The following is a 72,089-nucleotide window of genomic DNA, read 5'->3' as shown; positions in this document are numbered from 1 at the left end:
GAGAAATATAGGAGATGAGGAAATAGAAGGACACAGAGTATTTTAGAGGCTTGTTTTATATTCTAACCAAAGAAGTAATCCTTTAAGTAGACATCTGTTGTCCAAATGATAAGGGAAAAAAAGTGGGACACAAAGTAAAAACAGCAAAAACGGTGAGGAGGAGAGCATAGTGTTTTTTTTTTATACATGTGCTTGTTGATATCTGTATATACTCTATGATAAGATTCATTAAAAATATGTGAACTAATGTATGTGGTACTGTCATGGAGGCAAATTCATCAGTGACTTTGCTTTTCACTAGGTCTGCAAGACAGTGTGGCAAAAAGTAAATCGAGGATAATTTGAATCACTAAGCTCTCACAAACTCCACAAAATGGCAAAGATGATTTATAACTGGAATATAAATTAATATAAATAAAAAGCATTTGCTTTCAGTAACTAAGGTTTACTTTCACTGACTACTTGGGTGATGTTCAAGCCAAAATGTATGAACAATAAAAGCCCAGGGAGGTTTGCTACAAAGTCTTTCCAAAATTAATATATCTTAAAACAAAAAGGATATATGAAATGTATATTTGAGGATATTTAAGTGGTTTTTCACAAAAGTTTTATTTTAAAATTGAAAACAGTATCTTAAAAGGAAGGTGTCAAAGCAGAATTGTTCTCAGTTCATTTTATTGACACATTTATTGTTTAACTCTAATGTTAGTAATGCTGCTATAAAGAATATTATTCTTTGGTTTTATGCTCAATAAACAAGGGATAATATGAATAAAACTTTAAGCATGAATGAAATGCAATTATCATACTTGAACTTATTTTAGAAGATTAATTATAAATGGAATTCAAGTAAATAACTATAAGTAATTGCTACCCAACTAATATTGGAGTAAGCATTGTTGTGGTGAACACACTGTTCCATTTAAAAAATAGTGGAACACAGGCATATCAAGAAGCAAACCTAATCACATAGTCATGTTTAGAGGCTTAAATCCTAAGTGATTCTACACACTGACAAGTAAAGAACCACTACTAACCATCTTTTTCCACTTTTTCTTTACCTGTCATCTATACATATCACTTTAAGCCTCACCTACCACCTCTGTCCCCATGAAGCAAAAGGTATTTAAAGTCTTCAAATTCCTTAACACTTCTTGAAAGTCCAAGTCTCATATGAGACTCTGGCCCATTTTTAGCTGGAAGTTCCTCTAAAATCAAAACACATCCAGTACTTCTAGCAGAATAAACATTCCTAAAGGGATTATGGTGCTATATCGAGGAAAAGTTGTACCAAAGCAAAACTAAAGCCAAAAAAGCAAAACACAAAACCCTACAGCTTAAATTTCTCATTATTTTCAGTTGTCAGGTTATTTTTTTTTTAAATCACAGCAGAAAGAACAGTCACTACAAAATTTTGTGCATAGGAGTGGGAACATTGGTGTGAAAAATTTACTATGAGAGACTTAGTCCTTTGCACCTGTTTTTCAGGAAGCATCGGACTGTTTTAGGAGAAATATCAATTTAGGCTTCACTCTTTAAAATAAATCTGTATTTTTCCACAATAGGGCCTTGTTCTATTAGGTGTGGTTCCAAATGTCTTAGGCAATTCACCTCAGAAGTTCTTCAACTGCAATGGACATAGCCTTTGTTAGGGCTGGATAAATTTCAAAATGGCAGCTCTCTTTGGCAGATACTCATAATCTTGGCATCTCTAATCCCTGGCCTCTCTCTCAGAACCCAAACCTCATGTGTATAGCTCCATTGCAATTAGTTCTGGGGATTGCTTACAGAAGCTCTAACAGTGATACACATTGCCTGACCTCAGTGTCATTCTGAATATATGAAGCAATACTACATGACACTCCCAGTATTGCATCTTTCATGATTTCAGAACTAGATTCATTTGTACACTTCTATCAAGCTCCAATGCTAGAGGAAGATGGATCTAGGCCACCTTCAACCACAGCGACATCACCTTCTGCATACCAACCCTAAAGCAAGTATTCACCTACACAATTATTTTTAAGAAATGTAGGATTCTTTTAGCAGCAATTTCAGTTCAGCCTTCAGTCATTAAAACAAATCTGCATTTCTCACACAATGGAGCCTTGTTCTAGGGGGTGTTGCTCCCAAGGCATCTTTCCCTTCTACCAGTGAAGTACACTAGGCTTTTAAAAAAATATATTCGTTTCTAACAGTGACAGTGGTTTCTCATCTGCCTTCTCTTTGTTAAAACCACTAAACATACTCACAGACAACTTTCCTTACACATTTTCATGTTTTCGTATTTCTCTATTCTCTGTTCTTGTTCTTTTCTACTGAAGGTCTGAATGAGGACACTGATCACTATCTGTGGCACAGACTGAATGCGTTTTTTTTTTCTTGAAATCAGTCCATTATTTCTATGAGAATCTGCAGTCGAGTTCTCAAGACATGGACAAAATAAAGCAAGATTCTATGGTACATTATAGAAAACATGGCCCAAAGATTAGCTCATGATAGATTGCGTGTTCATCTCTGAATCTAGTGAACTGTCCACACTTCTGTTTCCATTTCATCTTCTAAACTGCACCAGAATGACATGTTAAGCACTGTCTCAGTATTCAATGTTTTCTAAAACTATTTCATAATCTTTTCACAAAGCAGGTCGAGAGGACTAAGTATCACAAAGTTAAAATTTTCACACCAATGTTCCTACTATTATGGTGAAACTTTCTGTTAGTTATTATTATTGTTACTGTGAGAAAAATAACCTAACAATAGCAATCTAATGGGGAAATGAGATATTCTGATTCACAGCTAAAATGTATAGTCAATCACTGAGGAAATCCTGGAAAATGGGAACTTGAGTTAGCTATTCAAGTTGTATCCACATAGCAATACATATTGCCCTTTGTTTACTGTGTCCGTAATTCAGTCTGTAACTTAATGTAGATCTCTCCATCTCAATTAACTAAATAGAAATGATCTCTAGTCACAAGCTTGACTCCTATTCAATTTTATATTATATTCAGTCAATAATCTATATTAATCACACATAACAAAGGCCTTGGCTCATTTTCAGCCTAGTGTATTAAACAGATAATATTAGTAAACTTAAAAGTTAGAAATAGATACCATGAATTGATTATAAAAGTTATCACCTGAAAAATACTGCTAAACCATAGTCTTTGGATGTATTATCTTAATTAAAATATTTCAAACGTCATAGTTAAGTTTAATTCATCCTGAAAATACTTAAAAGAAAAATAGAATCTCCAACTACTTTTCAGTACTATAATATAGAAAAATTTCTCCTAATAACAAAATGATATTCTTCTCAAAAAAATTGCCCACAAGTGGCTGATAGTTACAAATGGAAAATTCAATAAAAAAGAATAGTCAATAGCTGTTAAGTTTTTCATTCTTTTACTCTAAAACTACAGACTAAGGCAAAATATTTCTTCAGATTAACTCAAAGTCCAGAAAGCATTGTCACATTGTAAAAATTTGCTACGTTTTGAATATTTCAGTAGAAAGTTCTTTGAATAGAACTGGTCTACCACTCTTTGTAATCATTCAGTAAATTGGCATAGCTAGTCAAGTCATTTGTTGTTAGATGATGAGAGCATCAAATTGAAAGGATAGTTTGAGATTGTCTTATCTCTTAGTACCATGTTTCAATAAAAAAGAGAAAAACAAAATCAAAGGATGAGTTACTGACTAGCATCTGAATGAACTAGAAAGTAAAATATAAGAACAGCAGGAAGTGGTTGCATATTTTTTTAATTCGATACAATTAGTATTTGGACTAACCTTAGGCAAAACTATAATTTTGCCAAAGCAAAACAAAACCAAAGAATTCATTCCATGAATAGAAAATATAGGGTAAAATTACAAAGTGGACTGTATCCCAGCATTTTATTAGTGCTAGTAAATATGTGCTTCATGAAGCTGCAGTAATTTTTCTTACTTTGATAGATTTATTGGACTCAAAGGAAGTTCTTGGGAATGGAAACAAAGACAGATGTTTTGGCAAAGCATAAGCCTAAAATAGCATTATTTTTGGCAACCTCTACTTACTGACAGTGTATTTGAAAGTATTTCATACTAATTTTAAGACTTTGGCAATGTGCATCTTTGTGTTCTTGTGGTTCAAGGACAAAATTTCAAGACTCAATAATATGACTAAATAATGGAGCTTTTTGTCTTGAGAACTGTTTTGTCACAGTTTTTCATTTGTCTCTTACTTGGTGCAGCTATTCTGCATTTGGACAATTTCTGTGATTTTATTTTCAATTCAGAGATCTTTTCTCATAGTACATCATTCTTCTGTTGAGTCTTGTCATGTGACACATTTCTGAGTAAATATGAATGAATGTCTGTTCTTTTAGATAGGACAATGATGTCACACCTATAGAACAATTCAATCCAAGTCTAGCTTAAAGAATCAATGAATATATTTACATTAACATGGATTCTTTCATGTCAGTTTTGTCTTCCAAAAGTTTAGTTACTCCTTGTTGCCTGCATAAGCATAAGTGAGGGATAGTAATATGAATATGAATAACAACACTAATGGTAAATATGAATAAATTATCTTCCCTCTACCAATAAGCATTAATTGCCTATAATTCATCTGGGAGGGGTGGGACTTCATAAGGTCTGACCTCAGCCATGATGCAATTTTGAATGCCCTATCTGGCACAGGTACTATAAAAATAGTTACAAGTACTGAAATTTAATGAGTACAAAGTATATGTAAAGTCAAAATGATTACAAATTATAGCACTATCCTTATTTCAGTAGTACCTGCGTTATTTGTTACCCTCTCCACAATGTTCCATGGGATTCAGAAGAGTTATATAGAAGTAATAGTGTTTAGCATTCAATCATCACTGATTCTTGCAACACTGAGCATTTAAGAGTTTCTGTATCAGTACCAGTGCAAAAGAAGATTATCTTACTAACACTGATAGCAGTATCAATCTTTGGGCAAAAAATTAAAAAAAACTTATTTTGAAGGCAATTTGGCAAGAATTAGCATTAGAAATCAGCAGAAAAAGTAAGTAGAAATTTACCACTTTTGACTTATGACCTTCCCAGATACCAAAATTTTGACCCAACTTATAGTACCACAATAAATTCTCTCTTATGAAGTCAGTCTCTCATCTAATCAGAAATAAAATTGACTAATGTAGTAACTGTTGAACCGTTCTAGCACCAGTAGTCAAATTTTGCCAAGCAGTCACTGTTTACTCCTAATAACAGTTCTGCCAAAGCCTGTAATTCGTTTTCCATCACTATAAAAGTTCTTCAGCAAGGAAGAAGCCTATGATTCAGTTTCAGATTGAGTTATCTGGGTACAGCAATCGATGTGTGTGTTATCGTCATCAAAAGGATGCTTACGATTTGTTTCAGTAGTCAACCAAGATCATCGATCAATTTCATATGTCTGTATCATTTGGGGAAATTAGAGCCTTCCAGAGTAAATGCTTGCAGGGAGGCATTTCACCCCACCCAGTGGTTTTCCCTTTATCTTCTATGGCTTCTAGAAGTAGCTTTATCTCCTCATTCAGATTGTCTCTACTCAAACATTAAAAAAATAAAAACAAAAACAAAATTTTAGTGAGTTTATGAATTAGTAGTTTTTCTCACAAGTTTTTCATGTAACCTTCAAATTTTCTTTTGGCAATTATAAATTCTGTTTCCTTTTTTGGAAATAATTTTGTAATGACAGTTATAATTGTGCATTGAAAACTTACCTCACTCTTTTTGAGAATTTTGTATAGAGTGTTTTGGTGTTATTAAAGCCTCCCACAGTTCTCTTCAGATACATATGCCCACCCTTTTCTGTCTTCTCTGTTTGATTGTTATTTGTTAATTTTTAACAAATAGAAGACAATTTGATGTGTCTATTCATCCTTGGATTATTGCTATCCACTAAAGAGTAGTTGATTTATCAGGGGGATATTCTCTTATAGAAAACAGACCCTTTTCCATCATCTATCACCTGTCAATTCCTCAAATATATGTGTCATTTCTACTGGAGCTGAGGATGGAAAATATGGTAGAAGAAGAAATATAGAGAGAGATAGATAACACTAGGGAGCTTTCCAAATTTTATATGGAAATATAACTATTTTATAAGAATACACACATACACACACACATGCACACACACAGACAGACATATTGAAGGATTTTTTTTATCACAGCTGCTTAAAATCCATGCCAGAAAATTATAGCATTTCCATTATATCACTACTGACATTTATTAAAAATTTTAGTTATTCAGTATGATAGCATATAGACTATTGCCATAATTGAAATGATTCATGGAAATGTGGGTATTTCACCTTTCATCACAGGATTCTGGGTCTTATTCAAAATGTTTGTTTAAGTGGCTGTCTAGTAATGTAGCACAGGAAAAGATATGATTATTCACTGATTAGCACTAATTGAGCTTCCTCTCCAGGATGGTGATTCACCCCTTTAATTCTGGCACTTGGGAGGCATAGACAGGCAGACCACTATGTTTGAAGACAGCCTGGTCTACCTAATGAGTCCTAGAAAGAACAGCCAAATCTGTTATACTCAGACTATGTCTCAAAACAAAACAAAACAAAACAAAACAAAACAAATCTAACTTCCTTACCATCTTCCATGGATAATAGTGACCACGATTTCTTTATAGGAATATGTAATAAAAGGTTAGAGCTTTATGTGTGAACTTCACTGACACTACGTGGCAGCTTGTCTTCATTATAATTTGGTGCATATCACCATCCATCATGGATATTTCTAATCTAAAATTAGTGTGATTTGTGGCTTCTGGTAAAATGGGACCCTAGTCCCTGTGTGGTCTCTTGTGATACCAGGGCATGTGGCATGTCACTGGTCACTGACAGGTGTAGCATATGCCATCTCTGGCAGCATTCTTGCTGAGCTTTAAGAAGAAATCCAGATTGCTCACTCACAATAGGCTAGTAGATATAGGTGAGAAGCTGCAACATTGACGTTATTTTTCTGTAGCAAGTAAGGAAAGATCACTTTCCAGTTTTCTGCCATGATAAATTGTTATGTTTTCTGGTCTCTTTTCTCACAATAGGCAGGCTATTTCATTGGTTTTATTGTGCAAGGCTATCAATATTTTGTGGTAGTTAACTTGCTTAGTGTCAAGTTCGGAACAGCTAGAGTGAAAGCATAAAGAAATATAACATCACCCCAATCACTCAGTCATCATTCCCCAAATGATCCACTTTTTGTTTTCAACCATACACTCTTTGATGTTTATTTCATATGTTTGATTTCTGGGGAGTTTAGTTGTATTTAAATGCCAATTATAGAAAAGATTGCTTTGCATGGCATGCTCATGTGCACATGCATGTATACGTGTGTGTGTGTGTGTGTGTGTGTGTGTGTGTGTGTGTGTGTGTGTGTGTATGTGAGAGAGAGAGAGAGAGAGAGAGAGAGAGAGAGAGAGAGAGAGAGAGAGAGAGAGAGAGAGAGAGACTTCAACATTTGAGTTTTGGTTTCTTGTTCCTGAGAGTTGGCTCCGTGGGTAAATGTGCTTGAGGTTAAGCCTGATGCCCTTAGTTCAGTTCCAGAAACCTACATCTTGGAAGGTAGGGAAGGAGTCTTGAAAGTTGTCTATTGACCTCTACAAACATTAGGGTATATGTGGGTGGACATATACAAACACATACCCAATAACAGTCATACATAACAAATTTCACTAAGTACAATTCATTAAAATTTGCCTTCATTGTATATAAAAATATTTAAATGCTTGTGTATTTGTAATACATCAACAGATATCAACTTGATTAGTTATCAGCCATTTCAAACAATAAAATGCCTTTTATGCACATATGTTGTGTATTAACTCAAGTTCATTACTGAAAGTATATTTAATTAAAGAAATAATGGCCTAGTAATACCTTATATGCATTGTTATTATTTCTGTGAGTTAATATAAAACTCTCGTGGATTAAGGAATGAGTAAATTCAACAATATTTTCAAATAAGTAAAATGTCAAATAAAATGGAAAATATGCATTAGCTGTTGATCAATGTCTTTGTGTAGAATTTACTATCATTAAAAATATATCTCAGAAGAAATGTAATAGTGGTTTTCATAAAAATGAATGTAATACAATTTTTTCAATAAAAAATAAATAGAAAATATTGAGACCAACAGTATGAAGATCTTTGAGCTCACAGTTCTCTAGGGAAGCCAGGAATGCTAAGCACAGTGGATTGTCTTTCCCATGGAAAAGATAAAAACCTGTTCCTCCATCAAGAAATCTGAGAATTGTTAAACGATAAAGAGCATGGTGGGCTGTGTCATCTGTCAGACAAAGCCAGACCAATCTCCTCCAACCAGGACCAGAGATGGCTAATAGCCCAAAGAACTTCTATGCTCTCTGTACGACAGAGAAGACCCTAGAACCTATGTCCTAAGAGTAAGTACAGGCAGCCTATCTCTAGAACCCATCTTCTTGGAAGAAATGACAAATACCTCGAGTTGAATTTAAATCTAAGTACAAGTCCTTGTGCACCACAGATGTATTACACCGGGGAAACTGTTTTTCCAAATATACTCTGTTTGTATTTGTTGGGAATATACCACTTGGCACTAGACTTCTTGAAGTTTTGATCCAGGTTGACAAGGCTAATCTGCTCTGGGTTTTCATTCTTACCTTCTCAAGGTTTGCTTCTCTGTGTGAAAACTGCAGCAACCTCCTCACAAAGGAGGATGGAAGGAGATGTTTGTAACTCATTTTCTAATTGTGTGTTTTCCTCAGTTAAATGTAAAGTGACGTCTTGATCACAATGAGCCTTTATTTTATGGCAATATGTCACTGTCTATCCACATTCAAGGTGGACATTAGTAGTAGAAATGTTAATTCTGAACTTCCTTACCAGAAGAAAAAGAGGAACTAAAAGGACATTTCAGTCATTTAAATTGTAGCTATAGCCAGAGATTGATAGCTCATCTTTGCACAATAATCAAAGAATAGTAACAGGAATATTTGAACTACAGAAAAAAATATTCTGATTTATATAAGGAAAGATGATGCTTTTACTTCTAATTACTAAATAATTATCAAATTTAAATTAGTTGACAGTAATAAAAAGCATCATAGTTTGTCAGAAAATGACAAGCATATTTAGACAGAAGTGTTTCTACCTAGCATCTACTTTGTTGTTAGAAGGTCAGAAGTGAGGATTGAGTGAGAAGCTCAGAAGTGAGACCCTGCAATTGAAGTAGAAGAGTGAATTGCCATTGAGCATTATCTTTACAGCTGTCGGGCCTGAAAATAACATGTTATGGGCTAAATTTCTCTCCAGAACTGTGATTTATTGAAGGTTGCCTTACAGACAAAAGACTTCCCTTAGTCACGTGACAGGATTTCATAAGATAGCTTCAGTTTTATGTCTCCTGTACAGTTGGCCTTTACGTTTTAAGTGTATTTTGAGAGAAGGAATGGAAAATTTAAATGGTCTGGCCTAAATAATGTTTTATATATTGAAGAACATGATAAAATTATATAGTAGAAAACATTATATATAGTTACATGTAATCATGCATATATAATACTATGTATATGGTCTGCCATTATTATTCTAGCTTTAAAAAGAATTGACCATTCTAAGGATTTTACAGACTTCTTGATATATATTCTATCATCAATTAAATGGATAAATCTCAATGCATTTCTATATATCTTCCTGGATAAATTACATAGAATAAAACAAATGGCACAAAAGACCTCCATCTCTGTTGCTGAATTAAAAAATATTATGTCCAGGACAACAAAATAAGAATATACTTCATTTTTAAGGAAAAAAATTTCCGATATTCTATCAACACTCACACTAATGGTGAGTATGCCAATGACAATTCACAAAATAAGTCTCACTAGTGAAATTGGATTAAGGACCACCTGTAAAAATCTAATCTGCCGTACCAGGACAAATGGACCTGGTGTGGTTATTTCTCCTCTTATCTAAATTTTCCAAAAGACCTCTATCTAAATTTAAAGTTGGTTTATTCTAAGCATTTTTGACCTAACTGAGTGTCTTTTAAAAACGTATTAGTGTACAGTTTAGAATCCAGCAGTGTGAGCAAACCTGTTGTATTGTCTTCCTGACTTTACTTACCATAACATTTTAATGACAAATGACATAGTTGTTTTGGGTGTACTGCTCATGCTTTGCTTCTAGGACTTGTTTGCTCTCCTTATTCTCCATTGTCTGTTAACTTTGCTATATCTGGGATATATTTAGTGAGTCATTCTCATAAAAATTAATACCACCTAAGCTCAAGCACCGATAAAGTAACTTAAATAACCAATATGCTAGTAACTAAATTTGGAAAGTAAAAGTTCACGTTAACAGCTGATAACTTGGTAATAGTAAAGACTAAGACTAAGATGTGATGGATAACAAGTTTTAATAAACAGGAACTTCGATGTTGAGTTTCATATGTAAAGCTGAAAATGATTAGATGAAAATGATTAGATTTATACTAATTGATATTATATTCTAGTGTATTTATGTAATTTAATATGTTGTATTCATTCATGAAACTGAAGTTAAGAATGAATGTGAGTATATTACTTTATTTACCCTATTGATTTTTAATTCTCTTTATAAATTTATAACACATTTTAATTAAGATTAATAATTTAGAAATTGAGAAGAGGAAAAGAAAATTCACATTGTACATATTATTTGTAGGTTATGACTATCACCTCTAAATATAGATTTGAGCAAAATAAAATTTATTAAAATAATTACTATTATCCTTTTTCAAATCTATTTGAAGTTCTGAGGTAGAAAATTTTTTCTCAAGGTGACATTGTTCATATGTGTCTCCTTTCAAATACTGATCCATATTCTTTGCTTTTGTTGCTTTTTAATTCTAGTATTCTGAAGTGTGTTAGATCAGGAATTTTTGAAATACTAATTATGTTTAAGTGTGTCCTCCTCATCCTGCTCTCTATCTGAGTAAACTTGCATTATCCTTGTGACTATTCATAGCTTTGAACACTCCAGACAGTAGCAAACTTTATTTATGAAAAGCTTTTGAAGCAACGCATGCATCTGTAGGCTTGTAGCACTGTGTGTATCCCCAAGGTGACTACGTGGAAGAAAAAGAGCGAAGGGCTGATTCCAGTCCTGCAAGTACAGCATATTGTTTGGCTTTCTTTCCTCTGCTTATCTCTTGTGGGCCCTCCAGAAACAAAGTTTGGGGCTGAAGGATTAGCCTCAGCAGATCCACTTATTTGATTAGTGTCCTGCCTGCTCTGCTTTTCCTCAGGTTCATTGATCAAGATGATTGCATTCCCTGTCCTTTGCTGGGCCAGGCAGGCAGGGGAAAGGGATCATTTGCTGAGAAGTGAGTCCTCAGGGCAAGCCCATGCCGGTGAATGCACAGTCCACTGGCTAGTTTGCTATGGTGTCCAGTAATAAAAATAATAAAATGAGGGAAATGGTCCCTCTGTTAGAAGGAAATACCATTCTACTTGGACCTGCAGCCCGTAAGCTTGGACTTTGACACAGCTAGCGAACTGTGTTTGATAGGAAAACTGTCTCACAAAGATGAGGCAGATGATCCATAACTTGAAGAATTTTAAAGTGGTACGATTATAATCGGACAAGGAAGAAAATAAGACAAAATGCTTTCCACAGATATCCAATTGTGAGTGCATGGTTTGAATTTCATCATCTCCAACTCGAATTGGTAGCATATAAATAATAAAGAAAACACAAATTCATGTCTAGTGAGAATTTAAAGAAAATTCTCAGCCTCAGTTATAGGTTAGTAGACAAATTAGCTCAAATTTTATGTAGTTTAAAATGATGATTAAAAGCAAGATTTATAATTAAGAACATTTTGCTGCTTTTGCAGAGGTCCTTTGGGTTAGGTTGAACCACTCACTTCTAGTGGATTAGGACTGCATAAAATGCCAGTAACAGAAGATCCAATGGCCTGTGTTGATTGCTGCCATGTAACGTAATATAGAAAAATAGCTAGTATTGATTTTATTTGAGAAAAAATATGAAATTCTATATGTTTATTTCCCCAAGGGAAAAGTATTTTAAGGGTAGGCTTGGAGGAAAATCAAAGCCTAAAGAACACAAGAGGAAGTGTCTTTCTTATTAAAATTTATATAACTATACAATATAATAAAATGATTAAGTCATTAATTCATTTTGGTTTTTACAAGTGAAAATTTGCATTAATAGACTATCTAATTAAATAAGTAAAATTTAAATGAAGAAATACTCTATGGTAACAGGGATAATAGTTCTATTACAAAAATGTATTAATCTTCCCTTTATACATTTTATTCATAAAATTATTCTAGGGCCCACTGAAATAGCTTATCAGCACAAAGCATTATTTAGAATGTCCTTAATATGTCATCTCTCAGTTTTCTGTTTTATAAAGTAAAATGCTGCATTTAACTCAAGCCATAGATGCTGTACTGTGATAGTGTAAGTTAACTTATGTCTCAATACACCCTTGCTTCCAAAGGACATTTATTGCATAAGTGACTTTTATATGAGATATAATTTCAAATGAAATGTTATTTTTGAAGTTTTTTTGCATAGGTGCAGATATGTTTTGAGCTACAATGAGTCTCCTCTATGCTACTTACAGTAGAACTTTTACTTATTTATATCTTATTTAGCAAATGCATTAAGAAGAAATTATACAGTGAATATGATAGAGAATTTAATATTTCTTCTATTCTGCTCCGCTCCATCATACAACAAGGATCCTTTCTCAACTATGTTTGTAGCAGCTTTATTCATAATATCCAGAAACTGGAAATGATCTTGATGTCCCTCAACCAAAGAATGGATGAAGAAAATGTGGTATATTTACAGAATAAAATACTATTCAGCTATTTAAAAAAAAAAAGGAAATCATTCAATTTGCAGGCAAAGTGATGGAACTAGAAAATATCATCCTGAGTGAGGTAACTCAGAGCCAGAAAGACACACATGGTGTGTGGTCACTTATACATAGATGTTAGCCATAACACACGGGATAACCAGGCTACAATCCACAGAGTCGAAGAAGCCAAGTAACAAAGAGTGCTCAAGGGTGGATGTTTGAATCTCACTCTGAAAAGAAAATGAAAGACATCTGAAGTAGATGGAGGGATAGAACTGGATGGGACAGGTACAGGGAGGGGAACAGGGGTGGTGATCAGAAGTAGAAAGAGGGGAAGGCTGAGAAAGAATAGACATGATTAGGGGATGGCCTCTCTGGGGTGTGGGGTGCTGGCCGGAGTCTATGGGGTGACCCTAAGACTTATACTAGTCTGGGGGGAAGATGTGAAGCATGAAAAGGCCAATTCCTGTAGCCAGACAGGACTTCAAGTGGAGAGAGTGGAATATCAGTGCCCCCACAAACACTTCTACTCAAAATTTGTCCTGCTTATAGAAAAGTCCAGGGATAAAGATGGAGTAGAAAACCTAGGGAACAGCCAGCCTATGACTGGCCCAACTTGAGACTCAACCCATGAGAGAGTAAATCTCTGACACTATTAATGATACTGTGTTATGCTTGTGGACAGGAGCCTAGCATGACTGTCTTCTGAGAGGCTTCATCCAGCATGTGATAACAGCTGATAGAAGCAGATTTAGAGACTCACAGCCAATTAAGGTGAGTCTTGTGGAAGAGTGGGAAGAAGTATTGAGGGAGCCAGAGGTATCAAGGACACCACAAGAAGACCTACAAGGTAAACAAACTTGGATCCATGGGTGCTCACAGAGATTGAACTACCAACCAAAGAGCATGCATGGGCTGGACCTCGGTCTCTTAAACATATATAGAAGATGCCCAGCTTGTTCTTAATGTGAGTCCCTTAAAAATTAGAATGAGGGCTGTCTCTGACTCTCATGCCTGCCTTTAGATCCCTTTTACTTAGTTGGTATGCACTGTCTGGCCTCAGTGGGCGAGGATACACTTAATACTTCTGTGACTTGATGTACCAGGCTGGCTTGGTACCCATGGGGACCACCCCTTTTCTGAAGATAAGGGGATGGAGGAACAAGGGAGAGGTTCTGAGGGAGAGACTGGAAGGAGATAAGGGAGGGAGACTGAGATCAGGCTATAAAATGAATAAAAATATAAATAAACTAATAATACATACATATGTTGAGGATTTTGAATTTTAACAGGAAAACATTTCTTATATTTTGTTTTTCATACTCTTTGTTCTATTCAAATTCATACTGGCCAATGTTTAGATATTGAAATAATTCTTTTATGTGAACACAATGTTTTAAAATTATAATGTATAAATTTAACATTTTCACATTTTCTACTATTCCTTTTTATCAATGTTAATTATCTGATGTTCCTTAAGATCTAGGTATTTTAGGCAAATATGTTAAAGTAATAGACCTCTGGATCCTGTTTTTTATTTTACTTTTTTTTTCATGAGAGAACGAAGTTGAAATTACCTCATTTATATGTTTAAAGTGCTTAAAATTCTTTATACAAATATACTCATAGATACATATCAAGGTATACAGGTCAATGAATTTTCATGAGGCTGAATGTACAAATATAATAATCACATGAGCCAAAACACAGGATTAATCAGAATCCACCAAAGTCTTTCGTGTTTCTTTTCTGTTCCTAGAGTAGCAAATAACTACTAGCCTATTTATATTGAAAAAATAGCATTTTGTTATTTCAACTGTTTCATTTTAATATATTTTAATTGATATAACACAGTGTCCAATAATCGATATTTCTCAATATCTGTGATAATTGCATAGGCTTAAAATTTGGGACAAAGTTAACTGTTGCCACAAACACAATCCTCAACTATCATTTTTTCATCAACGAATTCATTGGATAGGCCTGTAATTATCTTAATTCGTTGCTTATGTTGATCTATCTACGTAAAAACCAGGGAACTTAGACATTCTATCTTTGCAGAAGATACATTTTAAACATTAGAAAAATTAAAGTTAAATATTTTCTAAAATAGGGAACTAAAGTTTTAGAATGGCACTGCATTATGTTTTTATTTTGTTCCATTAACTAGATTTTTTCCTAGATATCATTTTTAAACTTAGATTAGTCTTATGGTTTCATAAGAACAGTCATACAGGAATTTAAAATGGTAACTCATGCATATAGATACTCAGAAAATTACAAATGAAAGAAAATTAAAAGAAATACACACAGTTTTTCTATTTCTTAAAGTTGGTTGGTGATTCAGTCTCTGCATTGTAGTGTCCTTATCCTGCACTCACTGGAATCTAGAACCAAAGACCTTCCCTGCACACTCTCAGCAAGGTAATCTTTTACTGCTTAATGTTTGTCACAGTGTAGATATGACGTAAAGATTTAAAAATTAGGTGGGTGTTACAAAGAAATTTACTTAAGGTAGCTGTCTTGTTTAAAGAAGAAAGGAATGAACAGAGGGATGTTAATCACATGCAAAGGAAATAAAGGAAGAGAAAGTGATGTGATTGGTAATGGTTGCTTGTCCATAGCTGAGATCTAAGTTATTCCTGGTAAGAAAGTAACTATTAATGAGAAAGTATTATTGAATCTGTTTAAATAATGAACAGAAAAAAAGGGGCACATGTGTCTTAGTCTGTGCAATGTTGAATCTTACTTTATATTAGTAATGAAAGATTTGGAGGCATGTGATTTTGAAATGAGAGATTATATTGGGCTGTTCCGTGATACTTTTATCTCATTTCATATATACACATGAAAAGAAGAAAAAGTAAAGTTCACACATGTAGAAGTAAGATTAATAAAACATGAGTCTATAGAACAAATTAAAATATGGCATACATATAGTGGATCTAAACTTAATTCATGGTGGCAAGGGAGTGGTTTTTAAAAATTCTTATACTCTTTCTTATCACAATACAATGATATACTACTTAAAACGCTCCAGTCTTTACTTCCATAAAGTTTCTATCTCCTCACTCTAGACATTAATCTGTTAAAACATAAATAAATTAAATGATGGATAGGACCAGAGACATTGGGATTCCTCACATTTCAGGGAATCCGAATATGAATTGAGTTGTCTTGTTGTTCAAACCTTTAACATGAGTGTTCTTTCAAATTATATCGGAACCTGATTATACCAGATTATTTTAAAGGTTTTATTTATGTCACAGAAAAATGCACAGAGAACAATACACACAGATATATCAAATACAAATTCATGGGTCCCAGAAGCCCTGATGAATCTATAGCACTTACCTACTAGGAATGTTGTGGGAATCGTCTAGTCTAAAATTTTTTGGAACTTTTGCTTTTTCAAGTCTTCAAAATAAACAGTCATGACTCTTGGTTCACCTATCAATGTGTTTAATAATTTTTAGCATGTGTTAAAAAAAAGTAGATGAGCTTGCCGAGATGCTGATATCCAGCATCCTTCATGTTCCATCCCCAAGTGCTTCAGTTGTTGTTCCTCATTAGAAAAGGACAGCTTCAAATAAGGCTCCTGATCCTAATTAGTCCAGCATTTCAGACTGCCCCACAGAAGAATTATATTTAGAGACTGGACCATAAATACTATTCCTATCTTGTTTAACCATTTTTCCCAATCTTGTTTGGGCCCCTATAGGTATTATTTGCCCAAAATCAGCCTGAAGAAATCTTAAGAGAAAGTTGTTCCATTTCCCTTAAGAGGGGTTGGGTAGGTTTTTGGTTGCTTTTCTTGGGATGTAGATGTTTATTGTTATTGGGAGTTGGAGTTAAGCATTATTGGCCTTATTCAGAGAGAAAACAAGGTTAGACTCAGGGATTTCTTTCTTTATCTTTCTTTGTTAGGTATGGAGATAGGGATTGAAAAGAAAGAAAGTGGAATATTGAAATATGCATGGATGATAGGACAAAAAGTAGATTACTGAATCTATTCCTCAATTTAAGGTCTTAGTTGTTACGCACAACTAATGTTCATTTTAATTCATTAGTATATAATTTTGTATATTGATGCAAAATAAGTTTACTTTTGATATCTTGAAATAGAGGTCAAATTTAATATTATTTTTCACACATTATATTTCTACTCTAATATGAGATAAACATAAAACTCAATTAATACATGGTTTACTTCTAATACTCTGTTAGTGCTATTGCAGGCTGTTTAGGATAATTAAGTAATACAAGTCAATTGTCAGTTGATCAACTCATGGTCATGTCAAGTACAGGAATATACATGCTAGGTTTAACATATAGATATGATTCTACAGATAGATAAGGTAAAATGAGATATGGTCTTCATAAATTCCAGAGATCCACAGAATACGGCATTTTAAAATGTTTTTATTAATTTAAATATTCTTTGACAAGAAGACAGGTTAACTCCTGGTAACACCCAGCCTACTGCAAAGAAAATGATGAGGATCGAAGAACCTCTTTATGGAGATGGCTTTGAGTGTTACAAACAAGCTACTGAGGAAAAAAAATGTCCTTTTATCTGTCATAGACAAAATTCTGCCTAAAATGGGCAAACTTGGATTCAGGCAGAGTTAACCACCAGACCCTGCCAAGAGTAAGCAAGTCCTCAATAATTCCACTTCACAAATATGTCAGTCAGATATATTGAGACTGAAGTCTGAAGATGCTGCTGCAAAGTCATAGAGCATTTGGGTAACTGTTGAGGGAGCAAACTGTCTGTCATTCTTTTTTTTTTTTTTTTCTTTTTGTAAGATGCTACCTGAACTTCCTGTTTACTCAGTTAGTTAAATTTATTCCTTCTCAAGTCTCTGATGGGGTTGAAGACAGATAGTGAGTTTTAAAATTAAGCTTAGTTTTTTAGAACTTAAGCAGATACTTTTAGGCCTAGATAGATACTTTTAGGTTGATAGATAAGAGCTTTGATAGATAATGGTTTAGGTTCAAGACTTTAGACTCACCAAGATAAAACAAATATTTTCTTCAAGCTTGTCAAGTACCTTTTGTGTAGACATTATGTATGTAAGTCTTACTAATAAGACTTAAAAATCAATAGATTTTTATAATTTTTCATAATTGTTCTTACTGTATATTAAAAATGGGATTTTGGATAGGAAGTAGCTTGATAGAAATTATTAGAAGCAGAAGGTATGGGATTGGGATAGGGATCCCACACCTGCCCCACTATGAGAAGTAGTTAGGAGATTCATATATGCCTTGCTCCAGGTTAACTAAGGCTATTTTAAAATTTAACAGGTGTCTGTGTCTTGATTGATTGCTAGAAGGTAAGAAAATACTGCTGTAATAATAATTATAGACTTAACAATAAACATTATTAGGTCATACTGGTAAATTAGCAACAATAATCTTTCAGTGTCATTTGCTGGTATTAAATAGAAATGAAGGACAATTTGGAAATAGTCTGTCTGGTCAACTTACTGCATGACTTCATGAAAATTGATAGTTTTGTCTCCTTTCTGATCCCACACAGGCTATCTCTTATACCTGAACAGGCTTCAACCCTCTACATTTCTCCAATTTCAATACTTTCCTTCCAGTTGATAGAAAGAACTCGATGTTAATTCCAGAACAAAATTATACAAAAGTTACTCATTATGTACATTGAAAAATTAGAGTCAAGAAGGAACCAGAATTAAACATAATATGTGGGGCGCTGCTGGAGATGTAGACACATCAAAACCCAACTTAGTTCTGCCTTTTTCAGTGAGGTCCCTTTCTGAATCCTAGGGACCATAAAAGGGATTGTATAACCCTCAGGGAAGATGAGACCCTTTCCTGATAAAACCTGTTTAGCAAGGACCTGGGATTCCTGGAATACCCCACCCTGTGCTAAGAAGATCCCAGCCTTAAGCAAATGACCTTAAATTGTATCAGGAAAGTCTTTCCCCTACCCATAGGATGATTAAGTACTTTGTTTTCCTTCTTGTTTTAGGACCCAGTCTTATTCTATGTAGATGAGGTACTGTATCTTATGCAGATTAAATAGCCTGTCATTCCAGCCCCAATGAAGCAGATACAGTCACCACAAACGCCTCCCCATTGCCCAAGGTTTATTAGAAAAGGCTGGCTGGGGTGCTCCTTTGCTTGTACCATTTCTTCACTATGAACATCTGAGACTCCAAGTATTCTGAGGGAGTAAAGCCTAGGGCTTGACTGCTTGTCAAGGCAGTCAAGGCAGAGATGGCAGAGCTGCCTTGGCAGCCAATGAATTTGGTACTGACTGGTACCCGGGCACTGCTGGGTCTGAGTCTTACTGGACCTGCCTACCTGTTGTTTTGCCAGTTTTGAACATCCACCTGCTTCCTCTGCTGTGATTATCATAGCCGTTTGGCAAAAGGCTGTAGTACCTTTGGTATCATCAAAAGTTCCCAAGACTCTACTGCCATCTGATACCAGCAATTTCATTCTAAAAGAGCTGGCTAATTGTAACACTATGTGGAAAATCATTTCCACCTCCAGGAGCCTTGCCTAGCATTTGGGCCTCAACTTAAATCACTCTAGGTGTTCCCAAGAGAAAGAGGACCTTTGATCTCAAGGTTGATCCTTTCTAATACAGAAGCAAGCAGCTCTTGGACCAGCCACATGACACTGAAGGAAGGCCACCCACAGAAACTGAACTACAATTAATTAACACTGTTTACTTCTTTTCAGTCCTAAGCCTCTGCTAGAATAAAACATATGGACTGGCTTCCTAAGTGTGTGTGTGTGTGTGTGTGTGTGTGTGTGTGTGTGTGTGTGTGTGTGTGTTTGCATGTGAGAATATAACTTATGAGCCATAGGTATCCTGTTTGATCCACTAAGCAGGCAGATCTGATTCCATTTTTATAAGAAATAATCCTGAAGACATAATTATATTTATATGTCAAATCAGGAATATTAATTTAAGAAAACATATTTAAAATGAAAGATTAATAAATTCACAACCTCAACACATACTTTATCTCATGTTTCTCATATAATTTTTGTATCATATGAGACTTGGGAATCAGCAATAACATTATTTTATGCTTAGAGTATTCACTTTTTTCATTGCGCATATGGGAGCATATATCCAATCGTTGCTGGGCCTTTCAAAGGAAATTACTAGAATATTTCATTTGTTAAATTATGTACATGATTCAGATTGTTGTGTACAATGTTTATTTAAATAAAAACATTAACAGAGTATAATGTGCTGATTGCTTCGATAAGCTTTACTAAAGCTTCTAAATTAAATAAGAGTAACATGCATTATTTCTAAAGCATTACAAGCTTTATGCCAACTTTAATACAAATTTCATACTTCATATAAATTTTGATAAGCTAATGTAAACTAATTCATATCTGAAATATTTATCCAAATATAATATCATAAAAATATTGTTAGCTCATGCAATAAAAACTGTTTGTCATTAATCATCATGATTCTCATTATGTAAACTGAATTTTCAGTTTTTAAGTGAATATATTCAAACACATTTAACTATAGCAATATTATAATAATGTCACATGAGTGAAATAATCTCACAACATGCAACGAATAAGAAGTAAGTGCTTGGCAATCTAAACTTATTATTTGCTTAATATAAAAATAATTTCCAGCTGAAAAGATAACTTAGGGGTGTGATTAGTTGATACTGATAAATCTGAACAGATGATTTAAAATCCGAGAATCCCTGTGTAAGAAGGAGAAAACCAATGCAAATTGTCTTCTGATTTCCTAAGCAGTAGCATGTGCACATATCCACACTCCAGACAGAAAGTCAATGTAAAAAAAAATAAACCATTAAATATAATTTAAAATATAAAAATATCTGTACAATTACAGATTCACAGTGAACATAGACAATTTATGTGATCTTTCTCATGATACAAACAGAAACTCCTTTAATCAATCAATTATGCTACATGTTCCCTGAAAGTGAAGATGGTAATCCATTTTAATATATATAAACAAAACAAAACACAGGAAGTTATTTCTAATTCATTTAATTCACAATTGTACATCAGGAAGAGAAGGCAGAAAAATTCTAAGCAACTTTCCACATCAAATATGATTGAAGGCATGGTGTGCAGGACTTACAAGTTCAACCAGTTGGTTCACATACGTAAGACCTTGCTAATTCTGCATCTGCAGGTAGGAATCCACCATATACCACGTAAATGCCAAAATCTTTCTGAACCAAGGGATAGTCAATTAACAGGCTGGACATTTTTTAAAATGGAAAATAAAACTGTGCCTGAAATTTAAAGTAAATCCATGCTACGAGAGGAAATATAATGAATATCATATCATTATGAGCTGGTATTATCTTCAACATTTCATTAGTCAAGATGCTGTTATGGTTTGAGTTTGTAATCTCTCCCAAAGTCTCATACATGTAGTCTTCAGCAAGCAGCACTGATTTAGAGACTATAGAATTTTTGCTACTTGGAACCCAACTGGGAAATTTGTCAAAAAGGACTCTCCACTTTGAAACTGTGATACAAAGTGGGCCTTTACTATTAGTACTGGCTTCTGTCGGGTACTTTGATAAATCAACTCAAAATTGAACAAATACAGATATTTCTTTTTTCTTATGTATTATGGTGTATAGTCCTCCATTTTCACTTCATCATAAAATCACTACATGACAGGTATAGAACTCCATCCACTGTTTTGACTATCATTTCTTCACTGAAACCACCCATTGCACTGTGAGATGTGTACTCATGCCATCCCCATATGCTATGCATAAATTGGTATGATTACTAAACCAGCACAAAATGGTAACAATTTTAAAATGAAATTGTATGTATTAAATGGCAGATAGCATTCTAAATGTGTTATTTAAAGTCTCCAGATTCAACAGATAGTATTAGTAATATTTTAGTGTGTGTGTGTGTGTGTGTGTGTGTGTGTTATGTATGTATCTACTTGTAAATAGAGGCCACAATTTGATGTTGGATATCTTCCTTTAACATTCTCCCCATACTTTTTGAGAATAGCTTATTTTCTCTCTACTTGGAGCCTCCTGATTGGTGTGACTGGATGGAGACTGAACCCATAGAACCATCTGTTTCTTCTGCCCCAAACCTAAGATTACAGACAGACATCTTCACAACCAGCTTTTACATGGAAAGCCTTCTCTTCTGAGGATTCTTCAAAGGCATTCTGTGAAAAAAATGAAAATGCATTTTATATATTTGTATGATGCAATTCTGTCAGTTTCAAGAACTTTGAAATATTTTATCCAAATTCTAAATGAAGATGATTGTTGAACTCCGAAATATCTTGGTTAAAATATTCTATCCTCTTTAATAAAACTTCACACTTATTTGAAAAGATTAAATAGCAACATAAAAGATTATCTCATTAAATTTTAATTTGAAAAAATGAATTAATCAGCTTAATTTAGGACTGAAGTATTAATAAAAGCATGCAATTAGCAAGATAAAAATCAAGATTCAAACTATACAAATAAACTTATCAGCCTATTTTACCATTTTTGTGACCCAATGTATTTGTCTAAAAATTCTTCACATGTTAATCTTTGTGCATGGCAAACTAACATCACAATATCATCTTCTGTAATTTATTCACTATGTGCATGCAATCCTTGTCTCCTAGTCTGATTTATTCAAGGCAATAAAGTATATATTAAAAACTGGTAACGGCCCTCTGAAAGACTCCACCCAGCAGGAGATCCAAGCAGATGCTGAGACACACAGCCAAGCTTTCTGGAGGAGCACAGGGAGTCTTATGGAAAAGTTGGGTAATAAAGTGACCTTAAAAGGACAGGAGCTCCCCAAGCAGACAAGTGGAGCCAACAAGTCCAGGCAGAAGAGGGGTTGCTGCAGAGACCGGTGCACAAACCAAGGACCATTCATGGTTAGGACCTAGAATCTCAGCTCAGATGTAGTAGATAGGCAGCACAGTCTGCTTGTGAGTCCCATAATATGGGGAGTAGGGACTGCTTCTGACATGGACTCTAGTGGGGTGGCCTTGCCAGACCACAGAGGAAGAGAATACAGGCAGTCCAGATGAGACTTGATAGGCTGAGGTCAGATGTTAGGGGAGGAGGGCTCCCCTTTCTAAGGACTAGGGGAAGGAGGGAGGGTGGGATTGGGAGGCAAAAAGGAAGGGGGCTATAATGGGGATGTAATGCGAACAAAGTAAAAATTCAAAATTAAAAAAAGACATTTTAAAAAAACTGGTAAAGTCTGAATCATATACATCAAGACAATTGAAGTATTTTGTCTACGAAATGTGCATGTGACTGTGCTTAACCCTCTGAAGAACAGGAAGTATGAACGTGCTGTGGCAGAAGGCTTTCTTACATAACCTAAAATGGAATGGGATTTTATTTCTAGGATAAATTGCAATAAGTTTTTTAAATATACACATGATAAGCTGTACTCTGACTTCCGTGGGCAGTATTTGTGCTGCTGTGTAGCAGTCTCCTCCCAGCTTTAAACACACCATCCAGAAAAAGAACAACAAAAAAGACTCAATGAAGCAGGAAGTAAGCAATTAAAAATAGTTTTAGGAAATCTCTAAAACTGACCAGGTTCACCAAGTCTAGGCCCCTCCCTCACAAAGAGTATCCTGACAGATTGCTGAGGTTCGCTGTCTGAAAAACTCAGCCACCTGGAAGAAGCAGAGAGGATCTTGGCAGCCTGATATAATCTGTAACAAGCAGAACCACCTCTACGAACCAAAGTCTAGCTAAACAGAGAGAACCTACGACAAGAAGAGCCAGGAATCAATCAAGAAGTATATAAATGTTGCATTTTTAATGTTTTGGTTATTTGTATTTTGCAACCTTGAGGAAAACATCTTTTCTATCTTGGTGTATTTAAAATTCGGAATGTAAATCAATATCTATCATATCTCATCTTATCAACTTAAAACATCTATCTGGACCTAAAATGATCTTAACTCCTAAACAATTAAGCTTAATTGTAAAACTAAACTATCTGGTCTTTAACCCCATAAGAGACATGAGAAGGAATATAATTAATTACCTGGCAGCTTTCCAAATGTGAAGATGACAGAGATACTTTGCTGCCTGAAAACTCACCCAAAACTCGTTATAACACTGAAGCATCATCTTCAGCTTTCTGGTCCAATATATCTGACAGACATATTTGTGAGGCAGAAAATATTGAGGACTTACTTACCATGTCTTAGCAGTGTTTGGCCATCACCTTTGCCCATTTTTAGGCAGAATTCTGTCTGTGGCAGAAACTAAGACATTTTGTCCAGTGGCATGTTTGCCACATTTGAAATCTCCATAAGGAGGATGTTTGATGCTAATCATCTACTGTGAGGTAGGCTGAGTATTATTAAAATAATAGAAATATTTAAATGCCATATTCGGTATGTCTCTGATGTTTTTGAAGACCTTATCTAACTATTTTACCTTTTCTCTCTATAGAACAACAGTTCTTTAAAAAGGACTGTAAAATGATATAGAACATATTTCTTATGAAGAACATTTAAGGGATAAGATGTTTTCATTTGTATAATTTGGTCCAAACATGAAACCTCAAAACAGAAAATGGAAATGAAAAATAGAATATATAATTATGATTAATGTGAGTGTAATAATATCAGTTTAGAAAGTATTTTGTCAAAATCTGAAAATCCTAAAGATAAGCTTTTAGTCTTACCTGTGAATTTTATAGCATATTAGAGTAAGTCTACATATGACATGTATATAATATATGTATATATTTCTAACAATACGCAGGCCAAGGTCATTATGACAGCAGAAATAGTAAAGGTTGGTGACTAAACAGAACTGAGGATATATGGTGATACTATGCAAGTGTGAGATTTTAATTTATATACAAGGCAGAGCATATATAAATGAGTGAGGAAGTTCTTAATATGGTTACTGTGGTCAATTAAAATTTATGTGTAAGTTATTACATGGTTATGACAACTTAAAAGTATATAGCAAACAGGTATCATATACATTTTGTTTATATTAGGAACTAAATTTTATTCAAGTTTCAATGCACATACATAAGGTATATTTTTCTCTTTAGAAACAATCTGTAGCAAACATGTCAAACTGGATTTCTTAATTCAGGGGATGATTTCAGTTGTGAAGTATGGTATATTAAACTCTGCCAACTTGAAAAATTCTTATAATGAATTTATGTTATGCTGACTACATTTATGTTTAACAGTGTATAACAGGACATTAATTAACATAACTCATTTGAACATAAGATGAATTTTAAAAGGAGGCTACAGGAGATGCAGCATCCATGGTTTTGAATTCTCATACATTGTTATCTAAGCATTCAGAGAAACTTCTTTGAATCACACTAGTTTTTATAATACCTTGTCCCTTAAGAACTGTTCTGAATTTTGTAGCTTCTTTATCACCCGAAAACAAAGTGACAGAAAGCATAATAAATACCTTATGTTGGGTCACAACATTTGTAGAGTGTCCTGCAGAAGAAACATCCACTAGGATTCAGTAGACCTTGCTGGAGCTCAATGCAATTTCTGGCAAACACAATCACCTTTCTGACTGCAAATGTAGAATGATTCCAAACCATAAGGAAAGCAGGGGCTAAGTAAAAGGCCTTAAAAGAATATGTCATTTACACCGCATGATTGGTTAGTGAGTGGGAGCAAACTGAAAGTGCACTATAATGTAGGCTTCGAACTTTTTAAAACCTACTTTATTTGGGATTCTTTAATGTTTATACCTCCCTTTCAACCCACCTACCTAGATAGGAGAGAAAAGAGGTTAACGGGAAAAGGACTAGACCTTTTTAGTCTCAGTCCCTTGGAGTGATTCCACTGGTGTAGTAGGTAGGACTCCAGCAGCTCCCATTAAACAGCAAATCTGCAATCAGCAAAGGTGACTGCCCTGGAGCCGCAGTAAACCAGAGCAGCAACCAGAACCTGGAGCAGCAGTGTCTCAAAATGTTCTCTGGAGCAGTTCTCTATAGGAGTATAGGAGTGTTTCAATGTGGAGCAATGAGCAGCCAAATGAAAGGGAGTCAAGACCACAAAGCTAAAACAAAAAACAAACAAATCCTTAATTATATATAATCTGTATCTAAATCTTCTCAAGTCTGTATTAGAATATTTATCAGTTGACAAGGACTATGCCCTTATGAGAGGCAGTTCCCCTTGTAGTGGAAAAACAGCCCATGTCCTCTCACAACTCTGTTTCTCATCCCACTCTTGGGATCAAAACAAAAACATAACTATGCTGGAATTGATTGATGAAGCTTTGAATCAAAGCTGAATTATTGAGTATATGATGTGATGAAGCTGAGTGAGAAAAACATTTGGGAAAAATAATGTTCTTGATAAGTAGCTAGTAGGAAAAAGAAAAGGAGCTCTGACTGACTTCATCTTAATACCCTAATTTTAGAGGAAGTGACTTTCCTGAATTTTAGTATTAAGACTTAAATGGGACTTCAGTTTAATAGCTTAATCATGGTTGAATATTTTACTTTAAATATGTCCAGAGACAATGAAAGAAATGACATACTTTGCTCCATGTGTGATTTTTATGTGAACTCTAACTTACTCTATGAACCAAAGGAAGAAAGTAAATATGCCTACTTCAGTTCAAGCAACAAAAGAAGAGAAACAGGTAATTATGAATAATAGAAAAACAATACAGCAGCAGAGTAAGTCTATATACTTAGGGACGGTGAGAGATGCTGCCTGAACTAAGCTTTGAAGGAAGAGTCAAGTTGCCTATTGAGGAAGAGAAAACAATTGGAAGCAGGAAAAGACCGCATTTAAATGCATACAGAGAGGATCAGCCTGAGAAAAAGTGTTAAAACATACAGATGTGTTAGTTACAAGGCAAGGAAAAGATATAAATGTTGACATAGTATAAAGAGCTAAGGTGTGAAACAAAACAAAACAAAACAAAACAAAACAAAAAGTCAGAAAGAAAAGAAGGAAACTGCAACATTTTTTCCCTTTGTGAAAGCTTTCAATGCACAATAAGAAATTTTAATACCATTTAATTTCATTGGTGTTTGGAAAGGAGCCAGACAAAGAAAGGAAACAGTATAACTGTTGTAGCCTGAGGGGAAAACAAGTCTGTATTGGTGATATGCCTTAAGGAATCAAAGAATCACTGGAAAAGTAAATGAAGTGAAATAACCTCAGTCGCTGTATCTCAGCGAACATGAAATACGTTTCCGGGGTATCCCAGAGGGTTAGATTACTACTGAATTTGGCTTATGCACAACAGCATGCCAATTACTACACTGTGTCATATTCACATAATACTCTGATTCATTCTAAACCACAAAATATTCCTAACATTTTCCAGTATACTGATGTTTTGTGAATTTTTCTGTCATTCTTATAGATGTTTTGTGTTTTAATATCCATATCGGTATGCCATATTTTAATTTAGAAAAAGAGAAAAATGTTTTGGGAATTTACCTAAGTATTTTGGAGGAGAGGCAATGTGTCTGAATGATCACAGCAAACTTTTAGCATGGGTTCAAAATTTCTACCTCACTGTTTTCTCTACCTTAGTAAAACACATGTTCACTTTGACCAGTGAATCTTTTGATTTCCTACAAGCTTGCACGTACATGTATATGAATGTAATGTTTCTTAAATTAGGTCACATGTACAAATAGTGTTTATGATTGCAAGTTATCTCTGTCTTACCTCAATTGTTATCATTGCAGCAATTAAAACATACAATAATCATGAAGCACAAACCAAAGTTAAATAAGACAACACTATGTGCAGGAGAAGGGAGGTCGGGAGAGAGACCTAGAAGAGAGGAGGCAACGTTGATGCTGTGGTCAGGATGTAATATATGAGAGAAGAAAAAAAAGTGTATTGGCTTAAAAAAACTTGGAAAAATGCCATTTGGAAATCACACAATTCACAATTTAGGCTGTAAGGAACTTTAAATTTTAATACATAAAAATACACCGAACTTTCCCCATCATTAGTGAAAATGATTAAAGTTCTTTGAAACAATTAATGTTTCACCATTTGTATAGACATTATAAAGACTGGAATTTATGTTTAATCCTGACATATTCTTTATAAAAATTTGCTTTCATGAAACCATTTGTGCAGGATATATTTATTTGTCTGATATTACTATTGACACTGGTACCACACCATTCTCTCTTTCTCTCTGTCTCTGTTTCTCACTCTTAACTTCTCTCTACATTTCCTACTTACTCAACACACACGCACATGCATGAATCATTTCATGCATTTAGAGAAAGCTTGTATTTTAGGGAAGGACAAGATTTCAACTACTGTATATTTTAATATATTTTTTAAAATTTCCATAGTAATACAATAATAGTATAACTATTTTCCCAGAACTTGTAAATGATCATCCTTCATGAATTATAGTGAAGCCCTCATGGACAGATTTTTAACAAATTGTCTCATTATTTATAACACTGTCAATATTTATGATTCTAAGAGACAACTCTTGACATACAAATAGAGTATAATTTATCTACTTTAAAAAAACAAGTGAAGCTACTCAATGTTCACATATTTTCAAGTAAACAAAATACTTGAAGAATACATCTGTGATGGTGCTGATGTTTTCTTGTTCTGTCTGTTATCTCTTCAATGGACTATTTGTGCATATAGGTCATATAAAGCAACTTGAATGTCTCAGTTCAAAGTCTGTCATTGGAATTTGAGCAGAAACTCCAGGTAGGAAGAGGCAGGCAGTAACTGAAGCAAAGGAAAAGGAGGATGCTATAATTGGCTTGTTCTTTGTACCTTGCTCAATGTGCCTTTTTTTTTTCTGTTTTCTGTTTTGTTTTTTTAAATTTTAAAAACTAGTTCATTATTTTAACTCAAAGATTTTTAGTTGTACTTACAAGGACTTTTTTGCTTTTTAAATTTGGGGGGGGTTGTTGTGGTTTTTGTTTGTTTGTTTTTCTTTTTTTTTCATTCAACTATGACTTTAATTTATACCGTTTCAGAAAACTCTTCTCTTTCTTTTTAAAATGTATTATAGGAGATAAAAGATGGCATTGCTCCCTACACACCTTGTTTGATCAGCAGGATAGCAGTGACTATTCAGCAATATATGTACCGATCTGAGAACCATAAAATACCAGTACGAGTAGGCCACAAAAAGCTCTGGGTGTCCAAACAGCAACCAGGCACACCCTTTAACCAGAGGCATCAGAATGGGAAGAGGTCAGCGTAAGAAAACAAACAACCATCCCCAGGACCATCTGATATCACCAGAAACCAGCACTTCCGCCACGACAACAAGCCCTGGAGATACGATCACATTAGAGACATGAGAAGGATTTCAAATACGATTTTATGAAAATCATAGAGGCCTTAAAAGAGGAAAATAAATCCCTGAAACTAGGACAGGAATACACAAAGGATGAGATGAAAGAATTGAACAAAAACTTAGAGAAGGACAGGAAACTACAATCAAAAAGGAGAAGGAAATGAATAAAAGGTTTAAAGACCTAAAAATCAAGATAGAAGCAACAACAACAACAATAAAAAACAAAAAAACAAAAACAAAACTCAATCAGGGATAATCCTGGAAACAGGAAACATGGAGAAGAAAACAGGATCTACAGACACTAGCATTAGCAACAGGATCCAAGAGATGGAAGAAGGAATGTCAGAGTTAGAAGATATAAATGAAGGAATGAATACAGCAATTAAAAAAAATGCTAAATCTAAAAAGCTCCTGACAGAATATCCAAGAAGGCTGGGACACTAAAAAAAGACCAAACATAAGAATCATATGGATAGAAAAAAAGGAAGACTCCCAACACAAGGCCCAGAAAATATTCTCAACAAAATCATAGAAGAAAACTTTGCTAACGAGGTTGGACTCATGGATGTCTCTCTTTTCCTTTTTCTTTCTTTTGTAGCTATGGAAATAGGGTTTGAAAAGAAAGAAGGTAATATATAAATGTACAGGGATGATAGGGGAAAAAGTAGATTATTGAGCCTACTCAACTTAAAGCCTTAATTGTTACTCACAGAGAAGGCAATTTTTAATACAATGGTATAGCTTTTTGTGTACTGATGCAAAATAAGTTTAATTTCGATACATTGGTATAGAATTCAAATTTAAGATTAGTCTTCACACACATTATAGATATTTCTACTTTACTATAAGGTATTGTACCCATACAACTCAATTATAATACAAGGTTTACTTCTAATACTTTGAAAGTGCTATTCTAGGTGGTTTAGCATAGTTAAGTAATACAAGCTAATTGTCAATTGATCAAATCATAGTCAGGTCAATTACTAGTCTATTTTTATCGCAAGAATATACAATCCTAGGTTTAACTGATAGGTATGATTCTATATATAGATAAAGTAAGATAGTTAGATAAGGTATTCAAAAACATCAGAGACCTAGAAAATCTGCCACTTAAAGATGTTTTTATTGTTTTAAAGATACTTTGACAACACATTTTTATTGAAAAATAAATAATTCATATTACATCTCATTTTCTATCCCATCCCATGCATCCTCCCATTCCTCCCTCCCTCCCACTTTCACCCCAATCCCCCTTCCCTATGACTGTGCCTGTGGGGGACCTCCTCCCCCTGAATATGGTGCTAGGGTATCAAGTCTCTTCTTGGTAGTCCGCTATCCTTCCTCTGAGTGCCACTGGGCCTCCCCAACTAAAGGACATGGCCAAATATGGGGCACCAGAGATCCTGTGTGAGTCAGTCCCCAGTCTCCACTTAACTGTGGAGAATGTTCTGTCCCTTGGCTAGATCTGGGTAGAGGTTTGATGATGACTGCACGTTTTGTCCTTGGTTGGTGCCTTAGATCAAGAAAAAAAAAAAAAGAAATTTACACCAGAGATTTTAACTCTAAAATGGTCTTGAACTTCTAGAATGTGTATATATTTATGCATATACATACATACATACATACATACATACATACATACATACATACATACAAATTAACAATAATGAAAAAGACTATCAACTTCAGAGTTGAAGAGTCATGAGAGGGGCTGAAGGGAGGGTAACTGGGGAGAGGTTGGAGGGAGTAAGAAGAAAAGGGGAAGGGATTTAATTCTGTTTTAATTAAAAATGCATTTTTAAAAGAAAAGAAAAAATTAATCAACTGGAAAAAATGTAAAGGACACACACACACACACACACACACACACACACACACACACACACACACACACAAAAGATACTTTGACAATAAGACAGGTTAACTCCTGGCCACATCCAGCCTACCTCAAAGAGGATGATGACCATGAGTGAACCTTCTTGTGGAGATGGCTTGAAATGTAGCAAACAAACCACCAGGCAAAATGTTCTCATTTCTGTCACACATAGAATTTTGCCTAAAAATTGGCAAGCCTGAATGCAGGCAGAGTTGATGGCCAATCTCTGCCTAGACAAGGTAAGCAAGTCCTTGATAGTTCCTACCTCACAAATATGTCTGTCAGATATACTGGGTCGGAAGTCTGAAGAAGATGCTTGAATATTAAAGAGAGTTTTGGATGAGTGATCAGGCAGCTAGCTGTCTATTTCTTTTTCTTTTTTTTTTTTTTTTTTTTTTTTTCATTTTGGACGCTGTGAACCTGTACCTCCAGTTTACTCAGGTAATTTAAGTTTTATTCCTTCTCAAATCTCTGATGGGGTTGAAGGCCAGATAGGTTAGTTTTACAATTAAGTTTAGTTGTTTAGAGGGTAAATTATTGTTAAGTGTAGATACATGTTTTAAGTTGCTAGATATGAGATATGATAGATATTGATTTACATTCACAATTTTAGCCTCACCATGATAGGGAAGACTTTTTAAGGGTGTTAAATAAGAATAACCAAAACACTATGAATGTAATGTTTATATAATTCCTAATTGTTTTCTGTTCTTTTTGTTGCATGTAGTATATTTTAGGTAGGTGTCAAAATAAAAAAACTGTAAATAAATAAACTGTAAAAATTATAACTTATTCATATTACATTCTGAATGTTATCACCTCAAATGCTCTCTCTGTCTCTGTCTCTCTGTCTCTGTCTCTGTCCCTCCCTCTCTCTGTGTGTGTGTGTGTGTGTGTGTGTGTGTGTGTGTGTGTGTGTGTGTCTTCCTTTCTCTGTTACTCTTCTGCCCTATTCCCCTCCCCAAGACCTCTGACAGGGGTGTTGTACTACCCCACAGTCTGAACACAGTCTTTCAGTTCTCAACTGTGTGCTCCATTTCTTCTGTGTGCCCTCATGGTCTCTCCACCAAGGGGGAAGTGATCAAATCTGGAGCACAACAGTCCATGTCAGAGGCAGTTCCCACTCCCCCAACAATTTTGGAGGATGAGCTGGTCACTGCCTATGTCTGCACAAGGGGTCTAGGTTTTCTGCATGCATTATCCTTGGTTCCTGAACTGTGGCTTGCGTTACCGTCTCTCCAGCAAGAACGACGCTGCACACACACACAGGATCCTTCTGCAGTAAAGCTTTAATGCATCTTGAGAGGGAGAGCATAAGCTTACAGCAAGTAAAATGGAGACCCCAAACAGCAGAAACCCATCCCTTATATAGGAACTTTCCCAACTGTCAACTGTCCAGCTACCTGCTCTTCCAACCCCCTCGGAAGCTCCGCCTAGGATGTGTCAGTCCCTGATTGGCTGTTGCTCATCAGGCGAGATGACGCCATGGGAGAGGCAGAGCACAACAAGTGGAAAATCCCTTCACACATGCGCAGATTAGTTGTTTATCAGCATGGGACAAGGATGTCAGCGCCATCTTGTAATGGCGAATGTGAGCGCGGCCTCTCACACTGAACCCTCTGGGTCATTTTGTATTCACTTTACTTTCTTGTTGTAGGCCCATCCTTCATTACTTCCTAGTCCCAACCTCTGTCCATCTCCCACATGCCTCTCTGTTATTCCTCAGAAGAGGGGAGCCTCCTTCACACCTACACTGGTTTATCAAGTATGTCCTCTTCCTATTTGGCATAGCAAAGCAATCTTGCTAGGGGGAGGTGATTGAAAGCTGACAAGAGGGTCTATGTCAGAGAATGGCCCCACACCCATTAGTAGGGGACAAACATGACCTTTTCTGTTGTCCAAATATGCACATCCTCATGCCAATATTTTCATTGACTGCACACACACACACACACACACACACACACACACACACACTGTGCACAAATAAGCTTCAAAATTAAAATCTAGGATATATTGAAGTTGGACGAATCTATTTATATTAACCTACAATGTTTTCTAATGTCTTTGAAAAGTTAATGAAATTCCTCTATTATATATGAAGAATAGTCCATATGAATTGGTATTAGCATTGCTTATTTCTTTTAAAAACTTTAAAAAGCAATGAAATATCCTGAGCATATAAAGGGTGAGGAAGTCCCCCTCAGGCACAGTCAAAGGGGAGGGGAGTAAGAGGAAAACGGGAGGGAGGGAAGAATGGGAGGATACAAGGGATGGGATAATCATTGAGATGTAACAAGAATAAATTAATAAAAAAGTAATGAAATATTAAAAGTTTATATTTCAATTGACATACAGAGATTAAGAGTCACTTAAATAAATTAAAGTAAAAGCCTTTCAACTTTTGCTACAGAAATAAATTTATCCCTAAGTGTACAAGTAAAGCCATGCCTTAAATACGTTTCAGACACCTAAGTTGTAATAAAAAATTAAATTAAATGTTTAGGCATATCAAAAAGTAACATGCAACACTTGAAGTTTTAAACTATTAACTATATCAAACATAAATAAATAAATAATTGTATATTATATCTTTGCAGTAAATCTAATTGAAGTGATTCTTTGAACAAATTTAATGAAATAATTTTATTACTATTATTTATTCTTTGGAAATTTTACAGGTGAATTTAATATCTTTTGACTATAATCACCCCCATCTTCTAACTCCTTATAGACCCAGCCCGGCATGCATGTCTCTCCCAACGTTATATCCTTTATTTTTTGTTAAAAAACCGAGTCCACCGAGTGCTGTGCATATGCACATAGCTATGGAGCAATTTAATGGAACAAGGGTTATAGATTTAAAACAAGGAAGCTCCCTCTTCCATGTATCAACTGCCAGCTATCACCATGATCCTCATGTCCCCCTTTTCATCTGTGCTTTAGTTCTGATTTGTGTAATCTTCTGTACATCTTGGGGAAGCAGTCACAGCTACTTGCTTTCTCATGTGCAGGAGACACTGATGCTCAGCTGTCCTTGCCAACTTCTGACTCTTGTCGACTTTCCTTTATCTCATCCACAATGTTTCCTAACCTTTCCTTGGGTTGGAGGTGGTCAGGGACTAATAGACATGTCCACTTAGAGACCAACATTCTACAGTATCTTAGTGTCTTTACTTGACCCCTGAGAATTTCTTTATTCACTGTCCCCTACAGTAAAAGGTAGCTAAAGTTCACATCTTTATAATTTGGTTCATAAGCAGAACTGTTTCTATACCTTAGTTCTATATTGCACATATTTAATCAAGGACTGTGATGCTTTGGTTATTCTAATCAGTTATTGGTGATCATGCCTTACTTTTTTAAAATTTGCATTAGATGGACAGAATTTTTTATGTTTACAGATAGATTATATAATGTCAGTTTTTAGAAAATTAGTCACCCAAAATTACAACTTTTGTTTTCTTTTTTTAATTTTTAAAAATTTTGTATTAATCTATTCTTGTTACATCTCAATGGTTATCCCATTCCTTGTATCTATGAACAAGTTGAAAGGCCTAATATCTAAAGTGTGTCTTCTAGTGCATCAAAGGTTTACAACTGCATTTAAGTCTTTTAAAAATATGCAGCAAAACTTTGTACATTGCAGTTTTTCAGAGCCACATGCCTTTTGCTAAAGCTATTTTCCATTTTTGATGTTGTATATAAATAAAATTAAGTCCTGCTCAGCAAATGACATTTGGCTGAACTGCTCAGCACCTGTCAAGGTAGCAAGCAGTAAGTGCTTACATTAGCTGAGTCAGGACAGGCTAAAATCCTTGTATGATATTTATTTTTACTGCAGGCCTCAAGCTTTCTTCTTTCCTTCCATCTGATGTTACTGTGCTATTCCTCCCACAGGAAATGACCCTGCTTTGTACATGCCTGAGTGAGTAATAAAAAATAATTTCTAGTGACTGTTGCCTTTTAAGTGTTTTATATTTTTTTACAATTCTGTTCTTTTAAAAGGTGAAGGGATGGTATAGCAAGCAAGTAACTGATCAAACAGGAATAAATGACACTGCAACACTTTTTTAGTGAAAATCTTATTAAATCTTATTTTCTGTTTGTTTTGTAAGTGTGTGGTGGTTGGAATTCGAATGGTCCTAACAGGATAATATATGTTCATGGCTAGTCCTCAGTTGCTAAACTCTTTAGGAAGGGTTAGCAGGCATTGCTTTGTTGAGGAGATGTGGCCTTGTTGGAGGTGTATTACTAGAGGTGTCATTTAAGGTTCCAAAACCACACCAGGGGAGGAGGGACCAGTCTCCTAATCTGCCTGCTGCCTATGGAGCAGGGTATAATCTCTCAACCCTAAGCCTGTCTACCTCTGCCACACTTCCTGCCATGATAACAGAGTAGTACTCTGAAACTGTAAAGAAGCTCTCAATTAAATATTTTCCATTATAAGAGTTGCCTTAGTCATGTTCACTAGAAGAAAATTAAGACCAAGACTATGGAAGTTCATACTATAAATAAGTTTATACATTAGTTCCAAACTGTTTGGTAAGTTTTTTATTTTTATTTTTTTAATTTTTTATTTTTTAGAAAGGTCTCTGGCAAATACTCTGACATGAGCTTGTGAGGTAGCTCACCAGATAAAGCTTAACACCATATGTAAAAATCTGAATTCTGGAAAAACAGCTTACAGAAGCTATACTATGACTGCCAGACACAGGCGACTGTATGTGTGAGACAACACACATTCGCTCAGGCATGCGAGCACACATGCAGGCATGTGTAAAACAGCACATACAGGAGCACACACTCATGCATGCTTGTGCACACACACCACAAACACAGGCATTGACGCATACATGCACTTCGTGCACACAGGCACTAAATAAATATATTATTACAGTAAAAATAGTTTTGTTTCTTGAGACTAAAGAGAGTTTTATGTTTTTAGTTCCAAATATTAGATCATCTTTAGTTTCATTCTAACTCTATAGGGAGATGTGGCCAGCAAAATGCTGAACAGAAGCAGATTAGACATATTTGTGTTACTCACAATTCTTAGGGAATATTTTTTAATATTTTGTTATTACAAAAGATTATAGGTTAAAATATAATTGCTTTCTCTGGAGTCTACCTGTCTTTCTCTCTTTGTCACTCATCCACTTACATTTTAGCACCTTTTAAAACTTAGCAGTAAAAATTTCCAACTTGAGTTGATTTGTTAACAGTTTAAATATTACCTTGCATGGAATTTTTGTTACTTGAAAGGATTTACTCCTATCTATTCCCTTACATATTGAGTTACCTTCCACTGTGCTTACACCATCTCAACCGCTTCCTTTACCTTCTTCAACTACTGCCATGTCTTCTTCCTTTTCATTCGTGACGTCTTTTTATAGTGATTATTACATATATAAAAATATGCACGTATACAACCTCTGTAGTTCCTTTAGGTTTTCATATGAATTTTGAATATGTTCTGAGGGCTGTCTACTTTTAGGTACCTTGGTTTATTTTCTAGAAATGATTTTCATGATAGTTTATTTAGCGCTGGAATCAAAATTCTATAGATGGTGAAGTTGATATTAAAAGGAAATATCAAATTTTATGTCATAGCTTTTAAATTCTTATTTGTTTTCCTGCTTAGGGCACATTTTTCTTTATTAAGACATATTTATAGACTCTTCATTTTAAACATGTTTTTGGTGTTGACATTGATTTTTATTATTTCCTCATCTATAGCTTCCTCATTTAGATTTCTTGCTCAGGGATAGTTTTTTTTTTTTTTTTTATCGTTTTCCTTTTTTATTTTAGTGCCTCTTCAATTTGGAGTTTTGTCTTCTGCTCATGACCTCCTAAATTTGTAAATTTTATTTACCCAGTCACTTTGGATTTTCTTACTACCCTAGATATTTATATTGATCTCAATTTGCTGATAAAGTTATTCTTATAATATGATTTTATTGTACTCTTGGCAGCCTACATTTTTATATATTGATTTCTCAGCTGAGAAAATGTATATCCTATGCTCAGTTTCATTCACTCATTCATATCCCTGCATATCTATCCATATGTATACAATTATCCTTTACTGATTACATACATTTCATTTCAATTATCCCTTGAGAATAGCTTTCTTTGTCCATTTCCCTTTGAACTGTTGTTCTCCCTGCAAAATGGATTTTTTCCAGAAAAATAAAGATCAAACCACCATACAAACACATACTAGGAGTCCGTCTTTGATACTTTGTTTTTTTCAGTTGGCAGAGATCTCACCTTTTGCTTGCCACAGAATGTCATGCTTGCTGCACAGATTTCCTTCTTCCCTAAGCAATCATACAACATGCCTCACTATTTAAGTAAAGCCTTGTGCTGAAAAAATTTTCAGTAACTATCATCAGATGGTGATAACAATGTAAAGACTCATAGCTTATACATCATCTATAGACTTTACACATATCATTGTGAATTTAAGAGAAAGAAATACTGCAAAGGATATGTGAAATATCCCTTTCTTTAATTTTTATATGGCCCATATGTAATTAATAGAATAGTCACAGTGAAAGGGTTTCTGAGCTATATGCAGCTCAAAGACTGGAAATATAAAAATACATAATGTTATGTTAACTACTTGAACTTGCTAAAGACTTTATACCTAAAGATACTGTCATTTTTGTTTTACAAAATTATTTACAATTCTGTGAAATGAGAAGGACATGGCAATGTTTTATATGTTTCTTGTGGTGTGTTCAAATTTTCAGTGTCTTGGCTAAATATTTTCTCTTTTGTGTATTTTTGTATACTATTATTGCCTTTCTGTAAAATAAACATTAATTATAATTTTCTAAAAATAAATTACATTAGAGTACATTTTATTCCCACATTACACTAACTCTTAAATCACCATCTTCCTTTTTATATATAGAACTGCAAAAGAGTATCATTCATTTCTCAGAAAACAACATTTGATGGTTCTACAAATTAAACTACATTTTCAATATTTTCCTCTGATAATAATAAGACTAGGAAGTAGCTAGTTTCTATAATAGTATTATCAAGATCTATATTTTCTGTATAGATATTTCCCAGGGAAGCAAATACAAATTAGTTCCAACACAAAAATTCAACCAGCTACATAAAAACATCATGCCAGGCTGATAGTTCACTTTCTGTTTGGCCTGTTTTGCACCTTGTTGGTCTGAAATTGGAAGTGTCAGCACTCTAGCATGGGTTATTTTACAGTTTATAGCACAATCCTGAATTTGCCATATTATACAGTTACATCACTTCTACCTCTTCAAAAACATTCATTTTTTTATTACTAAACAGTAAAGCTTTTCAAGTGTGGAGGACATCATGAGATTTGCTGGATAAATTAACTCCCTTGCAAATGGCATGAGAAATGTCACATTTTATGAATCATAGTTAACTAGATCTAACAAATGATGTGCCACCTCTTTCATAGTGTATTATCTGCACAGTCTATCTGAATGCAGTGCAAGGACTTATTATTAAATTTTAAAACATCAGCAAAGAATATCTTTCCCGACCATTTTGGAAGTGATGTTTTCAAGATTCCTTCAGACACCATTAGTATCTATGATGATTCTTATATGATATAGATAAAGGGACGCTGAAATTTCTAGCGTGACAAATTTTTCAACTTTTATGTGTATTTTATCTTCTCTTCATTTTCAGGGATCTGCTACATGTTGAAATTTACTCTAAATGACAGTGAAAAATCACCCAAAGACTTCAGAATATATTACTGCATATTAAACATTTTATGTATGTAAGATACTTTATAAATGTAAGGCAGTAAAAGTCATTATAACTGTATACATTCATTTGGTTTTGAAATCATTCTTTATCAAATAGTTATGTTAGCTGACAACTTTGAAAATGTATATAGTGTACTATGCTTACTCCCTTCTTTATACCTGCTCACTTTCCTCCAGTCCTTATCATCTCCTCTTGTGTATACCAGTAACTTTCCAAAAATTCTGAGTGTTTTCTGTTTAGTTTTGATACACGTTAGCTTAAACAAGGGCATTGGTTTGTGCTTGGTCACTGGATTGCAACTATCCTTCAAGACTAATAGGGTCATCGTTAAGCACTCAACTGAAAATATAGTTACACTTCATCTCCTTGAATAAATCAGTAATAAACAGATCTGACGTAAAATGCAGGGCCCTCTGATGCCCTACTCAACCCTTGGCAATTTTTATACAAACAAGGTAGAGGTGTTTGGTGTGATGACAATGACTGTCTCACCCAGAAGATTGCTTTTCATAGCCCCTATCCGTAATTGCCCTCTGCCTTGCACATCGGTTTAGTCTTGTCTTCTGCCTTCTTTCAGGAATCTTAGATGAGTTGGTATGAATGTCTTATGTATGGTGGAGAATTCGTTTATCACTTATTCTTACTCCCTTGTACAGCCATAAATGTATTCATTCACCATTTCAAACTGGTAAAATGATAGGAATTAGCATTGGTCTTTGTATAAATATAAATATTTACATGGAAGTTTGATGCTGTGTCTATTTGCATAAAACTATTGATTCCTTCATATATGTGTTTAATGTGTAGATGTTTGGCCGTGTTTAAAGGTCCAGGGATAGATTTCCTCTTTGAAATTGGGTCTCAAATGTAATCAACAGAAATTGGTTACCCTGATAGCAATAATGGTGTTATTACACTGAAAAACAACAACACAACATAGGAGTTTTTACATTAATGTCATTAATATTTAACTAAAAGAAATTAATAATTTAAGAAAAAATGTGTAGAAAAATTCTTCCTATTTGATAGAATCAGCATTCTTTTTGTTTACTATTTAATAAAATAATAAATAATAAAATGTTCATGCAATTTATTATGGGAGTCTCAACTTGAATTAGGGTTCCACTTATAAATATATTGTATTATAGTTATATGATACCTTTATGCTATAAATACTCTCCTTGTGACAGAAATAAAATAAAAAAATAATAACAAATAATACAAATAACAAAAAATACACACAATGAATAGTGTGAAATATAATTTATATTGTGCTCATTAAATTACATTGTTCTATACCTAAAGAAAGCCTGTTATTTTATTTTACATTCTGGATGATACATATACCCTTATCCCTTTATTACTGAGATAATTATTTTGCAATTTATATTTACTTATCTGCATCTGTGTATAGTAGTGGCACAAGTATGTTGGTATATGCAAAATTACAAAAAGATTTATAGTCTGGACCTGGAATTACAAGCAGCTTTAAGCATCCTAGTGTTGGTGGTATGAAGAAAATTCAAGTCCTCTAGAAGAGCACCAAGCATTCTATTTCTTAATTATAATTTTAAATTAAAGTATAATTGGATCATTACCCAATTCTCTTTTCTCCTCTAATACTTGCTATCTAGTCTCATTTTCTCTTATTCAAATTCATTCTATTTATTTGCTGTCTTGTTGTTACACACACACACACACACACACACACACACACACTCACATACACACACATTCACAAAATGTTGCTTGTACATCATCAAGGATGACAACTTGCTGTGGGTAACACAATCTTTTGCCTGGGCAACACTTTTTCTCCCTCTCAACCTGTAGTTCCTCATCTAGGGTTGAGATTCCATGATATTTCTCCCTTCTGAGTTACAGGCTATATTTTTGTTGACATTGTTCCAGTATTGTTTAGTCATCCATGTTGATGAGACTTCTTTGGTGTAGCTGTTTTGACATATTTAGTAAGCAAAAGTCTCTTAGACTCTTCCGGGCACCTCTTCTTCAGTGATCACTGAGCCTTAGGCGTAGGAATTAAGTTGTAGATGTACCAGTGGGGACTAGGCATCCAACATGCACTTGTGCTTTCAGCAAGATTTCTCAACCACTGAGCCACCTTTCTATATTCTATATTTACTTTGACAGATATCCAAATGTGTGTAGCAGCAACACAGCACATTAAAGAAACAATCATCACTACTGAATTCCATGTGCTGTGAATGAATCTTACCTTTACAATTGAATGAGGCATTTCTTTGTAATATCTTGGAACATATTTTTGAATGAAGCTTCATTGTCAAAGCTAAACAAAGCACATTAGTTGTAGGTTAATAAACTAAAATAAGTCATTCTGCAAACTATACACAAGCTTAAACATTATGTTAGGTTTTTTGTTTTAGCAGAGGAGACCTTTGTGACTAAGAACCTGTACAGTTACTGAGTTTATTGGACTGAGTTGTCTATGCACATTCTTTTGAAAAAAAAAATGTTGCTAGTCATAGCAATAACAACCATAGTAATTTGTTTTAGTTTTCTTATGACCTTTTTTAATGGTTACAATTTATCTTCCCTGATGATTTTCACATTGCAGAGAGAGATGGGGAGAAGTAGCAATTATGCAGTCCTTTCAGTACAAAATGTTGCCTTGCTGAGCTGGTAAGCTGTAGCATACGGCCACATACCGTATTTGTCATTTTCTCTTGGTTATTGCTCTAAAGAAGCTTTTCTTAATCTATGGGTCATGACCTCTTTGGGGGGGTCAAATAACCCTTTCTGAAGCTTGCATATCTGATATTCTGCATATCAGATACTTCATTTCCACTGTGATTTATAACACTAGCAAAATAAAAATTACAAAGTAACCACAAAAATAAATTTATATTTGAGGGTTGTCGCAACAGGAGGGATTGTATTATTAAAGGGTCACAACATTGGGAACATTGAGAATCACTGGCCTAAAACTAATTAACATAATAATATGTTGTTGGTGTCTTATAGACAGAAGTTGTATTTTAAAAGCTAGAGTTTTAAACTAGGATGAATGACAACAAAGCCAATTTTCCACCCCCAATTTAGCACCTTGAAACATGCTATCTACATACTTGAAACCTACATAAAGGAATAAGTTGAGATATGAAAAACAGCCTTGATTGTTATTGGTAACTTCACAGTATTATATTATCGTTATTTCTCTATTATTGTTTTTATCTCTCATTTTCCTTTTAATTTTCATTAATATTAAACTTTTTATTTCTGTATACGTTGAATTCAGAAAAATATACTCCTTCAAATTTCTTTCTTTGGAATTAATCCTAAACAGATCTATTTCGACAGGTATATTTTGAAGAGCATATGCTTAATCTGTCACATATTAATGCTGTCTCAAGAAAGGTATCAATTCACAAAATGACATATTTCCATATATGATGCATAAGGCTTATGAAGGACATATTTAAAAGCAAATATATTCTAATACTTATGTCAGATAAAAACTAAGAAATGGCCATTGAATTGAATTTATTAATGTTTTTGTGGGGACCCATGACAAATTCTGCCATGTCAGAAATCCTGTGCTTAGGCTGTAGGCTGTGACCTTCGAGTTGCTGACCTTTACCTCACCATGAGGTCTTGTGTTCCAGGCTATCCTTGGACTATTTACCTTTGAAAGAAGTAGAGAAGTCTCAATTTGGAACCACCCAGAGCATCTAGGAAGTTCTTACAAGGAACTACTCAGAGAACTAAGAAATTCCACAGAGAATGATTTAGGCTATTGTATTCTTGCCTAGGGATAAAAATAGAACTTATTGACCTTGCCCTATATATGTTCCTGTTAGTCGGCAATGAAGTGAATCTTGATCAGAAATTTCCTGATTTGATTCGCTATTTCTCACGTCTCTGTATCCTACTTTCAATCCCCACTCCCTCTTTCAGGTGAAACCTGATTCGATTTTTCCTGCGGCTTGGGACCCAACATGTTCTCCTTTCTGTGTGTTATGATACATTATTTTGCAATAAATGATTGATGAAGTGTATTATAAGAAAAAAGAAATGATGTGAAAAAAATTGATGGAGAAAGTTGAAAGATAAGATAGATACATGTAAGGAAAAGAGCCACTGCGGGGGGGGGGTAGGGGAAGAGTTAGGGTGTCAAGTAGGAAGAACTGAGTTGTTAAACAGAATGACTATGAATAACAAGAGCTAATAAGTTTGATGCGTTAGAGACCATATAGATGTCTTTCTGTCATCTATTAGGTATTGATTTTGAATTAACACTGATTTCAGGAGAACTTAAGAAATAGTTCAGCCCTCCTATTAAAGTTGGAACTTCTGAAGCTCAGTTGATTATAATAGAGTTTTGGCTGAAGTCTGACAAACAGTGGGTCTATTGGTTCCATGAAAGCATCCTTTGTTCATTTTCGTTAGGATAAAATGGTGGTGGTGGTGGGGGGGGGGGAGTTGCCTATGGCAGCCTGTGCCAAAGTGTGCTACTAAGAGATTACATCATGTAGCAACTTGTGACAATGGAAACACATGCACCTGGTGGCACCAGGTGATGTCATAAGGGGCCCAAGCTGCTGCTGCTGAGTCAGGGAAAGGCAGGCTCTTAGCAAAGTATTCTTTTCCTAGTTCTAAAATGTTTAATTGGGATAGATATATTTAGAAGATGGCAGAACATATATGTTAGTTCTTCCTTACATCCATAAAAAAAAAAAAAGAGTGGAAAAAGAAAAAAAAATTTTAAAATACTGAGGGGCAGTTTATATACTTTTTCCCTTTAATTACAATGAAAGCATGCAAGTCTCAAGCATGTAAATGAGATTATATTAAAAGTAATCTTTTTTTCCGAGGGAAGGGGCTAGCAAGAGTGGCATTAGGACCCCAGGAAGGACAGGGAAGCAAATGTAATAATAGGAGTCTATAATGTGAAATCCCTAAAGAATCAATGAAAATGTTGTCTTCAAAATATACAGAACAATAGAGATGTTTAGTAAAGTAGGGATGCGAGAAGACATTATAACTGAGCCATTTAAAAAGATTAGATAATCAATAGGCAGTAAAATATTGATAAATCTCAGAAAATGGATGACAAGCAGATGAAAATGGATTTAAAAAATGTAGTATTTTTCTGTGAGTGGAAGAAGAAAAATAAGACTTGAGAGTATATGTAATCCATGCATGTGAATATAATCTCTCAAAGAAACATTCACACACAGTAACACACACAATGCATATCCACATCCACATATGTGCACATTCTTTTTAAAATTTATTTTTTACAGTTTATTCATATTACATTCCAATTGTTATCTCCAAGCTTGTATCTTCCCATTCCCCCCCCCCTTCTTTCTTCTTCTGCCCTTTTCCTCTCCCCTAGACCTCTCACTGGGATGGAGGGACCCTCCCCCACCATCTGACCAGAGCCTATGAGCTCTCATCTGGACAGCCTACATCTCTGTCCTCTGTGTGCCTGCAAGACTCTCCTGCCAAGGGGCAGTGATCAAATGGCAGGTACCAGAGCTCATGTCAGAGTCAGTCTCCACTCTGTCCTACCCCTTCCCCACATGGAGAATGAGCAGTCCAAGGGCTGTGTCTGACCAGGGAGTCTAGGCTCTCTGCATGCATTGTCCTTGGTTAGTGCATTTGTGCAGGACCCCTGGGTCCAGATCTTCTAGCCTGGGTACTCTCCCAGTGGGGCTCTTGAAACCTTTGGTTCCTTCCATCCCCTCACTCTTCCATACCACTCTCAGCACTCTGGCTTTGCCCAAAGTCCAGCTGTGAGTCTCAGCATTTGTCCAGATCCTCTGCTGGGTAGAGTCTCTCAGAAGACATCTATGCTGGGCTAATATCTACTTAGAAGTATGTACCATGCATGACTTTCTGGATCCAGGTTACTTCACTCAGTATTATCTTTTCTATTTCCATTCAGTTGCCTGAAAATTTCAAGATTTCTTTACATAATGTGGAAGCCATTTATTAGGCATCTCATATATTAATAAATGAAAATCAATAGCATGCAGACCTGAAGTGATGGCTCAGTGGGTAAGTTAATCACTGCAAACACTTGCATAAGTCCCTGACATTGAATCCCTACAAACCAAATAAGTAGACACTGTAGAACACATCTATGATCACATGGTCCTCTTCTGAGATAGGAAGTGAAGACAGGAGAATCTCTGCTAATTGCAAGGCCAGCCAAACTGGTGGACATGGATGTACAAACAACAAAATGGCATTGTCTACAACAAGAGAGAAAGTGATCAATGACATAGAGTTTGTCCTGGAACCTCAACGCTTGTGTTGTGGCACATGCATAGACACACACACACACACACACACACACACACACACACACACACACACACACATACACATACTTATATACATCATACGTGCAGTGTATAGTCATTTTCATACACACACACAATCAAAGTAAAGTAGAGAAATCATAGAACACAAATATTGAAATTCCTTTGTATTTTAATGTATGGAGTGTAACAGGATTTCCCTAGACCCTCCAGCAGTTCTAAAAAGACGCAGACTCTTGTTCCTATTTAAAAACTCAAGCTTAGCTGGATAGACTCTCTGCTGGCTCATCCTGACAATTCTAGCCCCCAAACTGCCATAGGGCTAGTTTTTTACCTCTCTCTTCACATCTTTTCACCCTCATATTCACTAGCAAATCTCCTACTTTTCCTTCTCCCAGTATCCCTTTTTCTGCCCAGAAGTTCAGGCTTTCACTTCTTGCTAAGGTGTTGGCCATTAGATCCTTATTGCAGCCAATACTGGAGTGAGGAAGGATAAATATTTACAAAATGTGAGACCAATGATGGACCATATAAATAACAATACAAAGAACCACCTAGTATTTAGCTCTCTGTAGGCACTGAATTAACAGTTGAATACACAAAGATACACCTTCCCACAGTGCACCCCAATAAAAGTCTATTGCTACAAACATCAATGGAGAATTTATCCAGAAATTAAAACTGCTTCTGCAGAACAGAAAGGGCATTGATACTATTTAAAATAATACTCCCAATATCTGTTAGTGTGGGAAAAAAATAAGAAAGAAAAAGATAAAAAAAAGGAAAGAGAGAAACAAAGAAGTAACTATTCTGCTGCAGCTATTATTGAAATGGTAACTGCTTGGGATTTTCTTTTTAATCTATGGAAGTAGCAGAGTCATTCAAAAGACTTAAAGACAGAATGTACAAATGTTTGAATTATTTCTTTTGTGACCATAAGATGTCAAAATACAGCACTTGTTTTATTTGCTTGTTTATGAATTGTTGTTCCTTGTTCAGTCATAACATCCTTTTCAATATACTTATTATAATGTAGATTGCTCAAAGTATGCATAGCATTAAGTGAAGGCAATTGAAGAGTTCAAAGTGAGACTTTTATCTTTTCTTCCCAGTGCTGATAGGAATATTTTTCTATAAAGTTCCCAGTTTGCTGTCTCTTTTGTAAGCAGTTTAATGGAGAAATAGAGATTTATATATTATCAAAGGTAAAAAAAATCAATTCTATTTGCTATTTCCTAATACTAAAAATTTTGTATGAGATTTCTTTCAGAAAATTACCATTCTGATACACAATTGTGTTAAATACATTTTCTGTTTGCTAATTTTGAATCATTTCATAATTTGGTGTCAGATGTGTGTTTGAAAGTCAGGAAGCAACAATAAAATAAAAAAGCCAAGGCACTCTCCTTTGTTTGTAATGTCTTTGTTATAAACTGTAACTTTAATCTTTTTGATTTCACATTTCTAACCTTGAACTAAAAACAAAGTGAACTGAGAAATGAATTGGAGCATCCATGTTATTTTAGGCATGTAGCACGGGTTCTCAGCAAGTTTCACAAAAAGACATGTTAGTTCTCTATGTACATTGCTGGCTCCTCATTTCTAGATATTTCTCAGCTCTGCATCCATGTTGTTCTCTTTTCCAAATTCACTTTTTAGAAGATTAGCCTGCCATTAAACAAAGCAGAAACACTTATTCTATAATTTGTATAGGAATGATGAATTTAGAAATGAAATAGGTCTGTATTTTCAAGTGTGTATGTGTGTGTGTGTGTGTGTGTGTGTGTGTGTGTGTATGTGTGTGTCTTGGGTACACCCATGTGAGCACACACCTGTAAGAGTAGGGAGCCTTTATTTTAGGATACTTATCATTCTGAAGTGACATAATTTTTTTCAGTTGAAAATAACACTAAGGGTGTAGCAATTCCTTCCAAGGTCTTAGTAAAAGCCTTTAGCATGCAAACATGACTTTGAATTCTAATTCTGAAAATCCACCATCTGAAGTCATTAAGGAGTCATTTTGCTGTTTTGTATTTCAGTGTCCTCTTTAATGAGATTTAAAGAAGCTCAGTTCAGGAGACAGTCATGTACACACACACACACACACACACACACACACACATGCATGTGTGTATATAAATTACAAGTGATATTTTCTGCTACTCAATGAACATTTTGGAAATATAACTATTTGATAAACAGCAGCAATAGCAAAAGAGATAGTAACATAATTCTGTGTGTTCCTAAGAAGTTAGGAAACGATTAGTTGAATATAACAAGTTGCTTCAAAATTTGTGTTGAATAAAGTCTCGTTTGAAATTAAATTCTAAAAGGGCTATAACATCATTTATAACATATATATTAATGTTTTATATTTTACTTTAGCACTCAGGATGTCTTGGATCAGTACTTCATAAAAAAACATTTGCCTTAAAATGCAGCCAATAAAGGGGGTATATATTCTGAGCGTATATGAATTGCAAAAAGAAAAAATCTCTATTTTGAAGATATTTTAAGAAACTATCAATATTTTAAGAATGAAGTTGAGTAGTAGATTTATACATTAATAAATGAAATAGTGGGTTCCTGCAGTAATAGCCATTGGTGGAATTCAGAATGGAAAGACAAATAAAAAAATCTATGAAAATCTTAGGTTCTTGACAGAAAATATTTTGGAAGCCAAGACTAGGAATTTAGGCATGAACAAGGGCTTTGTGATGGCCAAAGTAGAGAAATATCAAAATAAAAAAAAGGAAAGCAACATAAATAACAACTTTTAAAATGATGAAAGAACATTTAGGTGGTACAACATTGAGAGCATTTTAATTATATGCAACAAATTAGAGAGTCATTTGACATGACTTTGAAAAGGTAATGAGAATAAATAAAAGTTAAATTACTTTATTTAATTTTATTAAAATGGGAAGTCACTGAATAGCTTTAAGCAGGTGACTGAAAAGTATAATTCCCATGCATCTTCAAGGGTATGTTTTTCAGTAGGCAGAGACAATTCCATAATACCATACCTGGCCAAGATGCAAAGTTGTAGAGCCCAGCCTGAATGATACATTTCAAAAACAACTCTAACACCTATATAATCTTAAAAAATAAATATATGATAGAAAATTATTCCAAACAAGCAATCAGCAAGTGCAGTGTTTACTCTTCTCCTGTTTCTATTCTTCTTTTCACCATGTCCAGAACACAAAAGATAGGGGTACATCTTATATTTCATTTCTTTCTGTTTTTTTTTTAAGATTCATGAGCTATACTGGTTCGTTTGTATCAATTTGTCAGAAAATAGAGGCAGTATGGAGAAGGGAACCTCAACTGAGAATTACCCCCATCAAATGGCCTGTGCGGTATTTTCTTGATTGCTAGTTGATATGAGAGGGCACATCTCATGGACATAATACCATTCCTGGGCAGCTGGTCTTAGATTGTGTAAAAGATGAACAAGCCATGAAAATCAACCCTGTAAGCAGCATTCCTATGTGTTTTGACCTCAGACCCTCTCTCCATGTCCTAGCTTTGAGTTTCTGCCATAACTTTGCTGATCATAGACTGTGACTCATAAATTGAAATAAATATTTTTCTCCCCAACAAAAGAAAGAAACAAATCAAAAACCAAAACAGCAACAAATACAAGTAGGCTGTGGTACTCTTGGCTGTGACTGTCATTTCTTTCTGGTTTATACTGATCAAAGAACTTCACTGATGTGACAGCCAAAATTAACTCTCTCCAAGTAGAGCACAGTTGTTTACAAGACCAGGAAATAAATCACGATTTGTCCACCTTTACAATTCAGGAAAAATTTGCCCTTAGTGAACTAGCTTTGTTTCAAGACAAAGGAGCCTGAGGCATGACTGCAGTATAGGATTTTCTCTGATCAGAGAAAGCAATAGACATATGATCTAGTATGTGTACAAGAACAAAATGTGTAACACACATTATCATAATTTGTAAGCCTAATGTTTTTTGTATCTGCAATATTTTCTTCAATATTACTTATCATCTAATACAGATGTCAAAAATCGGCAGATATTAGAATGATGCATTATGCTTGCTGGTATCTTGTGAATTCAACAAAAATATTTGAAATTGTTGTTGTTACTATCCACTTTTGCCAAATATCAATTAAAAAGCAGCAACAGTAAATCTGCAATGCAAGTCCAGCTTTACCTGTTGGCCAGTATGAGCTTTTGCTGCCTCCTCTGATGAATGAATGAATCACGATAGTCACCTTCACTCAGTCCTCAGTGTCAGCCTCTTCATACAGGCCCCTTGAGCAACTCATGTAGAGACAGATATTAAAAATTACTGACTCTCTCATAAAGGAAGCCTTGAAGTACACTTTGTGTTAAAAAACACTTTTAATTTATAGATGACAGAATTTTGCATAAACTTTGTTCTAGATTATTCATTTCTAATGGTGTGCGTGTGTGTGTGTGTGTGTGTGTGTGTGTGTGTGTGTGTGTATGTGTTTGTGTGATATGTTTGCCTGTGTGTCTGAGATCCAGCTAAGTCACTCTTTGCCTTCTTTCTATGAAATGGTCTCTCACTGCTCCTTGAGCTGGATTGGTAACAAACAAGCTCAGTAAAGAATATATCTCCATTCAAGTACATTACTCAAGGAGATAATGGACTCCTGGGAACCCATGCCCATTTTTAAAATTGATACTGAGGATTTGAACTAAGTTCTTTACTCATCTATGTTATAGGCTATACTTTCAGAGAAATCTTCCCAGTTCTTTGAATATAATTACCTCACCATTTTTATGTGCTTGGTATTAATAAGAATTTATTTCATATCACTTGTTATGTTTATAAATTACAGATTAAGTAAAGATACATTTCCAATCTACTGTGGATTTATATAGTAGCCTGATTTTCCAGATTTGAAAATTTAAGTTCATTGACTAATGTTTTCTTTGATAAAAATAAAAACTGATAAATTTAGTTAACAGAAGATAATTAATTTAGTGATATAATAAAAGTATTAAAGCCCTAGGGTTAATCTTGGCTTGACAACAGTTATTTGACTTGCAATTATATTTTCCTTCTAAGAATAATAACCCTAGAATTTGATGCTTTGCCACTAGATATAATAATGCCACTTGCACTCTTTCTTAGTTCAATAAAAACTTAAAAACTTTCCAACTTTTAAATGCCACACTAGACACCTAGAGACTGTGCTAAATAAAATTTCCCAGAAGACTTAAGATCCAGTTAAGGAAATGGAAAATAATAATAAAAAAAAATGGAACTAAGATGTATCAGGTAATCTTAAGGTCCATGAATCAAATTTGTCTTAGAAAATAGACTGTGGGGAAGCATCATGTACAAGTTGGCAATAGAAAAGATATTCAAATGAGATAGCAACAAATGCCAAGGGACTCTTGGAAAGAACAATCAGGTCTGAAGGACACAACATCCTGAAATTGGAACATCCTTAGAATCTAACATAGAAGAAAACCGGGGCATCAACATGAGGTCATTTAGACATTAGGAAAAGCATTTCTTTTTCATGGGAGGAAGGGTTTCTTTTCCAATTTCTATTAGTTTTTGAGGGTGGAAGAACCACATATACTCTATTGCTTTCTTTGCTATGTACCATGAGATGAGAATAGAGATGTGTTTCCTGGTTTATTCTTCTTGAAGATGGCATGTGTGGGCAGTGGGCTTGCTCTCTCCCTTGCCTTCTTTTCCTGTTTGAGACTCTTCTAGCTTCACGCAGTCTCCGGTGAAGAGGTGGCTGAGAGCTTGCGGGGTTGGATATAAATGAGGATGTAGTATGATAGTTCTGGAGGACAGACTCACAAAGCTGTTACTCTAGCTGTTTCCTTTGGTATGTGATGTGAAAACATCGAAGATTCACTTTAAAAAGATATTTTTATTTGTGTCTCTGTGTGTGTGTGTGTGTGTATCCATCTGTTTAGGTGGCTGTTAACACATGCCAGGAAAGTGCTTAATTCCTTGGTGATAACTAAAGCAATTAGCAGTCACTGAATTGGGCATTGCAAACCAACATTTTGTCCTCTTAAAGAACGCTAGCTGTCTTAACCACTGCATTGCATGGTCTCACCAGGACAGGTTTCCTTTTTAAATATTAGCATAATCAAAGTTATTAGATTAGAAATCTTTAAAGAACATTATGAATGTAAAGCTTATATAATTCCTGATTATTTTGTGGTTCTTCTAGCTGTAGGCCAGTTATTGTATACATGTATACATAAAAAAAAAGAAAAATAATAAAAAAAGGCAAAAAAGAAAGAAAAGAAAAAAACACAAAAATAAATCGAAGTTGGTAGAAAGCCTCCATCATAAATATAATTGTTCTATTTTGTTTACCATGTTAATATGTTGGTTAAAGATTAGAATTTACTTCCTTTACAATAAGACAATCATTTCCTCTCTTCCAAAAGGTTGGGGATTAGGTGACTAGCTTGGCTTACCTGTTACTTATTAAAGAATTCTATTCTTTGATAAATTAAAGAGAAAATTTTCAGGGGCCTAGAGTTGACCCTTTATGCTGCATGAGATTGTGTAATCTGAAGCACCTGAAAGAAAACTACTGGAAGTGGATTCCACTTAGGAGGGTAGGAGTTCCTTGCCTCAGAAACAATATTCAATACTCCACCACTACACTGTCATTTCAGAGTTCTCCGAGTAAGAGGAAGACATGTGTTCCACTTGTGTTTCCAGCAACAGTACTAGAGCCTACTTTATCTAGCATATTTCACACACTGAATCAACACTGCTGTAGGTTCCAGAAGGAAATCTGGTCAGCATTGGTGTCATCGTCCTAGTATAATGCATGAAATGGGTCATTATTTGCATATGGATATAAGTGACTTTTGCATTTTGTTTTGCTGCGTGTTGAAAATTTAAATACAGCATTAATATTTATATCTATTTTAGATGAATTGATTAGTATATTAATTATTAATGAACACTAATTGGCATTTAAGTCTACAACATGAATTTAGGAACAACCGCTCTCTTACTAATGTTTTAGATCACTTCACTTGTTGATGATTGTTAGGACATGGTCCAAGTATGTCTGTTTCTTCAAAAACATGAAATTTTACAGGCACTATATTGTCACACTTCCCCCCAGATGTAGCAGATGAGTGGGTTTACTTGGGATTATTCATATTGTTATTTGTTTTTAGCCTCTATGGAAAAATATGCTTTTCATATGTTCAATTTTCCACCACATGTAGCTTGACCTTGTGATTGTACACTTTATTCTTGAGACTCCTCTTATCTCTCATAATGTAAATTGTCTGCTGCAATTAATAAAGTTGGCTACTGAAGGAGACTTTAGTCCACTTCATGTATTGGCTCCATTCTCCCAGGTTCTACCATAGCTATGGCTGTAAACACATCCTATGGAAGCTGTTCTCTAAAAGCTTCACCCAGACTTATTTTCTAAAATCATTAAAGTAGACACGTACAAATAAAATAATTCAGTGACTTAAGACAAGAAGCCTTGACCATCAATAAACGTTCATTAACTTTAATAGCAAAGTACAATTTTCTATATAGTGTACTTGATCAAAAATTTTGTTGTTGTAAGTTCACAAAATGGCATCCAAGGGTTTTTAAATTATTATTGTATTGTTATCTAAAGGAATGAATGAGTATGCCTAACTTTTAGACTTACATCATTTTTGTATAGTTTTTTTTCTAATTTTCTGTTATGCTAGTCTTTTAATGCTTACTTCTCAACATTTGTTCACATTATGATTGTTGTATATGAAAATCATATAGCTAAAATGCACTTATTTTCTATCTAGTGGTTATCTGCTTCCAAAATATAAGCTCACGGAAGTTGTTGTCAAGGGTTGCTCATTCTGCTATATTTTCCCTCTTCTTATATTGACAGGTGACACATAATAGCTAGACTGATGAGCCTAGGAACCTGTGGAAATAGAGGGCATATAAAATTATACAATATACATTGAAAGGTTATTTCTAACTAAATGCAAATAGGTTAACATTTATGCAATTCATAATCTAAATCACTTTATTGCAGGAAGGATTAATGTAAGTGGTTATGTAGAGGATGACTGCTTATAAAACTTTTTTCATTTAAATGGATCCTCCTTAGGCCATGACAAATATTTCTACTACATGTTTGGGTAAGATTCTTAAAAAATAAGTATGCCCCTCAACCATAGGAATTTTATTCTTTAGGTTTCTCTAAGCAAATAGATATTTTTGACACAATAGAATGTATGATAAGACATGTTTATATTCATAATAATAATAAATATGATAGATGTTGTAACACAGAGACATGTCCAAATAAATTATTTGAAAGTGATGATATAAGCATAATAAGTCATGCTCTAAATCAGCATTTTCTAGCCAGCATTTGAAATGTTGTTACTGTGGGGAAATTTTTCATATCTCACCTCTCTTGAATGAGTCTTTATGAATACTGAGATGATTTTAAATATTTCATCCTAAGACTTTCTGACATTAATAAATCATTTATAAATGTAAATTTAAACCTCATTATATCAATTCACACTTTAGAAAGTCCTTAAGTGTTTACATATCTCAAAATGAAGAGATTTCTATCTTCCTGTTTTTAAGTAAGGTTATCTGTCCAGATTTTAACAAATAAATCTATTTTAAGCTATATCCACCAAACTAGGCATTTCTAACAAGTATTCTATTAATTATGCCTTCCACCTTTGAATAGTGTCATTATCTAAATAGTTTTAGCTGAGTTATTCCTATCTTTGTAATTATTGACATGTTTATGACATGCATTATTTTACTTTACACATCTTCAGGGAAATTTCTAAAATTCAATTAAACAGGGAACCAATAATTTCCAAATAACTTTCTGCATATGCTATTTGTAATAAAAGTAATTTGTACACATTTGTCCCAAAAGAACTGAATAGTGTGGCACCACCATTATAAATTAATAAACTGAACAATCACTATGGTCATAATGATTTAAGTAGGAAAAAAGGAAAAGGTGGCATATAGTTTCTTCCATGGGGCTATCAAAATAATTTGTTTTTATAGAATTATAAGAGAGGGATGGAGAACAAGGGAAAAAGAGACAAGGAAAGATACACAGAGAGAATGATTTTCTAATCCCAGTCAGTATTTAAGGCGAAATAATTAATAACACTTAGAAATATGAGAGAAAAAGATGTAAAATATAATTTTTCAGGAATTATGATTTATATTTTAATTCTAATCTCATATATTACATCCATACAGATTTTTCCCCTGCCTCCCTTCCTCAAGCATCTCTTCCCTTCTCTACCCCAGATTCCAGCACCCTCCCTCCCCTTAGAAAAGAGCAGCACTCCCAGGGACATCAAACAAACACATCATAACAAACTACAGTAAAGCCAGTCAAATACCTTCACAATCAAGGCTGGAAAAGTCAACCCAGGATGAGAAAAATATATCCTCTAAGTAGGCAAGAGTCAGGGACAACCAGCTCCCACTGTTAGGATTTCCAAAGGAACACCAAGCTACTCACCATAACATATATGTAGAGGACCTAGGTCAGACCCTTGCAAGTTCCCTGCTTTCTCATGTTCCAATGAGTTCCAGAGCCATGTTCTCCTGATGTGTCCCATCGTTCTGCCAGTCCTTCTTCCTCATCTTCTGAAGGACTCCTCGAGCTTTTCCTAATGCTTGACTGTGGTTCTCTGCATGTGCTCCCATCAGTTGCTGGGTGAAATCTCTTTGGTCGCATTGGTAAGTGTTATGCTACGTTCAGGTCCCAACACACTGCAGGCAGGCAGGACAAACTGTCAGCCAAAGGTTTTGTGGCTGGGTAAGTGTCCCAGTCGCTCCACCTGAGGCCTTGCCTGTTTGCAGAAGATGGCCTTTCAGTCCTGTGTCCTCCATTACTAGGAGTCTTTGCTAGGCTTACTCTCAGAGATTCCAGGCATTTTCCACTGCCGTAGGTTTCCAAACGCCTCCCAATTTCTGCCTCCTCTAGAAGTATTTTTTTCTCTACCTCCTCCCCACCTGATTCCTTCTGTTCCCAGTCCAACCTGCCCCAAGTCTGCTTATGAAATCTACTCCATTTCTCCTTTCCAGGGAGACCATATGTCGTCTCCCTTAAGCTTCTTAAGCTCTCCTTGTTTCCTAGCCTTTCTCAGTCTGTGAACTGTAGCATAATTTTCTTTTACTTCAAAGTTAATAAACACTTATAAATGAGTATATACTATGTTTGGCATACTGATTCTGGATTACCCTACTCAAGAAGATTTGCCTGCAAATTTTATGGTGCTATTGTTTTCAACAGCCTAATAATAATAGTGCATTGTGTAAATGAATATTTCGTTTATCCATTCTTCAGTTGAGGGCCATCTAGGTTGTTTCCAGTTTCTGGCTATTATGAATAAAGCATTTATGAACATTGTTGTGCAAGTATATTTGTGATATGGTGGAATGTCCTATATGTCATAAAATAGTATAGCACGATCTTGAAGTAAACGGATTTCTACTTTTCTGAGAAACTGTCATATTGACTTGGAAAGCAGTTGTACAAGTTGCAATCCTACCGCCAGTGGTGGAGAGATCCTTTTGCTCCACATTCATGCCAACATGAGCTATCTGGTTAAGCTGGAAAAATGTAGTTATAAAAGACTACTACTTGTTGGGGGATGGTCTAATGTGTTTTGATGCTAATTAATAAAAAGCCATGCCACCTGGGCAGGGCGAATGAGATAGGTGTGGCTAAGGTTCCCAGGCTTGGAGAGAGAGGAATTCTGGGAAGAAGAAGAGGAAAGACCCGAAAGACCCCCAAGAAGAGGGAAGAGAGGAGCAGGCCTCCATGGGTTAGATGGAAGAAAAGCATGTGGCTGGTATGGATGGCATATTTGGCCCAGATAAAGAACATTAGCGAGTATATGGGGTTATGGATGAGAGGTAGCTTGATAGAAGTTATTAGAAACAGATGTCATAGGTATGTAATACCTGCTCCAATATAAGAGGTAGTTTAGAGGATTGATATCTGCTCTACCCCAGGTTAACTAAGGCTATTTAAAAATATAACAAGTGTCAGTGTCTTGATTGATTGTTAGCTGGGTTATATTGATGTAATAATAATTATAGGCTTGATAATAAGCAATTATTAGGCCCTCTAAATAAATTAAAAACGATAAATATTGAACTATGTTTTATATTGTTAAAATGCCATTAGTAGAACTTAGAGACTTTCAGATGGATGGTTTATATTTGGTAAGAATATATTTTTTTAAAGGTGAAAGATTTATATGATCTGAATGGAAAACACAGTAAGAAAATATATTATGGATAAAATAAGAGAAACAAGTAGCAAGGCACACCTTTGGGTCACTGATAATTTATGCATACATCTGCATCCATCCATGTCACATTTGAAGATGACAGCTACTGTCAGTGACCATTATTCAGTGACCGCTGCATCTCCTGTATCCTGTTTTGCTACTGTCTGTGAGGAGAACAGTTGTGTGTCAGCAACAAGACACAACTTAATACAAACTAAACGAGAGTAAGGTAAACAGAATGGACACTCAATAGCACTTTTTTGAAGAATAGAATTCATTTAAAGAATACTTAAAGTAAAATTTAACCAGAATGAACCTTCTTTGCTTCTCACTCATTGTCTGCTTCTTCTATTCTGTTACCTAAGTCAATGAAAGAAACTGAGATAACTACAGTGAAAGAGCAATATTTTCAGGCAACAACATATCGATAATATATTTTTATTAAATTATAAGGTAAATAGTGGATGCCATGGATTATTTTGTAGAAATAGCTATGAATTAAAATCTACAAAATAAAAGCACACAATTTTGATGTCTTTGTGTGTGGTATGTTTTGAAATTAATGCCTGTATTTTATTCAGTTTTAGTTGCCGCTGTTATGGTAAAGGTACCCTGATTCTTACATTCATCACCACAGAATCTCTCCTTAAAAGTGGGACACAACTTAAGGAATTTAGTATTAGAGGATGGACATGAAGTTTATAGATATATGTACATTTAAATCATATTAAAGATCAGGTAACTTATTTCAAATTTAAAGTAAAACCTCAATAACTTTGCTGTTTTCTTCTCGTTCTCTCTTTGTCTCCCTCTGTGTCTCTGTCTCTGTCTTTCTCTCTCTCTCTCTCTCTCTCTCTCTCTCTCTCTCTCTCTCTCTCTCTCTCTCTCATATCTTAGTATTTATCTAATATTACTGGGACTGAAGATTGAAAATTAAATACAAGCACTCATGGAGATTAGGTGTCTTATCTCCCACTGAGAAACACTGAAAGCTACAATAAAATATTATTTTTATAAAACCCTAGTTGTATTTTAATTTAAGAGGAAAGTGACTCAATTTAATAAAGAACTTCTGACAGTAGATATTTTGTAACATGAGAGAGGGATTGGAGTAAAGCTCTTCCTCTGGCTGGGAAACTATTGACAACTGGTATATATGAGGGTAAAGTTAGTTTTCTTCAAGATTGTAGCCCTTGATGAACCAAACATATAGCAATGGAATGTCACACTTCAAAGAATATATTGGCAAGACAAATTATATTTGATGGGCTTTAAAAAGGAAAAAGACAGAAAATTGGATATTGAGAATGGGACAAAGACCTATGAGGAGTTGAAAAAATATAGCCAGTGTAATAAAAACATTCTAAGAAATCATCTAATAAGTAATTAAAGAAAGAACATCATTTAGTACCCTTGGTCTTGAATTAAAATACTTCATTAACATAGTTTCTAAGTAGACATGAAGTTAACCTATGCATAATCAACATTCATATATAAATATATAAAATAATATACACAAACAAAATAATTTTAAATAATCATTATGTTGATCATAGAAAAATATATAGTAAAATAGTAGCATTTCTATATGGCAATTTCAAGCACCATTATAGTTGTTTTCACACCGCAACCCTCTTCTTCCTATCATCTTACCTTTCCTCCCCTTATTCCTGCTTCCAATTATTATTATCTATGTTCTCTGACTGTCTCTCCCTAAAAGACTGTAGAGTACTATGTGCTAAATGGAACATCTATTAAACACCCATTTCCAAGGATCAGACCGTTCTGGAATAGGTACTGAAAGATGGGAAGGGTCACAAGTGGAGGAGGACCAGAGCCAAACAGTGTCCTCTGGACATTAGTCTTCCATGAACTCACAGCATTTAATGTTATCTTCCCAAGATCAACACAAGGTCAAGCAAATCAGCATTTTAGCACGGAGTAGGAAGAGGTTCATGAGCATTCATGCCTCACTGAGGAGTTCTGTGCACTTGATGACTTCTGGGTGAGAAAACTTGAATTTTATTTTAAATAATATGGTTCCTGGTAACTTGAAAATATTCCAATCAGTGTTCAGTGTCCTGTAAGTCTATGGGAAGCACCAGTTGGAGACAATGGGTCATTGTTGTTTCTTTTGAAAGAACAGAAACTTGGTTGAATGGAGAGGTAGGGCAGCATGTGAAGGAGACAAGAGAACAAACAGGACATGAATATGATCAAAATATATTTTACAACATTTCAAAGAATATGATATTTAGGTTTTTAAAATATGTGTCATTTGTCTCACATTCAAAGTATTGTATTTTAAATACTAACACATTGTCATTCTTCCACTTTTAATAATGTATGAGGCAATAACTTAGTGTTGTGGACATTTTGGATTCCCTAAAAAGGAAGTTATATAAACAACTTTTTGTTGTACTATTAGGTGTGGGATATGGAGGCTGCTCCAGTTTGTCTACTGTTGGTAACAACCCTGTGATCTTTGTCAGCAGGAAACCGCCTCACATGGAGGGCTTGGTCTTTGCCAACTCGAAAACATCCTCGTGTGGAACCTGAGAGGGTATAGATGTAAAGGCCCAGAGAGGAAAAGGAAGCCAATCTGTGAGCAGAATGCTTGGAAGAGATGGTGAAGAGAAAGAGAAGGCTGCTGCTGCGTTTGCTGTTGCTGGCTGAATATCCTGAAGATGGAAATTGGTATTGCCCCAAAGAACCTGACAACTCCAAATAGCAGCAAGTCTCCAAAGAGGACTCTTTCCCTTCTCCCCACTAATGTTCTTTCTCTCCTATCTAGGGTAGATGAGTTGAAAGGGTGGCAGAGGCATTAAAGAACCCAAAATAAAGTATGTTTAAAAAGACCAAAATCTACAACATAGGTTCCAATTTTTTTGAAGTATCACTAATTTTTTAAAAATAATTTATAGGTATTCTACAGTTGGAAAAATAAGTGATAAATAAGTAAATGAAAATAAGAAAAATAAGAAATAGAATTCAGTGTTATTTCATGAATATGGGGAAGACAGGGTAAAGAAATTGTCCCTGTGATGGAAGCAGTGAGAAATAAAAGAAATATAAATTCCAAACATCATCCATGAGTGGGAAATAAATGATTTGATCTACTTGTATTTGGATGTTGCCAAATATTTATGTGGCATCTTAAACAATGGTACAATTAGATTCTGTCATATGTATTTTTTATTACAAATATGCACATACTCCCTACCTATAATGGAATGACCTTTGCTCCATGTTCTAATACACAGAAGTAAGTCAATTAATTTCTCACCATTCAGACCCATTGCAATCATTGTTTTTTAATCAAACTGCTGACCTGAGTTTGAACCACCAGAAATTACTTATACATATTGTTTTATATGCAGAGTATCTGTTTTGAAGAATGGGGATTACAATGTGTTTGGATGTCTTTTTTCTTCCTTTTCTTTCTTTTCCAGGGGAGTGCTTTGATTGACATAACCACCGACAAGAACAATAACACCAGAGGAAAGATAACTTAGATGAGTCTGTATGGCTGCTTTTCCTACAACATCAAAAATGAGTAGAAAATGAAAACATTTTAAATGAAATATCTCAAATAAACATTTCATTTACCATAAAACTGAAACTGCATATACACAACCATATCAAATGTTGAAAGAACATTTATTGAAGAGCTGAAGGACTCATTTGCAGGAAAATAAATGTAATTCTACAACTAAGCTGCTGAGAGTAAATTTGTAAAACCACGTTTAAGCAGCATGCAATTAACATGAATTCATACTGGAAAACAGAAAACCATGATGAGATTAAGATTTTGGTGAATTATATATTTGACTAACAGATTGCCTTATTTGTCATTAAACATGAGCCGAGCTGTATATGGATACTCTTTAACGACCTATAAATTTCAAAAAAGATAGAAAGTTACAAATGGTATATCAGGAAGAGTCAGTACTGTTTTCTCAATTACTTTTATATCTTGATTTAGCAACTTACATTATTACTTTAAATTTTTTCTGTCCCAAAGAAACAAAAAATAATATTTTTACTTATTTTCATGTGTGTGTGTGTTTGTGTGTGTGTGTATGATGCATATAATGCATAGATGGTTTTTGCTACTTCATGTGTTTTCTTTTTCCCACATTTTCACTCCCTAACATTAGGAAAGTAACAAGGATAGAGGAAATAGAGGGTTTAGGAAAACCCTTGAGTCTAAATTCTTTCATTTTCTTTCATCTTTGACCAAAGACACAAACAAACAGCAAACAATCTCTCTAATTGACAAACAATCATGAGCAATGCCTCTCAGGGTCATAGCATTTATGTACCCACTGAAAAGCTCACGTAATTCCAAATGTCATACAATCACAGAAATTATCTGCAGCTGGCAAAACCATGCTTCTGCTCTAGCAAGAGGCAAATCATGGTCAGTGCTGCAAGCAATCTGAAGCAGCTCCATCCCTAAACCCAGGATTAAAATAAAACCACATTCTTATTTCTTTTTAAAGAATATCTTATATATACATTTATATTTTTACACATATATAAAATAAACTACATACAGCAAGAAGAATCATGAAACAATCAGGAATTATATAAATGTTACATTCAGAGTGTTTTAACCATATTTTATTTGGTAGCTTTGAAGAAAACATCTTTCCTATATTGGTGAGTCTAAAATTCTGAATGTAAATCACTATCTATCATATCTCATCTCTAACCACATGAAACATCTATCTAGATCTAAAACTACCTTAGCTCCTAAGCAACTAAGTTTAATTATAAAACTAAATTATCTGGTCTAAAACTCCATAAGAGACTTGAAAAGGAATAAAATTAATTACCTGAGTAAAAAGTAAGTGCATGTTAGCAGTTTCCAAAGTAAAAAAAAAAAAAAAAAAAAAAAAAAAATTGACAGAGTCAGTTTGTTGCCTGAACAGTCACCCAAAACTCTCTATAGCATTGGAGCATCTACTTCAGGCTTCTGGCCCAATATATCTGACAGACATATTTGAGAGGCAGGAACTGTTGAGGACTTGCTTAACCTGTCTTGGCAGAGTTTGGCTGTCAACTATGCCTGCATCCAAGCTTGCCCATTTCCAGGCAGAATTCTGTCAGTAGCTGAAACAAGGACCTTTTGCCCAGTGACTGGTTTGCCACATTTGAATCCATCTCCATAAGGAGGTTCTCTGATGCTCATCATCTTCTTTGAGGTAGTCTGGGTGTTGCCCGGAGTTAACCTGTCTTATTGTCAATGAATTATTTTTAAAGAAACAAAAATTCATGAATCTCAAAAATGTCAATACATATATACATACATATATATGCACAACATGAGCGAAGGGGCAGTGGAGAGAAGAAAGTGGCATTAATTTCCTGTGAGGGTTTATGGGAATGGGTGAGCTGCCTGACCTGAGGGATAGAAACTGAGCCTGTGTGCTCTGGATGATAAGCAGTTTCTTAGTTGCTGAGCTGGTTATACAGCCACTCCTCAGCATTTGCCACCTCTAATACTTACCTCTCTAGCTCTAGATGGCTGATGCCCCCCTCTGCTCTTTAAAGGGCTGCCTTTTATTGATTTCATCCATGCATATTGTTTTCTAGTGATAATATTTGCTTCTGGCACTTGTTTATTATATTACATCCATTTCACCTCTATAGGATGCATATTTGATTATACCTCCATTAGTTATTTTTTAAATAATATCTGAAAGTTACAATTATTTATATAGTTATTATAAACTATAACCATGGCAGAAGGACACATAATATTGAATTGCAAAATAGTGATGTTAATATAACATTTGTGAAGAGAAAATTCTTAATAGAGTTCTACAGTAGTAGTTGATTTTATTATATTATTGATTTTGTTCCTACATTACACAGGATCATAAGCTTTCTAAGTTATACTATGTGACTATAGGTACATGAAAAATATGTAATTAATAACTGCTTAATGTCATTGTATCCACATTCCTCTGAGCTGTATAAGCTCAAAATCTCATGTTTAGTTACCAATTAAATAAATACTAAACAAACTGTTAAATAATAAAGGAGTCAATGCTTTTTCTTTTAACAGGACTATTTTGATCAAATTGAGAGGAGGTAAAACAGAAGAAATAAGACAAATAATAAAAGTAAATGCTGTTGTGAGTGTTTTAGAGCCAACACACATTAGCAAAATGGAAATCGCACATGATTTGCATTTACTGTCAAATGTTTTTTTGACCAATATAAGTTTGAGAGTTTTCTGCTTTCTCAGCATTGAGAAGATCAATTAAAGTTAGAGAAACTGAAATAAGAAATGACAAAATGTATTTAGCATTTTGGTTTGATGTTCCAGAGGTCATGAATTACATTTTGTCTTTTTCACACACAAGAACTATCAGCATGAAGCAATTTCTTTCACTTTTACAATGAAAATACACCACTTTTCAAAATAATCTCATCAATAATTAAAACAGTTTTATCACATGATTGACTGGATAATATCTCATAATAAAGCTATAGTTATGTCTATATGAAATGAGAAACGTGTAAAGCCTTAGGACCTATTTATACTATGCTATTGCCAAAGATGTCATTTCAACTTAATTTGAAACTCTTTTCTCCTTGGTAGCTTAATTTTGCCCTCTACTCCTTATTTAATTAGAGAAAAATTAGTCTAATTCAAAGGTATTCTAACAATTTAAACTTATTTAAAAAGCTTTGTCAGCAGACAAAACATTCTTTTTTCCAATTTCCAATTTCTATATGTTTGTGAATGTGTTTGGATAATCTTTATAATTTTTAAAAATGTCAATGATATGAATAAAAGATAATATATAAAATGATTATCCTAATATAAAAACTAATATTTTATTGAAGTGAATATTAACATTCATTAGACCTGTTCCCTATCTTAACAGGAAAGGCAGTATCATATTTAACAAATGAAGTTTAGTTATACTGAGAACAGAAAAGCAACAGATTTTCTTTGGACAGGATAAATTTGCAAGTCCATAAAGCCATTTATATCACTGCATAGTAATACACTTTACCTCAGATATGCTGGTATCTGGAAACTCTGGCATCGTAGTTTGGGGTTACAGGGACGAAGTGTGTATTCTGTAACCTTGAACATAGTCTGTGCAGGCAATGTGTTTATGGAAAACAGTTACAAACAGTGGTATTCCGAAGGCTGTGAGTCATACACACTTTTCTTCTTAAAAACCTAAGTTCCTTAGAGAGTGTAATTTTATTAGATGTTTTCATTCTACTAGTACAGTCTTAACTCTTCCCTTTTGAGATATAAATGTAAAACTATACTTAACGATGTGACCTGACAGGCATGGGTATGTTCTTCTCAAACAAGCTTGCCTCATTTCAGAATGTATGGCTGCCTGAGGGGTCAGCTCACAGTGTACACAATGCCCTCTCCAGCCCAAGGCATCTACGCTCCTTCCATTGCTCGCTGTGATTCTGTTGCTCTAAAAAAAAAAAAAGTATTTTCTGTGATATTGTCACATTATGATCCATACCAAGTTGTCGAGTGTTTGCTAAGAAACAGCTGGGCAAAATCATCAGACAACATTTGGAAGTTTAGGCAGAAGTTTTCAGTCTCAGTCTCGCATGTCTTTATTGTCTGTGTTGTCATGTTAATACAGCTCCCTTCTGCCACTTTTCCCTTGTGTTCAGTGTTTGCTGTAATCACCAGTTGGAACTCAAAACATTTCTCTGGAGACAGGATAAAAATTCTATTTTTCTCATAGTATAACATTTCCAGATGTCAAATACAATATTGTAGATTAGCTAAAGAAACCTCCTTAGCATTGGGCCACAGAACCATTGCCGTTATGTTGTAGTTTATTTTCTATATTGTTGAAAAGAAAATAATTGCTTAAGAGGAATTTGAATGATTTTTATTTTGTGCTAATAGCATTGTTCTGTATTTGCCACAGAACTGACCCAGACAACATCAAAACAAACAAACAAACAAACAACAACAACAAAAAAAAACGTGACCTAGGCCTCTGCACAGTGGCAGCAATGTGCACCAGTACAGTGTTGTAATCCAAGAGTGCGAAGCCTCAGTGGAATCAAGATAGCAAGTCAGGGAATGATTTGGCAGGAATCTCACAGGAAAAATTTCATATCCCAATGTCCATATAACTCTCATGATGTTCACAACCATCTTGAAACCTATGTTTATGGGGGGAAATGACAAAATTCATATTTGAAACCAGAAATCAACCTCTAAATCTGAGTATAAATTGAATAGGAATAAGAACCACATAAAATGATCAGATCCTAGTCATTAGAAGCCTTGAAGCTGCTTTGGTGAAACCTCCAACTGTGAAGAACTCTCCCGGGAAGATTACAGAATCAACCAGCCTGGGACTATGGGGGATCACAGAGACTGAATCACCAAAGAGCGTGCGTGCACTACTCCTTAATCCCTTGCACATACGCAGCAGATGCTCAGCTTGGTCTTCATGTGGATCCCCCAGTACCTGGAGTAGAGGCCCGCTCTGACTCTGATGTCCTCCTTTGGATCCCATTCTTCTACCAGGGCTGCCTTCGTCTGGCCTCAGTAGTAGAAGACATACCTACTCTTGCAGCAATTTACTGTGCCAAGGCAGATTGGTATCCATGAGTGACCTCCACATCCTCCGAAGAGGAGAGAGAAGAATGGGGAAGGGGTGTGCAAGTGGGGACTGGGGGGAGAGGAGGGGGACTACAATCAGTGAATGAATAAATAAAAGTTTTCAAAAGGGACACGGAAATGAGACTTTATCCTAAAATCTGCTAAATCACTAATTATGCCTCTCCTCGACTCTTGTAACACAAATAACAAATGCGATTTGACTGATTCAATTTTAAGGAATTTTGGGGCAACTGGATACATCACACAATTATTTGAAAAAAAAAGAATATATTTGAAGTGTTTATATAGTTATTAATATCCTTTAATAAAAATCACAGTATTATGCAGTCGGACTAATCAATCATTTTATATTCTCTAAATTTTCTTTTTCACTGGACAATAGCGACTTCTTTATTGTTTATTATTATTATTATTATTATTATTATTATTATTATTATTATTCACATTACATCCTGATTGATATCACTTCACTCCTATCTTCCTGGTCTCACCCTCCCCTACTCTTCCACCCTATTTCCCTCCCCTAGACCTCTGACAGGGAGGAGCCCTCCCCCACTACCATCTGATCACAATATATCAGGTCTCATCAGGATAGCCTGCATTGCCCTCCCTGTGTGCCTGCAAAATCAATTCTCAACTTCATATGGGAAAAAAAAACAAGGAGTAACCACAACAATTCTGTTCAATAAAAGATATTCCAGAGGAACTGCCATCCCTGATCTCAAGTTGTACTATAGAGAACAGTAATAAAACCATGATGGTACTGGAGTAGAGGTAGGCTGGTTGATCAAGGGAATGGAATTGAAGACTCAGAAATAAGCACACACACCTATAGACACTTGATTTTTGAAGAAGAAGCCAAAACCATACAATGGAAAAAAAGAATAGCATCTTCATCAAATGGTACCGGGCTAACTGGATGACAACAGTGATTTTTAATACAATTTTGAATCCTCATATTGACTGTTACTTTTTTTTTTTTTTTTTTACTATACAGGGTTTTGTTTTATAGTTAGGTCTGGGATCTACTAAAAGCAAATCAGTTTTTAGCAATTATAGGACAATACTGTAATGAATTTAAACAATCATGTACTTTGGTGTTAACTTATCTCTATGAATTTATTTTGAAAATTCTTCATGAGCACTGTCTTAAAAATATATCTACAACCCTGATACTTTCTTCCAGTTCTAAACAAGTTGGAAGCTCCTACTTAAACTCTGGTCAAAGTTGTTTTCTTTTTGCAGAATTATTTTAATAGAAAACTAGCCATTCTCTTATTCTACCTTTGAATTTTAGCCTCATCAATTTTCAGCATAGTTGTTAGTGTTTTTAAAACTCAAATTAGATTGCAACATTCTTCCATATATATTCTCCAATGAGAATCATTTTCACTTATGGTTTCAGTAATTGTTTATAACTAAATATGAAATCAATTTGACAAAATATTGATTCTGATCCCATTCATACTCTTTCCTTAAACTCTGCGCTAGACTTCTCTACCTGAAGGCTCTTTAAATACTATTTCTTTATATTTCCTTAAGGCATTTGTACTCACAATATTTGTTTAAAGACTAATTGTCTACTGTCTTTAAAATCATTAAAATACTGAAAATGTTAAATTTTCATGAGACATATTGAACTTCTCTCTTTCTTACTGTTTCTCTCTCTCTCTCTCTCTCTCTCTCTCTCTCTCTCTCTCTCTCTCTCTCTCTCTCTCTCACACACACACACACACACACACACACCCTCTGATGTTTCTTACCTTATTACCTAATAATTTTGTGTACATTTTTATATCATGCTATATTTATCATATTATGCCAGTACTGTTTTGTCTATTGCTCATTATTTAAGACTAATTGTAGTTTTCAATTTCTTGTTTCATTTCAAATACCTAGAATAGTTTATTACTCATACAATACTTAATTACAAGAATTCACTAAGTTAATGAGTTATATCAGGTACTTTATTTTGTATACTCATGGTGATAGAACAATTAATTTACACTTCATTTTAGGTTTGATTATTGAGAAAATTCTCACCCTGTGTGTTATAAATTATTTTCTGAGTTTCATGCCAAAATGATTTGTGTTAAAGTTCTTTGTCTTTTCTTGCAACAGTTCCTTGGGAGGTAAACATGTTTAAATGACTTTATATATCTATCAGCCTAATTTGAAATCTGCTAACATTGGGAAAGTAGATCCCATCCTGACAATCTTAGAATTGCCACACCCTATGCCCTGAGAAGAATATTTTAAAATTTTAAGTGACTCAGTCACTTGTATTGTATTGCAGTCTCCTAGGTTGACTTAGCTACACAAGTATGACTATTTTGTATTTGATGGTGTAATTGAGTCTTTTCCTATTTCCAGGCATTCACAGGAAAAAGATAGCTATATTCAGCATATAATTAAGTTAACATAAAGAATTTCAATGTTGTAGAGAAAAATTTAAATTTCTTAAGACTAATATGAGTAGTACTCATGATAAATGTGTGAAAATTATCTAATTATTACTTTCATTTTTTCAATTTTAGTACTAAAGCCATGCAGCTTAATTTCAAAATAGCCAAAGTCATCTTTTATTGATAAATTGCTTGGGGGGGGGAATTCATTTTTGTAGCTTTTTTGGTTTGTTACAATGGAACAAAATACAAAAAAAAAAAAAGAAACAAAGAAATGGGGAAAACTTTCCTCTTATAATTTTCATCATTCAAAAATCACATGTCTTCTTCCTAATTCCTCATACTATTATACTATTGCCTGCCATGTTAAATGTTGGAAATAGTTAAAAAAAATAGGTGAAAATCTTGTTTATATTTTGCTTTTTCCTATTCAATTTTATCAGTCATTTTCTCTCCTACCATCTTTCTCAGCTTTCTTGAACATCAATTTTTTTACAAGAGGTAATAGGCACTGTACAGTAGGATGGAAATGAAAACCAGATACTAGTTGGCTCAAATGACTTCCAGTCCCAACCTGTATGTTAACTAAAATATGTTCTTCTTTAGTTCTATATTTTAGTTAGGCCAACTAATGGAGGGTTAATTGTAAATGATTAAAGGATATATATGGCTTAATAAAACAAAATTTTATTTCTTTCTCATAACGAGCTCACTACAGATAGTCTGGATTAACCTTAAAGAAGTGGAGCTTCTTCTAACTAATGATTTCACAATCTCAACACATGTATCTAAGTGACTGAAAGGGAAGAGAAATAAGTACAGGAGTTATCTGTTAGTAGAATTACCATGACAAAAATGGCCACTCAACCAAAAGTATTCTACAGGTTCAAGGCAATTCCCACACTTCCTTACAGAACGTGACAGTATGTACTCGACTTCAAATGGAAAAACAAAACAAAAATTCTCTGAATAAACAATCCTGAGCAATAAAAGAACTACTAGAAGTATCCTCATTCCTGATTTCCAGTGATACTACAGAGCATTAGCATAAATGCCCCACATTCATCAATGGATTTAAATCAGAGACACAGACATAGATTCATATACTGATGGACGTCTGTTTTTTTTATACAAGATGGAAAAAGAAAGGGTCTTCAACAAATGGTGCTGGTCTAACTGTTTGTCTGGTATGTAAAAATGTATATAAATCTATATTTAACACCCCCAAAAAGTCAAGTCGAAGTATATCAAAGACATCAATACAAGACCAGACATATTGAATATGATAGAAGAAAAAGTGGAGAGTACTCTTGAATGCACTTACTCAGAAGACAACTTTCTAAACAGAACACTGATAGTGCAGGCAAAAGATCGATAGAGTCACCTTATGAAACTGAAAACCTTTTGTAAAGCAAAGGACACCATTAAAAGGACAAAACAGCAGACCACAGACCACAGTATGGCAAAATATTTTCACCAACTCCATATCCAATAGAAGGCTAATATCCAAGACATCTAAAGAAGTCAAGAAACTAGACATCAACAAACCAAATGATTCAATTAAAATCTGGTACAGATCTAATCAGAGAGTTCTCTACAGAGGACTATCAAATGGCAGAGGAACACTTAAATAAATGCTCACCTTCTTCATTCATCAGGAAAATGTAAACCAAAACTACTTTAAGATTCAATCTTACAACTGTCAGAATGGATAAGATCAATAACAAAAGTGATAGCTCATGTTGACAAGGATGTAGAGCAAAGGGAATGCTTCTCTATTTTGGTGGAAGTTCAAACTTGTACAGGCAATATGGAAATCAATATGATGGTTTCTCAGAAAATTGAGAATTGACCCACTTCAAGACCCAGTTTTACCATTCTTTGGCATATACTCAAAAGATTTTTCACATTACCACAAGGACATTTTATTAACTGATTTCCTTATGGTTTATTCATAATATCCAGTAGCCACTGATGGAGAATTACAATAAGCAAGTGAAGCTTCATGTAGACAGTCCACTGTGTTGCACAGTTGTGATGGATTTATCTCTGAGGTCAAGGCCTTGGGGAATATGTTTTTCAGGGATAGTTTTATTTTTTTGCTATTATGCCTTCCTATTCTCCTCTCATATGGCTAGCATAATACATTGGCCATAATTGGTGCTCACATCTTAAGGTGTGGTGTGATTTTTTTTCATAGGTACTACCAACTCTGGTTGAGCAAATTTCCTTAAGAATCAAGATGAGGATGTTGTTTCATACAATCATGTTGTTTAAAGTAACTGATTATTTAATAATTCCTGATAATTATTTTATAGAGCTTCTGACTTGATTCAAATATCTTAAAATCATTCCTGCAATATAGCAAACATTGCTAGGAGTTCCGTGAACATTCATGTGGCAACCACATGGATTACACCAAGAAGAAAAACAAGATGGAAACAAATTAATGATTAAGGAAATACATTCATTCTATGTTTAGTCTGGGAATGAGGCCCCGTGTACACCAGGATAAGAAAGGCCATATGAATATAAAAACAAAGAATAAAGGGCTATCTATATAAGACAACGCAAATAACTGTTTCTGAGAAAAACCTTGACATAAAAAAAAACTATTCTTTGAACTCAAAATAAAAATAAGATATAAAAAGGGTAAAACTGCTTTGAACTCATAATGAGCATATAGATAAAAATCGCTGCTTTAAACTTATAATGAGAAAAAGTATAGTTAGATATAGTTCTAATGAAAGAACTTACAATCAATATTCCTACTGTAATGCTCTTTTTGCATAACATTGTATCTTTTTTTTAATGAGGTAATTTTCATTCATAGAGAACATTTGTTTTAGAGGGTATAAAACCCAGGAAAGATATACACATTTGTTGGGAATGAGAATACAGAACCAAAGTCAGAGACATTGGAACATTCAGCACTAAATAGGATGTGTCAATTAAATCCCTCATCTCAGGTTTTAGAGAATTTTGTGAAAGAAGAATCAGAAAGACATTAAGAGCCACAAGGATGGAGGACATCAAAGAAACAATGGCTTCTAAATGTAACAAGACCTATGTGCACAGGGACTCACAGGGCTTGCACAGACCTGAACTAAATGGGATCCTATTGCTGAGAGGATAAGGGAACCCATGCCCCCATGTTTAACCAAGAAGCTGTCTCCAATTGAAAATCACTTGTAAATGAAAATTTATTTTTTCCAAAGGAGCCTCAGAAGTACTAAGAGGGAAGTTCATGTCACTAAGTGCCTTTATAAAGAAATCGGAGATATCCCATATTAGCAACTTAACAACACACCTGAAAGCTCTACAACAAGAAGAAACAGACTCACCAAAGAGTAGACAACTGGAAATCATCAAACTCAGGGAGGAAATCAATAAATTAGAAACAAAGGACAATTCAAAGAATCAACAAAACTAAGAGCTGTTGTTTGAGAAAATCAACAAGGTATACAAACCTTTAGCCAAACTAACTGAGAGGCAGGAGAGTATTTAAATCAACAAAAACATAAACTAAGATGGAGACATAACAACTGAGAAAATCCAAGGAATCATTAGGTCCTACTTCAAAAGCCTATATACTAAAAAATTGGAAAATCTAAATGAAATGGACAATTTTCTTAACATCTACCAATTATCAAAATTGAGTCAAGATCAGGTAAACAAACTAAATAGGAAATAGAAACAGTCATCAAAATCTCCCAAAACAATACAGCCCAGGGCCAGATAGATTCTGCACAGAATTCTACCAGACCTTCAAAGAAGAGCTAATATCAATTCTCTTTAAACTGTTCCACAAAATAGAAACAGAAGGAACATTACCAAACTCATTCTATGAGACTACAGTCACATAGATACCTAAACCACAGAAAGATTCAGCAAAGAAAGAGAATTTCACACCAATTTCCCTTATGAACTTTGATGCAAAAATACTCAATAAAATACTGGCAAACTGAATTCAGCAACACAACAAATATATCATTTACCATGACCAAGTAGGCTTCATCCTAAGCATGCAAGAGTGGTTCAATATAGGGAAGTCCACCAATGTAATTCATCATGTAGTCAATATGAAAGGTTTAAGTGTCATGCCTAGCAGGGGGTGGTAAACAGCCAACACAAAACAAACTCAGGGCATCATTTTTGTCATGATGTTAAGCGGGATAGGCTTTTTTTTAAACCTTAGAGATTCTTTGTCTGCATATTACGGTATCCTATTTTGTGTTTTTATAGGATTCATGTGTGTGTAAATGTGTACGCCTTTGTGTCAGTAGATTTTTCTTATGCTTTTTCTTTGGTACATTTTATTCTGCTTTTTTGTTTGGTCCTATTGTGACATATTTGTCTTTGTTTTCACAATTTACTGTTTTATTTTATTTTATTTTATTATTCCTTAGATGCATGACTGTTTTCTAAATAGACAACACAAAAGAGCACATATCTGTATGGGAGCACAGATGGAGAGGACTTGAGAGAAAATGGAGGGTAGGAAACCGTAATCAATCTAATTACAATAAAAT

This window comes from Acomys minous (assembly GCF_964271855.1).
Source record: "Acomys minous genome assembly, chromosome: 18".
Classification (NCBI taxonomy): Eukaryota; Metazoa; Chordata; class Mammalia; order Rodentia; family Muridae; genus Acomys; species Acomys minous.
The sequence above is the reverse complement of the archived record's forward strand: the minus strand, read 5'-3'. Positions refer to the sequence as shown.